The 70,646-nt window shown below is 49.5% G+C and overlaps 2 protein-coding genes and 1 long non-coding RNA gene across 4 annotated transcripts in view; 2 read left to right on the top strand and 1 right to left on the bottom strand.

The window, feature by feature from the left end:
- Window positions 1–5,405, top strand: part of TBC1D21 (TBC1 domain family member 21) — a gene marked incomplete at both ends in the record, with an annotated part of 13,779 nt that extends 8,374 nt beyond the window's left edge. For both annotated transcript variants that reach the window (XM_081105788.1, XM_081105787.1), the window contains 8 exons: window positions 779–873; window positions 1,399–1,509; window positions 1,635–1,735; window positions 2,760–2,856; window positions 3,081–3,181; window positions 4,143–4,259; window positions 4,916–4,999; window positions 5,373–5,405. In XM_081105788.1, the coding sequence (XP_080961914.1) occupies window positions 779–873; window positions 1,399–1,509; window positions 1,635–1,735; window positions 2,760–2,856; window positions 3,081–3,181; window positions 4,143–4,259; window positions 4,916–4,999; window positions 5,373–5,405 (739 nt within the window). The remainder of the gene's footprint in view (window positions 1–778; window positions 874–1,398; window positions 1,510–1,634; window positions 1,736–2,759; window positions 2,857–3,080; window positions 3,182–4,142; window positions 4,260–4,915; window positions 5,000–5,372) is intronic.
- Window positions 5,406–30,412: 25,007 nt separating this feature from the next.
- Window positions 30,413–49,370, bottom strand: LOC308514626. The gene is made up of 3 exons (XR_013995601.1): window positions 49,167–49,370; window positions 31,806–31,935; window positions 30,413–31,704 (listed from the first exon to the last, which is right to left on the bottom strand). It is a non-coding gene; the product is annotated as an uncharacterized lncRNA (long non-coding RNA).
- Window positions 47,836–70,336, top strand: LOXL1 (lysyl oxidase like 1). The gene is made up of 7 exons (XM_081084873.1): window positions 47,836–49,275; window positions 61,927–62,035; window positions 64,960–65,097; window positions 65,582–65,738; window positions 66,323–66,418; window positions 68,047–68,162; window positions 69,997–70,336. The coding sequence occupies exons 1-7, from the start codon at window positions 48,150–48,152 to the stop codon at window positions 70,001–70,003; spliced, it is 1,749 nt and encodes a 582-aa protein (XP_080940999.1). The 5' UTR covers window positions 47,836–48,149; the 3' UTR covers window positions 70,004–70,336.
- Window positions 70,337–70,646: the final 310 nt, after the last annotated feature.

The following is a 70,646-nucleotide window of genomic DNA, read 5'->3' as shown; positions in this document are numbered from 1 at the left end:
ACCAACCAGGTGTCCACCACAGTAGAAATATATTCTCTCAGTTCTGGAGGCCAGAAGCCCCAAAGCAAGGGCCCGGCAGGGCCTCTCTCCCTCAGAAGGCTCTACGGGAGCACCTTCCTTGTCTCTTGAAGGTTCTGGCGGCTCCAGACGTTCCTTGGCGTGTGGCTGCATCACTGCCGTCTGTGCCTCCATGGTCACATGGCCTTCTGCCTCCTCCCTATATCTCTCCTCTGTGTATCTCTTATATGGACACTTGTCATTGGATTTAGAGCGCAACTAGGTAATTAAGAAAGAGCTCATCTTGAGAGTCTTCACTTGATTATATCTGCAAAGACCCTTTTTAAAATAAGGATACATTCACAAGTTCCAGAGGTTAGGGCATGGACATGGGGGACACCATTCAACCTCATTGTGATGATGGGCACATAACACCCCCTCATTCAATCCTTATAATTCTGAGGCATAGGTGCTAGTGTTATCCCACTCTACAACTGAGGAACCTGAAGCTCAGAGAGGGAAAGTGAGGTCGCCAAGGCTTGACCCTAGTTGCAGACCCCAGTTATTAAGTTGTGAACCCAGGATTCAGGTGTGGCCATCGGACTGCAGAACCATGAGGTCAATCTCGTCCCCATCTGCACTCCAGGTGCATAGAAGAGCATGGTTAGGGCTGGCACTGGCAGAGGGGAGGGCAGCATCCCAGACAGTGGGCACAGCCCAGGGTCCCTAGACTTGCTGGGAGGAAAGGCTGCCTGATTTAGCTTCAGTCCTGTTCTCATAGGAAAAATTATGAAGCTTTATGCCAGATGTATGAGAAGATTCAGCCCCTTCTGGAAAACCTGCACCGGAACTTCACAGAGACTCGGAATAACATCGGTGAGCAGACCGCGGTGGGAGGGCTGTGCAGAGGGGACTGCTGGAAGCCATCTCTGAGCCCTCCTCAGTCTTGCGGGGGGTACTTACCCAGTTCCTGGGAGCTGTCTTGACATGTGCCTGAAATTTCCCCAGCTAAACCGTGGTTAGTCCATCCACCCACCTCTACTGGGTGCTCCTGGATGCCCATGGGGCATGGTGTTTCTATGGGTGCATGCTGTTCCTGCTGGTTTGTCTTCATCTCTTCTCACCTTGGTCTAGAACCAGGCTGGATTTGAATTGGATGAAGGGGTCACAGACCTGGCAGAGGGTTCAGCCTGGTCAAAAATTTGGAAGTGGGAAGAAACCCAGGCAGCTCAGGGTGTGATGAGGGATAGAGTCTGGGGTGGGGGTGGGGGGGTGGGGGGTGGAAGCTGATGTTCCTTTCAAAGCTTCCTGCCTGGGTTGGTTGGGGGAAATAAACTCACCCATTGACCTACTGCTGGAGGTGATCTGGTGCTACCCTCCTGTCCCTTGCTTGCAATCTAGCATATGACATCCAGAAACTCTACGACAAAGATCCCCTGGGCAACGTCCTTATTGACAAGAAGAAGCTGGAGAAGATCCTGCTCCTGAGCTATGTCTGCAACACCCAGGCAGGTGTGCCACAGTGCTGAGCCTCCCCCGTGGCCCCCTCTTCTCAATTCCTTGCTGGAATTCCTTCCCTGCCCAAGCCCAGGCTCTGCCCTCCTACTCAGCCCCTCCTAACTGGCCCCTCCCCCCAGAGTACCAGCAGGGCTTCCATGAGATGGTGATGCTCTTCCAGCTGATGGTGGAACATGACCATGAGACCTTCTGGCTCTTCCAATTCTTCCTGCAGAAAACGGTGAGGGTTCGGCCTGAGCTGAGGGCCTCCCCTTCCCCCGCTAAATCTTTAAACAACCCCTTGAGGTTAGGCAGGCACTGGCAACCCCAGCCATTTCCTCTAGCCCTGGAACAGCTCTTTGGGTCCCAGGGGAGCCTAGAAGTGTGTTCCCCAGTGCAGCGTGTTCTAGGGTTGGGGTGGCAAGCATTGGAGTTGTGGAGGGGGCTGGAGTGATGCTCTGGGTCCAGCTCTCACCAAACCTTGAAAGGGTGTGATGACAAGGCCCAGTGATGGCACCCACTTCTGGCATTCCTCTCCCAAAACATGCTCTGCTTCCACAAACATTCCATGGCTCCTCACACCTTCAGGATAAAATCCAGTGACCTCAGCCAGGCATTCAATCCTCCATTGTCAGGCTGCTCTCACGGCTCCCTTCACATGACCTGTGCTCCAGGCACACCGGGGACTTGGGGGTTACCCAGATGCACACCGTACTGTCCAGGCTAAAGGCTTTTGAAATTGCTGCTTCATAGAAAGAATTCCTCATGATCCATGAGAGGCTTCCCAGAACCCACCCTCATCCTTCCCTCCACCATGCAACAGTGGACACTGTGCTTCCCTGGTCCTGCTTCTGACCCACAGCATGTGTGCAGAGAAATAACTGGGCTCACTGCATTGTGAGCCACACCTGACACATCTCTGCATCTCTCTCTCTCTCTCTCTCTCTCTCTCTCTCTCTCTCTCTCTCACACACACACACACACACACACACACACACACACACACGCACACACGCACATGCACACACACAGGTGCACATATATATACAGATGGATACACTGGCACACACAGACCACATAGACACAGACATGATGTGTGCATGTGTGCACACATACATACACAATACGCAGACTTATACAGAGACATGGGCCCAGCCTGGAGCCAGACATACAGAGACTCCTAAAATTGGAGAGCAGGACTGGCTTTTCTGGTGCCCTCAAGCCCAGAGGACTTAGTTTCCCTCCCTCCCACCCATCTTTCACAGGAGCACAGCTGTGTCATCAACATCGGGGTTGGCAAGAACCTAGATATGCTCAACAACCTGATCAGCTTCCTGGACCCTGTGTTTGCTAAGCACCTAAGTGAGTGGACAGGGTTCATCTCAATGGGGTTGGAATCTGGACAGTTGAAAATCCACCACAAACCATCTCCAAGGGCAGTTAAAAAAATGATAGCCAAGCATCCTGTGTTTCCCACGTGTTTGGTATGCTCTGGTGTCTGGCTGTCTGTTTCAGCTCCCTTGTGTGTGTCATCCGTTTTCTCTAATTATGGCCTCCTGGCTGGCACCCCATTTCTCTCCCTACAGAAGGAAAGGGTGCAGGGGCTGTGCAGTCCCTCTTCCCCTGGTTCTGCCTCTGCTTCCAGCGCGCTTTCAAGTCCTTTGATGATGTCTGGCGGCTCTGGGAGGTGAGGTGCTCTGCTGGGGCAGAAGGGATAGGCCCCACCCCTCAGGCAGGCAGCAGGAGAGCTCTTGTTGCTGGCTCTGGATGGAGTCCAGGTGCTCAGGGTTTATTGGGTCAGTGACCCTGCTCCTGCCCAACAAGAAGGAGGCCAGAGCATCCATTCATGCATCTGTTCATGCAGTCCCACCAACTTCACCTCTCTGGGCAGTCAGGGCAGAGGAAGGGGCCTTACAGCCTATGCTGTGGACACCTGGCCTGCAGCTCACTTCCCTGCCTCCTGCCAAGTGCTTCACTCTGCTCTCATTCCCTCATCTCCCCGTTCCTCTGTCTTCCCATCCACCTGGTGCTAGCTCCTTGCTGAGCCTTCCCTCTGGCGGAGGTGGGTCCCCCACACAGGTTGCACCTGCAGTCCTTTGATCCCAGTCCCCATGGCCATCAGCAGATGAACCTCCCCTAGAACACACCCACCCCGCATCACTGCCCTGTCCGGTGGCCTCCATTGTCTGCAGGACCCAGCCCAACGTTTAGCCTGAAAGGTTTAGCCCTATGACTCAACCCTGACTCCCTCCTCCCTCCTGACCTGCTGGTCTCCATGCCCAAGTTGATGACCACCCACAGGACTTTGGTGACACCTGTTCTATTGACATCAACCATTGCTTTGCTGAAGCTCCACTCAAATGTTACCTGGTTGTTCTCTGCCCTCCCTCTACCTTCCTCTCCCCTCCCATCCTCTCCCCAATTTCTCCCTTCCTCCTCCACTCGCCCAGGAGCCAGCTCAATGCCTAGAATCCCAGAGGTAGCTGTGAGCACCTCTGAGTGAGTGAGTGAGTGAGTGAATGAGCAAGTCAGCAGTGAGGCCCAGGAATGTCTGACCCTGGGCATGTGGGTGGTGGGTACCTCACCATCTTAAGGGCAGTGCAGTCTCAGGCCACAGGGAGCAGACCAAGACTTGCCTTTCTGAGCAGGTTCTGCTGACAGGGAAGCCCTGCAGAAACTTCCAGGTGCTGGTGGCCTACAGCCTGCTGCAGATGGTGCGTGAGCAGGTCCTGAAGGAAAGCATGGCTGGCGATGACATCCTCCTGGTGAGAGCACCCTCTGGTCAAGCCCAGCCCATGGCTCCTGGGGACCCCCTCCCCCACCCACCCATCCGCGCCTTCCCGGCTGAAGGCCCCAGGCTCACAGGGAACTGGGCTTCGGTGCCCTCTTTGCCCTGGGAAGGATCATGAGGGAGCTGACATGTCCCGAGCACCACACTGAGTGCTTTACAGATGCGCTCATTTGAGCTTCACAACAAGCCTGACCCAGAGTGATGTCCATCATCATCTTCACCCCATGTATCATATGAGGAGTCCAAGGCCTTGACTGGTACTTAACCACTAGGCTTGGCTGCTTCACAGTTAATCTCTTGGCTTTAGCGTCTTCCTGTGGCAAAAGACCTACAGTTTCCCAAAATTTCTAACCACTGCTGAAGTCTTCATTCAAAAATATCTTAGATGGCACCCCAGTTATAAAACAAGTCCTACTTGGCACCTGTGAGACCCTCAGTGGAACCCCAGGACTCCCTAGACCTCTGTATGAAAACTACAATTACCATCTCCCCAAAATATAATTTCCAGTGTTGAAATTTCAAGCACTGTGCCAGGCGGGTTAGGAAAAGATCCAGTGGCCCCAGCGACAGCCATAGTAGCAGCTTTGTCCCCTCAGCCTATGCCTGCTTCCTCCGCCTTCTCCCGCACAGGCCTGCAACAGCCTGGTCGACCTTGATGCCGACGAGCTGATCTCTGCTGCCTGCTTGGTTTATGCGGAGCTTATCCAGAAGGATGTAAGTTGCCCCAATTATTTGTCCTTCTCCTCTTCCTTTTCCAAGAAGCCTTCCCTGATCTCCAGCCCCAGCCCGTGGCAGGTATATTCAGCTTCAGAGACAGTTTGTGCCACTTTATCTGTCACCAACCCACAGGGGTTCTCTGGCGTGGTCTTTTCGCTGTTTGCACGTGTAACTCCTGCCTCCTCTAGCAGACTGCGCTTTCCCAAAGCACAGCCCTCACCCGTCGTTCCCTGTGTCCCTCCCAGTGGATCTGGGCCTAGGACTGAGCACCCAGGGACTCAAGAGAATGTCACTGGCTGGATGAACTGAAGTATGAGAGCAGCAGACCAATGTCTGTTTCCCTCAACCTGCCAGACCCTCCTCTTCCCAGGTTCCAAAGCCATTAAAGGATTTCTTTCTCTGAGGACACACACAATGGACAGATGCCCTCAGTGGACAAGACAAAGGTGGTGCTTCAGCCGTGAGGTCAAGGATCAATTCCACTGGAGTGTTAGGGTGAGGGCATAGTTAATACAAGTGCAATACAAACAGCCTTCTGGAGTCAGTCTGTGGTGGGCAGTATGTGCCAGGTGCTGGGGTAGACAGGGTTGTCCAATGAGAAAAGAGGCCGAGGAGGAAAGAAGAGAGATTGCAAGGCTGGAGGCGTAAATGCTGGGAAGAGATTGGATGGGTTGGGTCAGCATCTCTTCTGTGGCTATGAATTTTCCAAGGTGGCAATGGTTCTGCACCGAGAAGAAAATGGTTAAGGGTCTAACCAACTCTAGGAGCCTTCCCACCTCCTGTGGAAGAGAGTTGAATGGTCTAATAGGCTTGTTCAATCCACTGGACTCAGTCCTGAGAGGGGTTGTCATCTCCCATTTCTCCCCTTACTCCCAACACACCAATCCCACACTAGGCTGTTTCTACAGGGCTTCCCCAGCAGTCTGTAGGACAAAGCCCAAATCTCTGGTAGCAGGTGATTCCACTCCTGATTTCAAAGCCTCCCTCACATGCACCTTCATTTCTCAGGCTGAAAATATCTCCTCAAATTGAACTATCCTTTCCAGCCTTATTCAGTCTCCCAGAGAATGCCACCTTTTCCCTGGCCAGGCAGTTCGGTCTCTCCCTGGGGCAGAGACTCAGCCACACTCTCCCCAGGCGAGGCCAAAGCCTAGAGCAGTGGTTCTCAACCTTCCTAATGCCACGGCCCTTAATACAGCTCCTCATGTTGTGGTGACCCCCAATTTCATTGTTATAAATTGAACATAATTAAAGCATAGTGATTAATCACAAAACAATATGTAATTATATATGTGTTTTCCGATGGTCTTAGGCGACCCCTGTGAAAGGGTCGTTCAACCCCCAAAGGGGTCGCGACCCACAGGTTGAGAACTGCTGGCCTAGAGCCTCCTGCCCAGCCTGCCCATGAGAGGGCCAACATGAATATTGACCAGAAAGAGCTGGGGTTGGTCAGTGCCCCTATAGCTGCTCAGTAAGTGTGTGCACATGTGTATACACACACACACACACACACACACACACACACACACACACACACCCCTGCCCAGGGGCTACCATTTTTCAGAGACGGCTGATGGATGAGCAGAGGGATCCATTGGTTTTACTGTGGATCCTGGCCCTTGGGGGTGAGAGATAACCATCCTCCCACTCTCAGCCAGCTGCCCCACCCTTCTGCTCCCATCCTATCACTCTCAGTGACCATCACTCCAAAGGCACAATGCTGCCAATTCTGTCTAGTCTCCTCCCCTCAGGTGACAATCTCCCAGAATTCACTGTGAAGATTCATATACTGTGCTTCTCCTTAGGTTTATGTTCCCAAGACAGGTGATTTAAATAAGGATTCCTGCATGGAATACAGTGTGCTAAGAACAAAACTGTGTTTTTATTCTTCCAAAGAACCAGAGTAAAAGACATCTTGGGGAGCTAACTGTAGCCTTGGAAAGAGAAAGTTCACAGAAACATCCGATCAGCATGTTCTAGTGCTTCTCGTGGCCTGGTGGCATTAGTTGGTCTGTGGTTTTTGGTTGGGACATCCACAATGCTGAACATCTCTTCCAAAACTAAAAGTTACAAGCACTCAGCTTCTAGGCCAATGGTTTTCAAACCTGTTTCTAAAATCACTGGTACCCCATTATAACACAGTCTTTCCCAGAAACCCAGTAGTTAATGTTGGGATGGGGAGCCCAAAGCCCTCCTTTGTGGGATCCCCATCAGACCCCTCCTCAAACTCACATCATTAGCTCCAAGGGACCTCTCTCCTACAGGGAGCATGTTTGAAAACCTCTGTTGATCTTAAAGATGAACTGGATTAAGTCTCAACACCGAGTTAATCCAGATTCAGACAAATTCCAGGTGGTATAATGATGGACATAAATATCTTAGAAGAACCAAACTTCTGTTAACTCATCTGCAGCACTACTGGCCGTGGACTGTAGATTACAATCTTCTCACCATGGCTGAGCATATCATGGAGCCAGCACACGCTTCTCCTCAATTGCTTATCAGTTATATAACCCAGTGCTATTTTTTCTAGGTCCAGTCAGGAGACAGAATTATGGGAAGAATTGAAATCCTAATCCTAAATTGCCTTTAATGTAGGGGCTGTGCTAGTCTAAATAATATGTTAATTCAACACCTTTATTGAGTCCTTACTGTGAGCTGCCCATTGTCCAGGCACTGAGAATGCAGCAGTGGGAAAAAGAGAGACACATCCCGGTTTCCATGACACTTAGAGTTGAATGAGGATCACTCAGCATTAAAGAATGTGTGACTACAAATTTATTTCTGGCTCTGACGGACAGAAACACAGTTCTAGGAGAGAAGATACAAATTAGTGGTGGTGGCAGTGACATCAATGATGATAGTGGTGATGTCCATGATGGTAGCGATGATGGTGGTTGGGAGGAGCTGTGATGTCAATAATGATGGTGGTGAATGATTGTGATAGGAATATCAGTAAGGACAATAGTAGAAATGTCAATGATGATGGTGGTGGTGCTAATGGTGACTTCAGCAATGGTGTAGTGTTGGCAGAAGAGATGGCCATGTAAATCTTGGTGATGATAATGGTGATGTCAGTGAGATTGGTGGTTATCAGTGATGTTAGTGTCAATGGCGTGGTAGGGTTGGTGGCAGAGGTGTGATGTAGTGTAGTGTGATGGTGGTGGAAGCAACTGGGATGTCAGTGATGACAGTGGCTTTTGGTGGTGTTGTCATCCATGGTGCATAGATTTGGTGGAGGTGGTGGTTGTGATGTCAGTGGTAGTGTTAGTGGCAGAGGTGTGATACCGAATCTGCAATGTTGGAGATGAAGATGGTAGTGATTATGGTGGTTCTTTCATCCAGTCAACAATGGCCATCTCTGTATTGATATTGATGATGGTGTTGGTGGTGTTGGCAATCATGGTAGAGATGGAAACAGTGATAAATTCATTCTGGAAAAACTAGTGCCTAACACATTTCCAATATAATATTTTTAAATGAGTCATAATGGCCATGAGCACAGAGATAAACAGAGGCACACAGGCTTTATCTAAGCTTTCTAAAACTTGGTCCTGAGCCTGATGTGAAAGTTTGAATAGGCTGTGTGCCTTCTGTGACCTCCCCCTACCTCCCCTCCTTTCACTCTTGTTCCAAGCCTCTTCCCTGGGGTCATTTGCTCCCTCTTCTCTGGCCACCTTAAATGATGCTAAGCCCGTCTTCATTCCTGGAGCCAGGATAATGGCTCTCTAGCCACTAATAGCTTCACAGAGGCGCATGAATAAAGATCCAAGTTCTCTGGGCCCCAGAGTCTGGGTTTTAGACTCAGAGGGAAAGAAAGGAGGAAGGCTCTGCATGCATCCTCAGACTGGCCAGACCTGTGTCCAGTGGGGAGGAAGGACTCCTCCCACCTTTAAGGGGAAGGACACAGCCAGCAGGGGAGGCCTCCACTGCCCAGCACCCAACCCCATTGATATGACCATGCTTGGGGTAGAGCACTGGCCTCCCAAAAGGACGAGGAGGGAGGAAGAGGTTGATTTTTAAAAAGTGAAGGAAGAAAAGCGAGAAGTTTTAGAAAATGGGGGGCGGGATGAAATGGGAAGGAATGTAAGCTTTCTTCTTCACCTAACTAAAGGCCATCACTTACATTAGGGACCATCAACAGAGCTATGAATTCTGGTTGAACATGGCAAAGTGACGAATGGTGCTTCGGCCCTGATCCTCAGGGCTGATGCTTCTCAGGAATGGATTTCCCAGACCACTCTTTACCCAGCCCAACACAGACAGGTGTGCACATATATACTCCACACACCCACAGTGCAGCCCAGGCATCCCTGGCGGTGTTTTTGTTAACCTGACTGAGATGTCACTGTGGTAGAAAGATCTTCTTTTTTGTTTGCCTTTCAGAAGAGTCAGGATGTTTAGACCCATTTAGACCAAAGAAACTATCTTATTCTCTCTTACTGCATAACACATGCACACTGCCATACACAAATACACAATCATACCCACTCACACAAATACACACCCACACATACACTCACATACCCATACACACACACAATACACACATACACCCACACTCACACACATATACACTCATACACACACTCACATACACACACATACACACAGAAATACACACACAACACGAATACACACTCATACACACATATACTCACCCACAAATACACACTCTCACACAGACACACACTCTCACACAAATACATTCTCACACATACACACTCACACGTCCATTCACACACATACACACATGCACACAGATAGACCTTTATTCTGTCACCAAGTCCTACCGCTTCTACCTCTACATAGACTATTTGTTCAGTTCTGCAACTGCTGGGAGAGGGAAGGTGGCTTAACCATGCTCTCTCAGGTTTCCCTCCAGGTTTACACAGGCCAGGCTCTGCAAGTCCAGAGCTCATTAGTGAGGTAGTCCCAAGGGGGCTACCCTGGTTCCTGCTCCTGCTACTGTCTCCACTAACCCCAGTGAGATGCATCAGGCCCCATAATCTGGAACTGCAGCTCCTACCCCCAAAGGCAGCAAGTTTTCCCCAGTCCCACCCTTCCACTAAGCCTTTAGGGACCTGAGGGAGAGGACTGTGACAATGAGGAGTGGGCTGGAGTTCCAGGAGGTCAGGAACAAGGGCACTGTGGCCCCAACCCTCACAATAATTACAGCTGCATTTGCTAAGTAATTCCCATGTCTCAAGGCCTGTGCCAAGCACTTCATAGGCTTTCTCTCTCATTATGCTCTTTTTACTGGTGGGGAACTTGAACCACAGGGGTACACAGCCAGTGATGGCAAAGTCAGAATTTGAATACTGACAGTGAATCTCAGAGCCTTCACTCTTAACACTGCAGTATTAGTTCTGGGGCAACTCCTGTGTTCACCTGCCTTATGCCTGTTATGACCTCAGAAAGTCTGGAGAAGATCAAATTACAGCACCTGAACACCCACAGTACAGTACTCGGAGCTGGGAGGAAATGGGAGGCAAATGCCTGCAATCTCTATGCAAACAAGGGCAGCCCCAAACAGCTGTCTCTTTCGGTGCAGGCATGGCTGACAGGAGAGCTGAGCTGCCTCCTGTCAAAAGCATCTTGAGGAAGGGTCAAGATGAGGGTGTGTTCTGATATCTCATCTGAGAAACCTAGGAGGGGTGTCTGCAGGCAGGATAATGTTCTCTGACTAGGCTCCTTGCCCAAGCCCCAGGTTCAATGCCAGGTGGAGAGAAGGTGATGGTGACAGGGATGGTGGAGGCCCTGGGAGAGATGATGTGGAATCGATAGGCTTGGAAGTAGCTGAGAAGATGGCAGAGGTAGAGTTGAGAATGAGGAAGTCCCTGGTAACAATGGTGATGACAGGGGTGAAATGGAGTTGGAGGAGATGGTAGGGTGGCAGTAAAGAAGGTAAGTATATACAGTGGAGGTCATGGTAGTGGTGGCACTGGTGGTGGTCATGGCAGAGGCAACATCGGATGTGATGATGTGGATGAAGTGGAGATGACAGAGGTAATGCTAACAGCAGTCACAGTGGGAAGGATGGGGGGAAGGGTGGCATTGAGGAGGTAAAGGTGGTAGAAATTAGGAAGAGGAAGAGAATTGGCAGTGGCAAGGAGGTGGGGGTATGAAGGTCACTGTGGTGACCAATAAGAGGTGAGGGTGATGGAGAAGTGATGAGGTAAAGATGATGAAAGGGAGTTGGTGAAGATGGTTTCTCACAACTCTTAAGCTCCTTGGGGGAGGGTGTCATAGAACCATCATAACAAAAGCAGGGAGAAAGGAGGAAGGAATCGGAAGAGACACAATATCTGCTGTGATGGGGAGGGGGAGGTTCCCAACCATGGGCCTAAAGAAAACTCAGAGACAACTTCTGGCTTCTCTTCAGCAAGACCTCAGCTGCAGCGCAGTTCCATTCGGTGGGGGTGGCGGGCCTGAGGTCTGCAAGCGGCCAGTGGGCGGAGAAATCGTGGCCTCTGGGCCTCAGTTTCCCCTTCTGAGAAGCTGGAGGAAACATGAAAACCAAGTGAATAAGTGCGTTTGGTCTCTTGCTGGGGCCGCAGGGCCCTTACCCACAGAGGTCCCTGGGCTGACCAGCTGGGCATGTGCAGTGGCAGGAAGCTGCCGTGGGAGGCAGGGAAGGAAGAGGTGAGTGTCAGAAAACAGAGCGCACATGGTAACCAGGGCTGGGGAGACAGTGACAAATGTCTTCTCAGAACAGGCATTGCCCGCTATCACTCCTCCACAGCCCAGATCCTCTCCACTTTTCTGTCACCCTCACCTCATTTTGATTACTACAACGAAGGTTGCCGGAGCTGTATCCCTGATGCTCTCCTCACAGTTCCAGTTCCCTCCGGGGAGGTCACACCCGAAGCCAGCTACAGAGTGAGCTGGTTTAGTCCACACGCTCCGGAGTCAGGCTCCAGATAATAGTTGTGTGACCCTGGACAATATGCTTAACCTCTTTGAGGTTCTGTTTTCTCATCTATAAATTAGGAATAAAAATATCTACTATACAGGTTGTAGTGTGGATGTCTATAACATGTTTAGTCCAGCTAACTTCAACTCAAAGAACTGGTAGCTGTCGGGCAGACACTTCAGGAGTCAAGTGCACCAATATCATTTATTCTTTAACCTAAGAAGCAGCAGCCACAGGAGAGAGGGCCTCTCCAAGACCTGTGGCTTCTGACAGCTGCAAGGTACAGTTGAGCCTTCTGGTGGAACCTACACTTGCACATATTGTCCTGCAGAAGGCGCACGTCCTCCATGAGCCAGGACTCCATGGAAGACCAGGCTGCCCCAGGGAGGAAACACCCTGCCCAGATTGTGAGAGTCACTCTGCAATCCCTGTACTCCCCTGGGGTGAAGGGGTGAGCGAGGAGGAAGCCTAGACCTCTGGCCAGGCTGCTTTGGGAGGCCGGAAGAGGGGCAGAGAGATGGAATCAGTTGTTGCTTGTGGCGCTCAGAGGTCCTCAGTCTTTCACTCTGGCTGCAGATTTGCTGGGGACTGGCCTTTAGCTTAGGGCGGAAGAGCCATCAGGGTTCCCCTGGCAGCATCTCTGGGCAATTCCACACCCCCTTTCTTTGTTTGGAATCCCTCCCCACACATATACACTGTGATCCAGCATGATTCACTGTGAGCAGCAATAATCCTAATGGCCCAGCCGATGGCCCATGTTTGCCCAGGATGGCCTGAAGAGAGCGGGACTCGGCAGTCACCTCTCCTATCTGTCTGTCAGCCTCGTCCCTAGGCCCACAAACCATACAGGCGCACACCAGGATGCTGCTGTTCCCATCGGCAGACGCTCTGCTCTGAGTCACGCAGGCACAGAGAGCAGTGATGACACGAGCTGTGCCCTCCTGCCACGGGGCCAGTGTCAGGGCCAGCAGGGCCATTTAGGATGCACACTAAATGCCAATCTGAACAAGGTGGAACCATGGATGTGTCTGAGCCAGGGAAGGAATGCAATGAAGTCTGGGTTGGAGGGCTCTGTGTGGGGCTGGAGTTGGAGGCCGCCTCTGTTTTTTCTAGCCAATAAAACTAGACTGTGTGCCACAAATGTGTTTTTTAATATTTTAGTAATTTTAAAAGTAAAAAGAAACAGGTAAAATATTTACTTTACCAATCTATATAATAAAAGGGTAATATACAAATCGACTGAACAGTGGAATGACCAGAACACCTACGGCCCCTTGCCCCAGCTGGCTCTGCCTTGGAGCAGGCACCTCCACCCCGATCAGGGCCTAGGCCGGCCCGCGGCCCCTCACCCCAGTTGGCCCCACCCACGGCCGCTTGCCCCAGCTGGCCCACCCCCAATGGCCCCCATCAGGGCAAGCTGGCTGGACCCCACCAGTGCATGAATTCATGCACCAGGCCTCTAGTATATTCATAATATTGTTGCTTCAACATGTAATCAATACGAAGATATTAATGAGATTTTTACATTCTTATTTTGGTATAAGTCTTTAAAATCCAGTGCATATTTTACACGTTCAGCATATCTTAGTTGTGACAAACTACATTTCAAGGGCTCAGCAGCCACATGGAGCTAGTGGCTCCCATATGGGACAGTGCATGTGAGACAGTCACTCACCGTTGTTACCTCTAGTCTCCAATCTCAGCAAGTTTATGTGGACTGTCTGGCTCACAGGCTGGTAGTCTTCTGGGATCCTGAGCAGCAGTGGCTGAGGGATCTAATGAGCTTCAGGCTCCCTCCCTTCGATTACCCCCACAAGGGAAGCCCACAGAGCCTCCTGGAGAACTGGAACCTGCTCATAGCTGGATGGGCCATCCACCCTTGCCAGGGAGCTCCCTTGCCAGAGGCTGCCAACTGGTGCAAGCTCCACAGGATACCTCAGGAGCCCTCTTCAAACCAGTCCTCAAGGCACTCAGGGCACAAGGCTGCACTACCAGAGCTCCTTTCCCTGGCCCACAGCACCCCCCTGAGGCTGGGGATGGCCCTCTGTCCTACTTGAGGGGAGGGACTTTGTGCAACCATAAGGGAAGTTAACAGTATCTGCAGAGTGGAAAGAAGAGAGTAAGGAAAGAGGCCCAGGAAGGCAACAGTCTGGGCAAAGGTCTGGACATGGGATCTAGGGGACAGGCGATGACAGGGAGCCAAAGGAAAATTAGGGGAGAAAGAGAAAGGAGCAGCTGTTGGCCTTGGAGGTGTGTGTGTGTGCATGTACGTGTGTGTGCATGTGTGTGTGCATGTGCGTGTATGTGATGCATACTAAATGCCAAACTAAACAAGGTGGAACCATGGACGTTCTGAGCCATGGAAGGAATGCAATGAAGTCTGGGTTGGAGGCATGTTAACTGGAGCCCATATAGAGAGGACCAGGAAGGAAGAGCTGAGTAAGGAAGTAACCACTCTGGGGTGATTATACATGTTGAATGAAGGGCACTTGTGACCTCCAGTATTTGGCTCTAGTGAGCTCAGCCTAGGCTGGGGCCTGCGTGCAGAGTCTGCAGAGAAAAGTGGGTCAGAGGCTTTAAGGTGGGCTACCCAGGAGTTTCCAGGCTTCTGCATGTCTCTAGGAGGGCCTGCCAGCTTCCACCAAGGGATTCCAATGGCTACTGTGGCTGTGAGTTGGGTAGGGTTTTGCTTCTCACTCACCTCCTATTCTGGACTACAGAGTCTGAGGGCTAAGCAGTGAGCCCTGGGTTCCTGCAAAGCCAACATATTCTCAGCTCACTGCAGACCATGCAGGGCATGTGTGAGCACTATAAAGGCTGTCCCTCTGGGAAGATGCATCCCTTTGGCAGATAGTGCCTTGTGCTAAAATGTGCCCACAATGGGCTGGATTTCACTCCCACCTCTCCCGTGGCTGAGACCCAGCACATAAACCGCACGGCCATGCAGAGCAGTCCTGCATGATTCCCAGCATTGAGGGAAACTGTGCTGAAGTGGCAAGTCACACCTGAAAAGCACAATGAGACCTTCCCCCACCTCCCTCAGATCAGGGGAGGGAGATCTATTGGGTAAATATCATCAGGAAGCTATGAGGGGACAGGATAGTGGGGAGGTTCAGGCAGGGTGAGCTTGCTGAGCCCAGGGAATCAGAGCAGTAGTGTGCCAGGATACAAAGATGGCTACATCTTGTCTCCTTGGAGCCAGGTGAACACAACTCTGGAGAGAGGCAGGACAGAGAGTAGAGTTCTACTTAAAAAAACAAACAAATACAGGCCAAAAGAGTTTAAGTGCCTCCGTTGGCACAGCTAATAACAAAATGGTGGGGATGAGAAGCCAAGTCACAGGGCAGTGAAGAGGCACCAAGCAAACCTAGGGATTGTCCTGGCCCTGACCTTGGGCACTCACTTCACCTTTCTGAGTTTGTTTATCTGAGCTAACATGGAGATAACTAAGGCTCTTCCCCAGATTAAAGACAGCACTGTATGGAGAGTGTGTAGTGACAGTTACAGAAACTGGGACTAAGACCCTAATTTCCTGCAGGGAGAGATGTGGACACTCCTTAAAGGCCCACAATAGATGAGGAAGTCTAGGATGTTAGTTGTCAAAGTACCAGACCTGCTGACCAAAAGAAGGTGGCTCAGAAAGTTGCGCCCAGCCCCCTTCAGGACCAGGTGAGCATGGCCTGCTAAGAGCTCCCAGGGCAGCCCTGGCCAATGACTCCATGTAGGTCACGGGTCAGGATCTCTCCCCTGACTTGGGGCAGCTCTGCAGGGCCCTCCGGAGCCATCTGTGCCTTCTCAGCAGTGCAGCTACCCCTCTGCCCACCTCTGCTTCCTTCACTGTGAGAGGCAACCCCACTCAAATCCCTGAGCGCAAACCTTCATCCCTGAGTGCTTCACAGATACAGTATTCCTTTCTTCTGGCTGCTGTAACAAATCAGCACAAACTTTGTGGCTTAAAACTACACTCATTTATTGTCTCTCAGCTCTGGAGGCCAAACGTCTGAAATCAGCCTCCAACGTGGCAGCAGGGTTGGCTCCTTCGGGGGGCTCTAAGGGAGAATCTGTTTCCTCACATTTTCTAGCTTTTGGGGGCCTCCTGCCTTCCTTGTCTCATGGCCCCTTACTTTTGCATCACCCCAACCTCTGCTTCCGTTGTCAAATCTCCGACTTCCTCCTCTCAAATTCTCATCTTCCTCTTGTAAGGACGCTTGTGGTTAAATTTAGGGCTCACCCAAATAATCCAGAATAAACTCTCCAGCTCATGATCCCTAACTTAATCACATATGCAAAGTCCCTTTTGCCATATAAGGTAACATCCCCAGGTTCTGAGGATTAAAATGTGGACATTTTAAAGGGATGGGGAGAGCTATTCAGCTTGCAACACCAAGAAGCCAAACCAAAGAAAGTAGCCTTCTATCTTAAGCTGGAAGGCCAGATGACAGTCTGATTCCATCAAAGAACAATGGGAGGGGTCTGACTATGGAAGGACTGCCTCTGGAGGCAGTGAGACCTAGGTCGTGAGATATCTAGCTACCAGGAAGGCTTATGTAGGCCTATAAGTCTCTGAAATCCAAGAATGCCTGTGCTCTTTTTTCTCTACCCCTAAATGTTTCTCATTTTTGAAGGCTTGGCTGCCACAGCCCACTCAAAACAGCTGCCTGCTCTCTGGCCTCCACCACGCTCCCCTGTGCCTCCATCGGTGCCTGCCCCCAGCCTGCTGCACACGAGTCTATCTCCAACTTCTCTCTCTGAGGAGAACAGGTCTTTCTCATTTTCTCACCCTTTGATGCCCACCGTGGGGGTCTGTGCCCCTGGAGAGCAGAAGCCTGGTCTGTTTCCAATCAATTGCTCGCAGAACTGGGTCCCCCTGAGCTAATCTATGACTCCCAAGGAGAAAGACAAAGTGCAAGGTGTCAGCCCAGTGGCCTGGCAGCTCAGTCGGAATAGGTGCAGGCTGGGGTGCTCTAGGGAGCCCCACCTACCTTCCATCCATCTAGGCTTGGCAGCTGGAGGAATGGTATGCTGCTGCTCCTGCAGACCCACCTGGTGGCTCTCCCTGGCTCTGAGTAACTCCCCAATCTGCTAGTAGCCCCTTTCCCCAGCCCCAGGTACCTTCCAATAGCTTTCCCATTTCCGTATTTTTCAGAGTAGTTTACATCCTCTGTATTATCTCTCGTTCTCCCATAAGTCAGTCCTGTCCAGCTTCTGCTCCTTTCTCCCACAACACTGCCCTCCCCAGAGTCACCAACAACCTTGGTGCTGCCCAATCCAAAGGCTCCAGTAAGGTCTGGCTTCTCTGCTGCTCTCCATCCTGCCCATCCCTCAGCTTCTTGGTTTCTCTTCAAAAGGCCATTCTGTGGCCCTGGACTGGACTTGGCCCCCACATGGGTCAGACTGGAATGCTTGGGGCACGAGTGTCCCAGGAGCAACCCATAACCGACCAGGGGTGGGAGTTGGTGGATAAATACTGCTTCCTTGCCCCTCCATGGAACAGTTCTAAGGCATGTTTTGCATATCAGGGGGTCACCACTGGGATTGGGCCAGGAGTTGCCCACAGCTGTGGCCTGATCATTAACACACCTTTTATTGACTTGCCTCTCTACCCAGCCTCACTTCCCTGCTTTCTCCTCTGCTTCCTGGAACCACCTCCCAAACAAGTGGCTTCACCCAAATCCTTGTCATAATGCCTGTTTTCAACCTGGCCAACCAAAGGGTCTTGGGTTCCATTCCTGGTCAAGGGCATGTACCTGGGTTGCAGGTTCTATCCCCGCCCCAGTTGGGGCTCATTCAGGAGACAACAAATCCATTTCTCTCTCTCTCTCTCTCTCTCTCTCTCTCTCTCTCTCTCTCTCTCTCCCCCCCCCCCCCACTCCTTCCCTCCTGCCCTCCCTCCCTCCTTCTCTCTCTCCCTTCTCCCCATCCTCTCACTCTCTCTAAAGGAAATAGGGGGAAGATCCTCTGATGAGGATTAACAAAAAAGCAAAATAAAACAAAAACACACGCCTGTTTTCGTGGAAACCAAACTAAGGCAGCAACCGATCATGTTACTCTCTCCACTGCCAACCAAGAGACCAGGCTCCTTTGCTCTGTCTCCAAGGCCCTGGATGGTCCTGAAGTGTCTGCCTCTTCTGTACCACTTACCCCCTTCCCAGCCTAGAGGTCACCATCACCTGCACCACCCACAGCAGCTGCGTCGCCCCACACTCTGGCCCCTGCCTGTGCCTGGAGCCCCCTTGTACCTTTCTACTTTATGCTCAATCAAGCGTTTTGTCTTGGCGGCCTTCCTTTGTGACTAGGGAGGCAAATCCTGGACTTCCTGCCTAGTCAGCATACTGTGAAGTAGCCAGGATGGAATAGACTGTTGGCCCAGAGTGAGACCTTGTCCTGGAGAGGCTGCTGTGCCAGCAGCTCCCCTCCCTCCAAGGCCCCGCAGGCAGGCAGGAAGCCCCTTCCCCTAGCCTGGTGATCAGCTTGCACTGTGTTAACCTAAAAAATAAAAAGTTCTTTCAAAGTGAGAGGCAAACAAGCATTTATTTGAGATCAATAAGAACAGCTACTCTGTGCCATGGCTGGTGTGGCTTCAGTGGATAGAGCATTGGCCCATGCACCAAAGGACTGCAGGTTCAAACCCTGGCCCTAGTCAGGGTGTATGCAGGAGGCAACCAATCAATATGTCTCTCTCACATCGATGTTTCTTTCTCTCTCCCCCACTCCCTCCCTCGCTTCTACTCTCTCTAATAATCAATAGAAATTCTCCAGTGAGGATTTTTTTAAAAGCTATTCTGAGATGCAATGAATCAGCAGAAGTCCAAACAGTGTTGTGATTAGGAGATGGATATTTATGAGAGGGGAGGGGGAACAATACATCTGTAGAAGGAAGACATTTTTGTGTGTGCAAATAACATACATACTGATGTTAATTCTAAGCAAGGTTGTTGATTTTCAGTACAGAAGTTATCAAATAGTCATAATAACTGGGGGTTTTTTTGCAAAATTTTTAAATATATTTTTATTGTTGATAGTATTACAGATATCTCCCATCCCCTCCCCCCCCCCACCCCTTTCCCCTTTCTCTCAGCCCCCCACCCTGAAAAATTTTTTGGACACAGTATTTCCCTAAGCCCAGTCAAAAGGTTATTTTGCCCTATTTTAACATTCCAAGGTTTGAGGTATCCAGCTCCATTTTAAAGTGGTTCCATTTATATTATTGTTTACAACTGGCTCAAAAGAATGAAACGTGCATCTCTTCCCAATTCTGCATTCACTGACATCAAGTTGGTATCTTGAACTCAGCCATGATGAGAATACTTACACCATGGAAATTGGCAAATGCTACAAATCAAGGATTTAGTTTTCTTCAGAGAGCCACTACTGTTTTTGTCCCCATCCCTGCTCCCCACAACATGTGGCTCTGGGTGTGATGAAATCCACACAGTGTTTGTGGGTTTATAGCACAGATCCCAGCTCTAAGCTTCCTTTAGAATCGGGGCAGAATCAGCTTGGGGGAGGGATGTCAATTGGGCAGATGATGCCAAGATGGATGTGGATGGAGTCAGGGAGCAGAGTTCAGCTAGGTGAGATGGAAACCAGAGCTGGAAGGAACTGGGAGACCAGGGGTGTGTGTGTGTGTGTGTGTGTGTGTGTGTGTGTGTGTGTGTGTGTGTAAAAGAGAGAAACAGCAAGGGAGAGACAAGGAGAGAAGGAAAAGAAAAACATGGAGAGATAAAACAAACACAGACAAAACAAACAAAAAAACACAGAGGAGGGAAGAAGACAGAGTAAGACAAGGTAAATAGAAACAGGCAGAAACAAAGAGAAAGACAGCGTGAGGAAGGGAGAGTAAGGCAGAAATGGCAAAAGCCAAGGGCAAAAATAGAAGAATTCAGTGACAAAAGTGAAAACAGGGAGCGATGAACAAGGCAATTAGCATCCTGACAGGGCCCGGGAGGGGACCAGCCCACACCCAGCTGACAGTGAGACCCGCTTCTACAGCATTCAAGCGTATGCCATGGAGCAGCTTGCAAGAGAGGCCATAGAACCAGGTCTCCGCACAACCCCAGCCGCCGGCCACAGTGGGAACACCTCCTTAGGTGCCAATCATCTACCAGATTAAAAAATGCTAATGTTTGATTGCTTCTTCCATTTAGGCACTAAATCCCTCAGTAATTCAATAATGCATTGCCCAATTACTCATGTGATGAGCAATTTTAAATTAGGTAAAAAATATTTAGGCAAGTAAATTGCTAAGTGGTTTGATTGTTTCTGAAGGAAATTCCCTCCTAGGGCAGTGGTTGGCAAACTGCGGCTCGCGAGCCACATGTGGCTCTTTGACCCCTTGAGTGTGGCTCTTCCACAAAATACCACATGCGGGCGCGCATGTACAGTGCGATTGAAACTTCATGGCCCATGTGCAGAAGTCAGTATTTTGTGGAAGAGCCACACTCAAGGGGCCAAAGAGCCGCATGTGGCTCGCGAGCCACAGTTTGCCGACCACTGTCTAGGGCAGTGATGGTGAACCTTTTGAGCTCGGCGTGTCAGCATTTTGAAAAACCCTAACTTAACTCTGGTGCCGTGTCACGTATAGAATTTTTTTGATATTTGCAACCATAGTAAAACAAAGATATTTTTGATATTTATTTTATATATTTAAATGCCATTTAACAAAGAAAAATCAACCAAAAAAAAATGAGTTCGCGTGTCACCTCTGACATGCGTGTCATAGGTTCGCCATCACTGGTCTAGGGCTTTATTCTCCCTTCTTAATCAGTGGTGAAGGGATGAGCAGATCTAGAGTCTGCCTGGTGGCTCTCCTGGCTGAATCAGTACATCCATGAGGTTAGGCTCCCCGATTCACACCCTGCCCCTTGCCTGGCAATGTACTGAAGTCAGCTTGTACTAATGCAAAAAAAAAAAACAACAAAAGATTTGTAAATCTTTTCCCAATTCTGCATTCAGTGGCATCATGTTGGTAGCTTGAAATTGGGTCATGTGCCCTGACCGGGAATGGAACCGTGACCTCCTGGTTCATAGGTCAAAGCTCAACCCCCTTTTCCCTCCTTCCCCCCCTACCTCTTTCCCTCCCTTCTTCCCTCCCCCAAACCTGGGCCCTTACTCCCTATCAACCAATTAGCCCACAGAAAACAGCTAAATATAGTCCCTTATTCCTTGGCATCTACCAACTAGCCGAAAACTGTCCATGCTCTTTCATTGCTCAGCTGTGTCGTTCCAGTCATGAACCATCTGCTGCTCCTGGAATGAGGTATTGGGCTGCTCTCCAGCCCATTTTCGTTGGGGTCTGCATTGAGGAAAAGTAGTTTGAGAGGACCAGTTTAGAAAATGTGAAACCAGCATGGACTTTGGAAAGACTGGTGTTCAAATCTTAGGTTCACCACTTCCTAGTGTGTGAGCTCAGGCAAGTTACTGAACCTCCCTGAGCCTCATGGTCCTTGTCTGCACAGCGGGGCTAATATTGCGTGGCTCACAGAACTGCTGGGATGGTCAACCAGCATAATAGGTGTAAGCTTCTAGCCGAGACCTGGCACAGAGGGAGAGCTTGATAACAGTTCATCCCGTCCCACCACACATTCTTTTCTTTCTTTTTTTTAAAATATATTTTTATTTATTTCAGAGAGGAAGGAAGAGGGAGAGAGAGATAGAAACATCAATTATGAGAGAGAATCATTGATTGGCTGCTTCCTGCAGGCCCCCGACTGGGGATCGAGCCCGCAACCCAGGCACGTGCCCTTGGCTGGAATCGAACCTGGGACCCTTTAGCCCGCAGCCCGATGCTCTATCCACTGAGCCAAACTGGCTAGGGCCCATCACACATTCTTTGCTTGTCCCACAGTAGAACAGAAGTCATAAAATTATGCCTACCCAGAAGATCTGTAAAATCAGTAGTTTGTTATGGACAGAGTATCTGTCCCTATGTCCTGCCCCTGACCTCCCTCTTTGACACTATGGGGCAGTCAGATGTACTTCCTGGGGAACCAGACACACACACACACACACACACACACACACACACACACACAGGAGGGCATGTGCACATCTGTCCACTTAGGGTGCAGGCGCATAGGCCATAGGCAGGAGGAATGGGCAGGGAGGCGAGAGTATGCAGTGCCCCCTCACCCCCAACATCCCTCCACCAACCTGCCTCTGCACTGCCCTCCTGGGCAAGATGGCCGTGTGTGTGTGTGTGTGTGTGTGTGTGTGTGTGTGTGTGTGTGTGTATAGAGGCTTTAGTGCCCTCTGCTGACAACAGCACTGCCTGCAGCCCACATTCAACTCAATAGAGCCTGTGTGGCAAGCACTGGGTGCCTGGGTGCCTGGGGGACTCGCCTCCTTTTAGTGTGGGAAATAGGAAAACCAGAAGGGAGGAAGAGAAAGGAGATGGAGGTCCAAAGAGCCCCTTCTGTCTTCAAAGCCACCAGGATGGAGGATCCAGCTATGTGTCCACTCAGCACAGCAGCTGCTTACAGTAGAATCACCTCCTTGGATGCTCATACGGACCCTCTGAAAACCTCACAGGGACACAGCCAGGCCCCAGGGGGGTCCCTAGGCCAGGGGTGGGCAACCATTTTGTGAGTGCGTGCCAAAACCAGCAAAATCTCTGACTCAAAATTCTTCTGCGCGCCTAATTTTTTGAGAACATGTTACGCCTACTTGATATCTCTTAAGGTGTATGTATATGAAGAACCTTGAAGAAATAATAAAATTCATTCAAGCGACAAAAACACAGTATATGATGATGAAAAATACATTTATTTTTTAATGTATACATGTACACTGATAGTCCAACAGAAAACTTTATGACTCCGTTTGATATTATCAGTGGGACTTTTGCTGCTACATCACTGATGACAGAGATTTTATATCAGGTTTATATTTCGTGACCTTTAGAGATATGCACGAGCTACTACTTTCATCCGTCAGGCTACTCCTATTACGAGACTTAACAAAATTCATCACTGAGAACAAAGATTCACAAGCGTATGTGGATGAAACCAAAACACTGGTAGGATCTAGGAAGGCAGGGAGAGTTAAGGCAGAGGCATAGAAATTGCTCTTCCCCTCTCTCGTCAATCCATGTCTATGGTCTTTAAGATAACTTGTTATGTAAAATTATTTATTTATCTAAGATGCACCTACACTGAATTTATCTGAAAAATAAAAGAGTCGATATTAAGACAAAAATTGTAAATGGAAGATTATAAGAGAGGGTTTCGTGTGCCAGCAAAAGTTACTGGTGTGCCATGTTTGGCACGCATGCCAGGGGTTGCCCACCCCTGCCTTAGGCTCTGGCTGTGATGCCTGTAAATCCACACAACAGAACTATACCCTGAGCCAGGGAGATTTTTCTATCACCTCTGGAAGGGCCAAAGCCCAGAGGTGGAGGCAGGAGAACTTGATGGTAAAAAATGTGGACTTGGGAGCCACATGACCTTGGGTTCCTAACCTTTCCAAGCCTCTGCATTCTTATCTTCAGAATGGATAGAAAATACAGTTGCTGTGGGAATTAAATAAAAATTTGCACAGAGCACAGCCCAGGCCTGGCACACAGCAGGTGCACAATAAATGCAGCTATTATTATTGCTGCTATTGTCTCCCTTTCCATGGGCTTCAAGAGGGCTGAAGGACACAGGGTGATCAGAACCTCTGCAGCTTACCTGGCACCCTAAAGTGGAGGGATGGTGGGGTCAACAGAGTCCTGGTCTTTGTGGAAGGCCATAGGGTCAGATTCCTGCCCGGAACAGGGGCTGAGACTGCCTGGCGGGCACTGACCCTCTTTCTCCTAGGTTCTTCCCTGCTCCCCAGGAGCTGCCCTCCTGGACCAGGTTGCCTCTGCAGGGTGTGCATCTGGCCTCACATGGCCAGTGAGGCCCTTCTCTGGGGTATTTAGACTTAGAGTCACTGGGAACCAGTTCTGTCTGTAACAAAGCCTTCACGTTACAACAACACTTGGAAGCTGTCGGTGGCCATCACTTCTGTCTTGTGGACCGAACCAGTCTGCAGTGAGAGGAAAGAAAGAAGCTGACCTGCAGCAGGAATGGAAAATGAGGGATTAAAAAGGTTTTCATGGTTCACACACCCCTGGTTCCAGATGCCGCTCATGCCCACCTGTATCACCGCCCCTCTACTCGGTGAATTACTAGATTCCTACTTAGATTCTGTGAGGTGCTCCAAGGTCCCTGCAGTAAGCCCCACTTCCAATCAAGTTTGTATTAGTTGCGCTTCTGTTACTTGTAAGCAAAGGGACAAGGACATGCTCCTCAACCCCTTGGTCCCCTGCTTCTCTTCATCTTCACTCAGATGTTCCCATCCTACACTTTCGTACATTCCCTAACCCTAAAGAGTTCCAAAGCTGTTTTTTTCTTTTTGCTTTTAAGAAATGTTTTCTCAAGTGTAACATATTTATTATAGTCTCAGTTTGTTGGAGTATAAACGGGAAATTGTTTTCTAACAACTACCCTCTTACCCAACTGAGTGGCAGGGCTCGGCGTGACACAGAGCTGCACTGCACAAGTCCCTGCATTCCCATCTCTTGGAACAGTCTCGGTCAGTAAGCAAGACTTGTTCCTGTTCCCCTCCTCCAGTCAACCCCGCCGCTGCTCAGACAGACTGTGGCTGTCCTCCCCCTCTCTCTTCTATGGATCTCTGGGACTGGGGACTAGGAGAGGGATTGGAGTCTCATGAGACTGTCCTCTCCTGAGTGGACTGTCCCTGCTTCTCTGGCCACACCCACTGTTCTCTGTTCAAAAGCTGAGTCCCTCTGGAGGACCTGTGCATCCTTTGAAGTAAGGTTCTCCTGGGTGGGCTCCAGCATCGCAGCTGAGTGCAGCTCTCTCTGTAGTGCTCTCTCCGCCTCCTGTCTGTCTCCTATTTCTCCTTTCCCCTACCCAGGCAGCTCAAGGTATATCACAGAGTCCCCAGATGAAGCAGACACCCACCATGCTAGTCTTGCCTTAAAATAAATTTCCTGTGGAGAGTAGCTTCTGCCAGCGACACAACAGTTGCTCCCTCTCCCCCCACCCCTACTGCTCTTACACTCACCGCTGGGTGTCAAGGTTGACAGAGAAGAGCCAGTGCAATCCTCTTTCAAGCCGTACAGAAGGGAGATGTGCAATTCTCTGAATGTAGGGACACAGGGGCCCTGATGTCTTCATATTCAGTTTTGGGTCTTAGCTGCCTTGCAGAACAGGAGGAAAAGTGCCAAGCAACATCCTGTTATGCTGGCACAGGTCTCTCCTCCCTCTCAGAGCCCAGCCAAACTAATCAAAAAGAAAGGAAGGCTAATTGCCAATCCAGGAATGCTGGGAGTCTGTGGGAAATGTGCAAGATCCAGATCTAAGGGAGACCCAAGGGCTGACTCGCACCTCCAGTTTCTGAGAGAGCAACACTGTACCAGGAAAAGCAAGCAGATGAGATGCTGGCAGCATTTGCCTACTGCCCCCAAATTTGGAAGCAGGGGGTAGGACATGAGCTTGCAGAGAATATGCCATTTGCATATTCAATGCTGTGGATCAACAGCCTGTGGAAGGAGCTGACAGGGAGGCCTTGGGGTGCATATGGTCACTAGTTCAAGTAGATAATGGGGGGAAGCTCTCCCTGAATCAGCTTCTCCCTGGTTCCACATTTCTCCTGTCCTGAAAGGGTGGGTGCAAGTCTTGTCATGGCTACATCAGTTACCTAGAAAATCAGCCTGGCACATAGACCCTGCCTGTGCCCCACTGGGCCTGCCCCAGTCAACTCCTAACTAGATGCCCAACTAGATCCTTGAGCTGGTCATGGCACTGGAAGTCTCTACTTGAGTGGAGAAAGGAGAACAGCGCACATGCGCGTGCACACACGCACAACCTGCAGCCAGCTGGACCCACAAGTCAATTCTAGATGAGTCGAGGGGATGTATGTCACAGGCAATTTGTGTCCACAGCCAACTAGGGACATGAGTGAGCATTAACCAGTCCTTCAGTCTAAAATATGATAAGACAATGGAAAAACATCCAGGTGGATGGTGAGCTAAAGAGAATCCACTTGGGGACAGTAACACCCATTTTTAAAGAAAAAGTAACAAACAGCAAACACACCTGCGCATGCATATACACTCATGGGGTCTTTGAACAGACTGCATCATGAAGGGGGAAGAATGTGTCCTGAGAGGGCAGAGGAAAGAATCCTTTGAAAAAGATTTTTCACAGCAACACAAATAACTTTCAGACCACATCTGCTTTGTACTCACTTCATTTAATTAAAATGTGAACTCTAAGAAAAGAAAGTTAAAAAACAAGATGGAAAGAATGAAATGAGAAGATTGTTGGCTAACAGGCAGGTGGAAATCAAAAGCAAACCATGTAAGAGGGGGAAAAAGGCTGTAAAGAAACTAATAATGTAGCTGCAGATTTAAAATTGCTTTATGATGGTAAAACAAAAAACAAAAAACAGAATGGAAACTACAGAAAACTGAATCATTACGTGTGAAGAACAGATAGGAGTTCTGTGAGAATGCAGGGGAAAGCCCAATGGAAAAAAACTAAGGGAGAGAGCGTAATAGACATCAAAGGAGAAACCAAACAAATGAAACAAAACAAGAATCAGAGAAGAGAGGAGACAATACTTCTGAGCTGATGAAAACCTTGAGCCTGAAAAATTAAAAAGGTACCCTTTTACCTAAGTCATTAAATTAATAAAAAGAAACAAATACTTAGAAATACCATGCAGGATTTGTGCCCATTTCAAGGGTAAAGAAATAAGAAACAATCTACATTTCTGAAAATGTATAACTGGAAGAGAGATTTCATGGAATGTTGGGAAGTGCTTATGTTGGAGGGGGTTAAAGCTTATGTCATAAAACAAACTTGATAAATGCTGAATGAATCAGAAAAAGGACAAAGTCTTATATTGAAGCTTTTGGGGGAGGGGGTTTAAAATGTTTGCGCATCTTGTTAAATTAGTGATATTAGCAAGCATAGATTTCCAAATTTACTTGATGATGAAACCCTTTTCCATCTGTGCACTCATTGGAATGCTCTTTGGGAACCACTCTTCTACAGAAGTTTGAGAGATCACAGTTTATCCTAAAATTTCAACAATCTGCAGGGGCTATCAGCATGAAGACCACAAAAAGACTTTCCTAATGTCAGAATTTAGAATACATGCCATGCATAGCTCCACCTTTCAGTGGGGGGAAATGCTCAGAGATGCACTCTTAGCATGCAGGAATAAAACAAAATTAGCAAAACTGTAGCAAACAAAAAATCAGTATGGGGAAGTTGTTGTAATAAAAGACCTGGAAGTGAATGTTAAAAACCTGTTAGACACGAATCCTTCTCTTCCCTGCCTAGCCCCAGCCCAGGAGGCTGTCCCTCACAGACCATACTCCTCCAGACTCCCTGGTGGAATTCTGGGCTGGAGACTCAGGGCTGGGAGGAGAGTAAAGTTGGTGTTTCCTTCCTGCTCCTTCCCTACTTTAGTGACCTCTCTCTGGCAGTGGGAGGGTCCCTGGCCACAGCTCTCACCTGGACCGATTCTCCAACATTCCAGCTCTCTCTGGGTTCCAGTCACACTGATTCCTCCCCTGTCCCTGCAGCTCTGGGAATAGCTTCTGGTTACTGCTAGTCCAAGTTTGCTCACAAAGTACAATCAAGTTAGCCGAGGCTGTGGTCTCAGCTGAAGGTTCAAGTGGGAAGCCCACTCACATGGTTGTTGACAGAATTTCACTCCTTGTGGTTGTTGGGCTAGGGCCTCAGTTCCTTGCCTCAGGGGCTTCCAATAAGGCAGCTCACACATGGCAGCCAGTTTCTTCAGAGCAGGTAAGTGAGAGGGTAGAGAGAGGGAGAGTTCTAGCAAGACAGAAGTCACAGCCTGCTATCACCTAATCTAGAAGTAATATCCCATCACTTTTGCCACATTCTATTCATGAGAAGTAAGTCACTAAGTCCATCCCACACATAAGGAGAAGGGATTTCATAAAGTAGTAACTACCAGGGATCCTTGGGAGCCATATCAGAGGCTGCCTACTACAGATGCCATTGCTCCAGTTCCTGAAAAGGAGCACCAAACACTTATATTCATCTACAAAATAAAGCTTCACTGAAGAACAATAAAAAACCTTAAACTAGAAGGGCATGCTATGTTCTTAGATGAAAATATTCAGTGTTGCAAAGAAGTGGATTATCACAAGATTAAGCTATAAATTTAATCCAATTCCAATTCCCAGAGGGATGTTTAAGCTCTTTTACTTTTCTTAATTTTTAAAAACACTTCAATATTTAATGTCCTGACCAGCAGTAGTACAAACACTAAAAGCAAGGCATGTGGGATCTTTTTACCCAGAAAAACAAACAAACAAAAAGCCCAAACATGAAAGCAAACAAACAAAAATTCCCCAAAACCACATATTAAAACTGGCAGGCTTTTTATAACAATAATTAAAGTAATAAAAACATACAAAACTTTGTTTTTTAATATACACTGAGTGGCCAGGTTATTAAGACCACCTGAGGTTGTAGGCAAATTAGCCGTACACTGCATCGTATGAGATAAGGAAGCTGAAGGCCTGTTCGAACACCTTTGCTGTCTGCAGTTACCAAGATAAAACATCTCAATTCACACAGAAACACAAGGATTGGATAGTCGAGCTTTGGAAAAAAAGTCATGTGGTCCGATGAATCACGTTTCCAGTTGCATCATGCAGATGGCAGAGTGAGATTTTGGTGGAAACAGCATGAAAGCATGCACCCCACATGCATGAGTACAACCCTTCAAGCTGGTGGGGGCAGTGTTATGGTTTGGGGCATGTTTTCCTGGCATGATTTTGGCCCTTTAATTTGTGTGGAACAACGTCTGAATAGCACAACATACCTAAGTATCGTTGCTGATCAAGTTCATCCTATCATGTTGATGGCGTATCCCAATAGAGATGGCTTCTTCCAACAAGACAATGAGCCATGCCATGGTGCTCGTGTTGTTCAGGAGTGGTTTCAAGAACATGAGGAAGACTTTACCTTGCTTAGGTGGCCCCCACAATCACCAGATCTCAATTCAATTGAGCATTTGTGGGACGAAGTTAAAAGAGCCATCAGGCAGCTGGTTCCACAACCATCAAATCTCACAGAACTGGACAGTGCTATTCATCAGGCATGGTGTCAGATTCCTCACATCATCTTTCAACATCTCGTGGAGTCAATGCCAAGAAGAATCGCCACAGTATTGAAGGTAAAAGGTGGCCCAACGAAGTACTGATGGGGTGGTCATAATAATCTGGCCACTCAGTGTGTGTATGTGTGTGTGTGTGTGTGTGTGTGTGTGTGTGTGTGTGTGTCTGGCCCTCTAGCAACTTCAGCGCGAAATTATAGCTAATTTACCTACAAACGCCAGGTGGTCATAATAATCTGGCCAATCAGTGTATATACACAGTATAAGGCTGAAGCACGTTTGACTTTTCTCTCAAGATTTGTATGAAAACAACCCCCACTGCAGCAACAATTTGGTGGGCATGAATATGTATATACACAGAGCTCTGCACATTCCCCACCCCCATGGAATAATAAGAAAGGTACCTTCAGTTTATCAATTTGCTTTATCTTTTTTTTTTAAATATTTTTTTATTGATTAAGATATTACATATGTGTACCCTCTACCGCCCCCCCCCCGCTCACCCCCCCCCCCCCGTTGTCCATGTCCATTGGTTAGGCCTATATGCTTGCATATAAGTCCTCTGGTTGATCTTTCCCCCTTGCCCCCACCCTCCCCTACCTTCCCTCCAAGGCCCGACAGTCCAATCAAAGCCTCTCCGTCTCTGGATCAGTCCTTGTTCATCAGTTTATGTTGTTCATTATATTCCACAAATAAGTGAGATCTTGTGGTATTTATCCGCTCTCCAGTTCCATCCATGCTGTGGCAAATGGTAAGAGTTCCTTTTTCTTCTTCCTCTTATTAAAGAATACCTTTCAGCATTTCATATAATGCTGGTTTGGTGGAGATGAACTCCTTTAGCTTTTTCTTATCCGTGAAGCTCTTTATCTGACCTTCCATTCTGAATGATAGCTTTGCTGGATAAAGTAATCTTGGTTGCAGGTTCTTGCTATTCATCTCTTTGAATATTTCTTGCCACTCTCTTCTGGCCTGCATGGTTTCTGTTGAGAAATCAGCTGACAGTCGGATGGGTACTCCCTTGTAGGTAACTGACTGTCTTTCTCTTGCTGCTTTTAAGATTCTCTCTTTATCTTTTGCTCTTGGCATTTTAATTATGATGTGTCTTGGTGTGGTCCTCTTTGGATTCCTTTTGTTTGGGGTTCTCTGCGCTTCCTGGACTTGTAGGTCCATTTCTTTCACCAGGTGGGGGAAGTTTTCTGTCATTATTTCTTCAAAAAGGTTTTCAATATCTTGCCCTCTCTCTCCTTCTGGTACCCCTATAATTCTGATGTCGGTACGCTTGAAGTTGTCCCAGAGGTTCCTTACACTATCTTCATATTTTTTGAATCTCTTTTCTTTTTCGGTTGGGTATTTTTTGTTTCTTTGCATTTCAAATCTTTGACTTGATTCTTGGGATCCTCTTGTCTGCTGTTGGATCTCTGTAAATTATTCTTTATTTCAGTCAGTGTATGCTTAATTTCTAGTTGGTCCTTTTTCATGTCCTCCATGGTCTCACTATACTCCTTGAGGGATTCATTAAATTTATCGGCGGTTTCCATAAAATTCTTGACAAACCTTATAAACGTGGCCTTGAACTCTATATCCAGTTGTCTGGCCTCCTCCGTTTCTGCCAATTGTGACCTGTTTCTTTGTCTCCGCATTTTGGCTGCTTCCCTGTGTTGATAGAGTGGCCCTGCGCGCCAGGTGTCCTGTAGGGCCCAGTGGCTCAGCCTCCCCAGTTACCTGGGGTGGACACTCTTGGTGCACTCTTGGTGCCTTGGTTGTTGTAGGATCACTGGGAGGAATTGACCTCCAGGCCAATTGTCTGTGGGAAGCAGCTGTGTCTGAAGTGGGAGAATGGTCCCCCTCTGACCACTGGGTACAGTGGCTCCTGGATCTAAGGAGGTGCTAATTCAGCCCCTGCCTGAGGCCACACAGCCGGAGCCGCCACGAAGAGGCTCAGCTGTGAAGCAATGCAAGCCGCTGCGGGGCCTTGGGCCTTCTCTTGGAAGTTCCGGGTCTGCTTGGCTGGGCTGTAGTTAGGTACATTCATATGCAAAAGCCTCTGCCGCAGCCTGGGTGGGGCGGGGTCTCAGGGAGTCAAAAGGGCGAGAAAGAAGCTATGGCTGATTCTCCGTGCCCGGAGTCGCGCGTCTCAGTGTCCCGGTAACGGCTGCAAGCACCTCTGAGGGAAATCCGCCCTCAAGTTCGCCCGCTGCCGCCTGACAGAGCAGCCTCTCCCCGTATGAGGCCTGGGTCCCCAGAGACTTCCCAGAACCGGAGTTCAGAGCAGTCGGGAGCTTGTGATTCAAAAAGACAGCCGCGTCCTCAGGTGCCACCCCCTTTTCGCGCGCGCGAGCCGCCGCCGTACCTCTGCACTCAGCCTCCGCAGCTCCTCTGGCTCTCAGCGTGCTTTTCTTTTCTTCTAGTTGTAGAAATTACACTCAGCCAGCCTTCCTGTTGTTCTGGGCGGTGTTTGCTCCGTCCTTTGGGATATTTCTCAATTGTTGTGGGAGGCGACTATTTCCCGGTGTTTATCTATGCCGCCATCTTAGTTTCCTCCAATTTGCTTTATCTTTAGGTAAGAGCTTTTCCAGGGGAAAGCCTATGAATAAGGCTTTAGTACAGTTGTTTTGTGTGCTCCTGAGACCTGCTGCTTTGAAGAAAATTTTGGGGAAAAAAGAAAGAAAGAAAAGAAAAGTTTGCAGAAAAGTAACAGAAACAAATAAGCCCTTCACTGAAAATGCACCTCACCTCCGTTCAGCTGAAGCAGGTCTCAGTCCCTATGCTGTAGCTAAAGCAAACTTGGGTCTTCAGGCGTAGTAATAGGGCAACACAAGAAATAGAACACACGTGGTTTGATCCAATCCTATGCACCTAGGGGCTATAAATGATAAAGTTTTAGTGTTGGTAATAGAGCCTTCATTTTCAGATTTTAAAATGGTGACATGGGGAAAGAAAGAATAAAACCACCTTTAAAAAATATATACGGGCATCATCCTACATTGGTTGCTTGCTGAATAGCTAAAGTGATTCAACTGCATTAAAGCCAAGGCAAATTTGTTTTTTTTTCTGGAATCCTTTGCTTTATGCACGGCACATTCTTGTTGTTTTTTTAAGCTTCAAACCCAGAGGGGGTTTTTATTTCATTTTTGTTGATTTAGAATAAAACCTAGAGTTCATCTACATGACAATAGCAAAGAATATTTTTTAAAATAAAGGGGACTTGTCATAATAATTAAAATAGAACAATACCAGTGTAAGATTATCTGATAGGTCAGTAGAATAGAATAGAATAGAAAGCTCAGCCAAACACAAAAATACTCAGTATATGATAAAATGGCCTTTCAGATCACCAGGAAATAATGAATTCTTTTATGATTCATGTTGGGATAGTTGTTTAATTTGTTTTAAATTTATGGTCTTATCTCTTCCCACACATGAAGATAAAATAAAGAGTTAAATAAAGCCCAGGCTGGGTAGCTCAGTGGTTGAGTGTCAACCTATGAACCAAGAGGTCACTAGTTCGATTCCTGGTCAGGGAACATGCCTGGGTTGTAGGCTCAATCCCCAGAAGGGGGCATGCAGTATGCAGCCCATCAATGATTTTCTCTCTCATCATTGATGTTTCCATCTCTTTTTCCCTCTCTCTTCCTCTCTGAAATCAATATATATAAACAAGTAAAACTACCAAAAATTTGTATGAAACCAAAAACAGACCGCAAATAGCCTCAGCAATCTTGATAAAATAGAACAGTGGGAGGAATCACAATACCACATATCAAGTTATACTACAAATCCACTTGTCTCAAAACAGCCTGATACTGACAAAAGAACAGGCATATAAATCAATGGAACAGAACAGGTAACTCAGAACCAAGCCATTATGCTCAAATAATATTTGACAAAGGAGGCAAGAGCAGGCAATGGAGTAAAGACAGTCTCTTCAATAAATGGTGCTAGGAAAATTAGACAGGAACATGCAAAAGGGAAGGGAAAGGAAGGGAAGGGGAGGGGAGGGGAGGGGAGGGGAGGGAAGGGAAGGGAACGGAAGGAAGAAAAGAAAAGAAAGAAAAAGAAAGAAAGGAAGGAAGAAAGAAAAAGAAAAGAAAACTAGACCACCAACTTACAACATAAACAAGAATAGACTTATTTTCTACTGCTTGTTTCTACCTAAGAAATTTAAAAATACTCCAATAAGCATTGTTTTTAGGGATCCCCTTCCTAGGACCCTGAATTCCCCAAGTTTTACACCGAGCTACTACCAAACCTCGGCTCCTTACCTTACTTTTGCTTTCAGTTTTTCCTTTTATTTTTCTATTTTTGATTTCTGCGTGTGCCTCACTGGAGCCTCCTTTCACCTTCCAAGTATAGTTCCCTCGTACTCAGTCCCTATTCCCCAGAACTCAGTTCCTGTTTCCAGAACTCAGTCCCTGTTCCCAGAACTCAGTCCCTGTTCAAGCGCCATTATGTGGCGAGCTGGCACGGCCATGGCATACTCAGCCCCAGATTGGGTGCCTTTTGTGCTGCGCCAGCTCAGCCAGGTTCAGTGAGCCCGAGTAGGAGCAGTGAAGGATTAGAAAAGACAGACAAGAGAAGAAAGCTGGGTCTCAGTGGGACACTGCCCTCTCAGTTGGAGAGACAGCACCACGGACTACAAGCCATGTCTTTATTTTATAGCCAGATTTCACAAGGCAAAGTAAGGGAGTGGTCAAGATGTTTACAGCATTCTCGTGTGTTTTGATTCTACTCAATTACATGCACCTGAACTCTAACAAGCCCATATTACTCAGGCATGTGGGGCCATGTGTGCAGACCATAGGTTCAAGCTTACAACTATAGCTGTTGGCTACAATTATGCTGGGAGGGCTCTGCCCTCCAAACTGGGACTTGCACGTGGCAATGAGAGGACTGTGCCCTCTCATTAGTCCAAAGCTTGACCCTGTCCAAACACTGTAGCTGTGTTGAGTGTTTCCTTCCCACGTCCCACATGGATCAGGGTTCAGGACCTGGAAGCGGAGCCACACACAAATGAAAGAGAAATTGCACAAGATAATTGGAAATATTGGGGGGCCAGGTGGGCAAGTCCAACTCAAGGGGAAGGACTTCCACCCATGCTCAGGCCTCACCAAGCTTTTATTGATCTGGGATGCACCCATAGCAGAGCCCTTAGGCAGGCGACCCCCCAGTAACAGGCAGACTAGCCCATCAGCAAGGATTTACATAATAATAAATGGGGAAGTAGTTTCAGCTACCACTGTCTGGACAAACAGAGGTGGCGTCTAGCTCCGACCTTTGCTAGGGCTTCAAAGGCACCCAGTCTTGGGGGGGAGGGGGGGGGTCTCTGTCTACGCTTATCAGATAGTGAAGGCAATAAACAGTTTCCCACATAGCTGCTCTCCACAAAAATCCTCAACAAAATATTAGCAAATTTGATCCAGCAATGTATTAAAAAGATTATTCACCATGACCAAGTGGAATTTACCCCAAGGATGCAAAGCAGGTACAATATTTGCAAATAAATAAATGTGATACATCATGTAAACAAAATGAAATATGAAAACCATATGATCATACCAATAGATGCAGAAAAAGCACTCAACAAAATCCAGCACCCATTTTTGGTAAAAATTCTCAGCAAAATGGGAATAGAGGGATCATACCTCATATAATAAAGCCCATATATGATTACCCTACAGCCAACACCAGACTCAATGCAACATCAGACTCTCATAGCAATCTTGACAATGGGCAAAAACTACAAGCATTTCCCTTAAGAACATGAACAAGACAGGGATGTCCGCTTTCATTACTCTTATTCAACATCATACTGAAAGTCCTAGCCACAGTGGAAAAAAAAAGAAAAAAGGAGAAAAAAAAAGGCATCAAATTTGGAAAGGAAGAAGTGAAACTATCATTATTTTCAGATGACATGACACTGTACCTAGAAAACCCTAAAGACTCCACAAAAAACTACTTGATTTAATAAATTCAGTAAAGTAACAGGATACAAAATTAACAACCAGAAATAGATGGCATTTTTATATACCAATAATGAACTCTCAGGAAGAGAAACTAAAAAAAACTATTCCATTTACCATTGCAACAACAATAAAAAAGATACCTTGGGAAACCAAGATGGCGGCATAAGGTCCAAACCTGTACGTGCTGCCCCCCACAACAACATTGAAACTACAACTATAAGACAAAACAGCTATCATCCAGAACCACGTGAAAGCTGGCCGAGTGGAAGTTCTACAACTAGAAGGAAAGAAAGAAGCGCATTAAGAACGGGTAGGAGGGGCAGAGGTGCCAAGAACAGAGGTACAAAGGGCACACAAGGCGGGCTGCACCTGGATGTGTGGTTTTTTTTCAATTGGAAGGAGATACAAGCTCTCGAATGCACTGAGCTCGTTTAAGGCGAGATTCTGGGGTCCCAGACTCCTATGAGGAGAAACTGACTGTCTTGCAGCAGGTCAGAAAGCGAGGGTGGCTTTCTCGCAAAGCTGCTCGCAGGGATCATTGTTACTGTGGGGGCGCAGGACTCGGGGACACAGAGGGACTCCGGACACAGAGACATGGAGTCGCGGGAGACGCGCGGAATCGCAAAGAGGCTGACAACAGCCATTGCTGTTTGCTCCACCCTGGTGATTCTCTGAGACCCCACCCCACTCAATTTACATCCCCACCCAAACTGTGCACAGTGGCGCAAAGGAATTACCTGCGCTTTTGCAGCCTAACCTAAAAAACTGCAGTTGAGTCAGAGAGCTCCAAAACTTCCAAACCCCAAACAAAGAGGAGAAATCTGCTGGTATTGCTGTAGCTCCTGCTGTGTGGACTCACACAGTGGTTGACTTGGAGATCCAGGAGCCAGGGTACCCCTGGTCAGATACCAGATTTCAACTCTTCACATCCATAAGGGACACACTCAAGAAGCAGACTCAGGGAGCACCAAAGCCTCACTGAAGCAAGTCCTGCCCCATAAGGGTGTCTCCAGCACAGCAGTTCTTCCACAATAGACACAGCGGGACTCTCAGTCAGCCAAAAATGCGAAGACAAAGAAACATATCACAAATGAAAGAAATGGAGGAAAGCAAACTAATGGAGGACATAGAGTTCAAAACCGCAGTTATAAGGTTACTCAAGAATCTTCTATGAACCTCCAAGGAACTTAGTGAGACCTTCAAGGATCTTAATGAGAATGCCAAAAAAAATGGAAAAGGACCAGTCAGAAATTAAACATACACTGACTGAAATTAAAAATAATATACAGAGATCCAACAGAAGACTAGAGGATCCCAAGAATCAAGTCAAAGATTTGAAATATGAAGAAGCAAAAAACACCCATCCGGAAAAGCAAAATGAAAAAAGAATCCAAAAATATGAAGATAGTGTAAGGAGCCTCTGGGACAACTTCAAATGTACCAACATCCAAATTATTGGGGTGCCAGAAGAAGAGAGAGAGCAAGATACTGAAAGCCTATTAGAAGAAATCATGACAGAAAACTTCCCCTACCTGGTGAAAGAAATAGACTTACAAATCCAGGAAGCAAAGAGAACCCCAAACAAGAGGAATCCAAAGAGGACCACACCAAGACACATCATAATTAAAATGCCAAGAGCAAAAGACGAAGAGAAAATCTTAAAAGCAGCAAGAGAAAAAACAGTTAGTTACCTACAAGGGCATACCCATACAACTGTCAGCTGATTTCTCAACAGAAACCATGCAGGCCAGAAGGGAGTGGCAAGAAATATTCAAAGTGATGAATAGCAAGAACCTACAACCAAGATTACTCTACCCAGCAAAGCTATCATGTAGAATTGAAGGTCAGATAAAGAGCTTCACAGACAAGAAAAAGCTACAGGAGTTCATCACCACCAAACCAGGGTTATAGGAAATGCTGAAGGATATTCTTTAAGAAGAGGAAGAAGAAGAAAAAGGTAAAGATAAAATTTATGAACAACAAAGTGACAACAAATAAATACCTATCAACAAGTGAACCTAAAAATTAAGTCAGAATAAACTGGTGAATATAATAGAATCAGGGGCATAGAAAGGGACTGACAATTCTTGGGGGTAAGGGGGTATGGGGGGTGCAGGAAGAGATTGAACAAAAATCTTACACCTATGGATGAGGACAGTGGCAGGGGGTAAGGGCATGGGGTGGGGTGGGAACCAGGTGGAGGAGAGCTATGGGGGGAAAAAGAGGAACGTCTGTAATAATATGAACAATAAAGATTTATTAATTTTAAAAAAAAAGATACCTTGGACAAAGAGGTCAAAGGCCTATACTCAGAAAACTACAGGACATTGAAAAAAAAGAAACAGAGGATGATACAAACAAATGGAAGGACATACTGTGGATTGGATCATTAAAATGTCCATACTACCCAAAGTAATCTATAGATGCAACACAATCTTTATTAAAATAACAATGGCATATTTCACAGATCTAAAGCAAATACTCCAAGAATGTATATGGAATCAAAAAAGACCTGAATAGCCACAGCAATCTTGACAAAGAAGAACAAGGTTGGAAGGATCACAATACCAGATATCAAATTATAGTACAAAGCCATTGTAATCAAAACAGCCTGGTACTGGCACAAGAACAGGCATATAGATCAATAGAACAGAACAGAGAACCCAGAAATGACCCAGCCATTACACTCAATTAATAGTTGACAAAGGAGGCAAGAGCATACAATGGAGTAAAGACAGTCCTTCAATAAATGGTGTTGGGAAAACTAGACAGGTACATGCAAAAAATGGAAAACTAGACCACCAACTTACACTATACACAAAACTAAACTCAAAATGGATAAAAGACTTAAATGTAAGTTATGAAACCGTAAAAATCCTAGAAGAAATCACAGGCAGGCAGCAAAATCTCAGACATCTCTCGTAGCAATATGTTTACAGATACATCTCCTAGGGCAAGGGAAACTAAGACAAAAATAAATAAATGGGACTACATCAAAATAAAAAAACTTCTGCCCAGCAAAATAAACCTTCAAACAAATGAAAAGGGATCCCACTATATGAGAGAACATATTTGCCAATGATACATCGGATAAGGGGTTAATTTCCAAAATATATAAAGAACTAATACAACTTAACAAAAGGAAGACAATCCAATTAAAAAATGGGCACAGAACTAAGTAGCCACTTCTCTAAAGAGAACATACAGATGGCCAAGAGACATATTAAAAAATGCTCAAAGTCACTAATCATCTAAGAGATGCAAATTAAAAGGACAATGAGATATCACCTCATACTTGCCAGAATGGTTATCATCAACAAATCAACAACAAATGTTGGCGAGGATGTGGAGAAAAGGGAACTCTAGCACACTCTGGTGGGAATGCAGACTGGTGTAGCCACTGTGGAAAACAGTATGGAGTTTCCTCAAAAAATTAAAAATGGAACTCCCGTTTGATCCAGTGATCCCACTTCTAGGAATATCCTAAGAATCCCAAAACACCAATCAGAAATGTATGCACCCTTATGTTCATGGCAGCGTTATTTACAATACCTAAACTCTGGAAACAGCCCAAGTACCCATCAGTAGATGATTGGATAAAAATGCTGTGGTGTATACAGTGGCTCAAGAAAAACAGAGAAAAAGATGTAAATCACTTTCACTGTCTACAGCTTCTGTTCTCTGTTCACACTACCAAGTGTACTGAACTGATCGTGTAAACCAGTCCTCTCTAGCCCTCCAGTTTAAAGGCTAAGGGGGCAGAATGGTGCACAGATTAAAAGAGGGGAAGGCCAGTCAGTCAGTCATTGGGAGCAGAGAGGCTGGTGCTAATAACAGACCTACTCTCATGCAGATATGAGTTTAGAAAGGGCACACGGGGGTGGGAGGAGCTGTGGCACATTTACACAAAGGAATACCATCCAGCTGTACAAAAGAAGGATATCTTACCTTTTGAGACAGCATGGAGGGACCTGGAGAGTATTATGCTAAGCGAATTAAGCCAGTCAGAGAAAGACAAGTATCACATGATCTCACTTGTATGTGGACTCTAATGAACAAATCCAAGTGCAAAATAGAACTAGAGATATGGAAGCATGCAACAGACTAATGAATCTGAGGGGGGAGGTGTGGGTAGGAAGAGATTAACTAAAAAATGTACATGCATACATGCATAATCCATGGACACAGACAATAGTGAGGTGAAGGCCCAGAGAGGTGGTGGGAGCTATGTCACCTCATTTAAATCCTTATCATTGTTCCCGTTTTGCAGAAAGAAAAAAGGCACAGTGAGTCACACAGATCACAAATAATGGCTGGAACCAAACCAGGCCCTCTGAGATTCCTATGTAGCATAGGTAGACATGAAGATTACAGTGTCATTTATAAGAGCAAAGAAAGTAAAATGAAATCAAAGGGAGGCTTTAATTATATTATGATTATCCACATAACTCAGTCATTTAAAATCTGGTTGAAGAAAAATAGTTTTCAGTGTAGCCAGGTGCTGGCATAGGCAGAACTTCAAGGAGCTTCCAGTTAGAAGATGCCAGCAGCTGTGATGTTCCATTTCTTCAGCTGGGTGGTAGTTCCACAGGAGTAGTCATGTTGGAATCATTCATCAAGCTGTATACTTTGTGCACTTTTCTATATGTATGTTACAGTAAAACTTTTAAGGCCCTGGTCAGGTAGCTCAGTTGGTTAGAGCATCATCCCAATATACCAAGGTTTCAGATTCAACCCCCAGTCAGGGCACATACAGGAATCAACCAATGAATGCATAAATAAGCAGAATAATAAATCGATGTTTCTCTCTCTCTAATCAATAAATAAAATTTTAAAAATAAGTTATTTTTTTAAATTTAAGTTGCCAGATGTTTCTTCTGGAATCAAAGAAGCCCCTGGAGTCCCTCTTGGTCCTGCAGACATAAGTTGTAGCCACCAACTGCTCCATAGGGAGTTTGCTACCAACCTTTCATGGTCAGAGAAAGTCTGGTCCTTCCTACCACAGGAAGGAAGCGGCTGGAGCCCTTGATAGAAGGCAATAAGGCAACCCCACCGCTGTACCTTCCCATCTCAACCACTGGGTCAAGATGTCCCAATTTAGACCTGAGTTTCACCTGTCAGAGTGAAAACTCAAGATCTGACTATTGGCTCATATCCAGGCCCAGTAGGAGGGGAGCTGAGGCTGGAGCCTTGCCTGAGCCAGTTCCCCACCGCCCAGACAATGGGAACAAAATTAAAGAGAACAAAATCTTAAGTACCTCCTCATCTGGCTAGGCAGGCACTCCTGTGATCAATATGAATACTAGAAAGAAAAGTAGGTCATGACAGTTACCCTTTCTAAATTTCCTATCATTGATGTATTTCATTTGTAATCTGAATTGAAAAGCTATTTAAAGCTGTGGTCCCTTCCTCTTCTAGCCCCTATGTGGGCAAAACTGAATTCATAGAGGATTCCTGGAGGTGGGGGTCACTTATACTAAAGTACAAGAAAGAACCTTACTTTGTTTGTCCTATGGCATACAATAGGAGCTAATCCATATCCATGGCACTCATCTAATCTCACCCAGAAATGCCTGAATAGAATCCCAGTGCCAGGCATGGCCGTTAGCACACGTCTGTCAGCACTGGCCCTGAAGGCCACGCTCCTTCTGCCACCTACCTCTATCCTTGCCCAGACCACCTGCCTCCCTCACCACAGGGAAAGAAGCAAAGTGCATGTGTCCCCCAGAAAGTGGAGAGCAAGCCACCTCACAAAGGTGACACCAGGAAAGTCACAGATGGAAAGGGACAGACAGATGGACAGAGACTGAGGAAGATAGAAATGTCTCTCAAAGGTCATGAAGAGGCAGCACAATGTCTTTGCCTCCACTCAGGGCTCCTCACTCTGCTCCTTCTGTTCATTTTTATCACCCTCACTAGCCTACAAGCTCTTTGGGGACTACACAGGTTTGCTTCTCTTTGTAACCCTGTAGTCAGCCAGGTGCCCAGGGAACATGCTGACAGAGGAAGTGAGTGGATAAGTAAAGAGATAATTGGGAGAAACATCAGCAGATGGAATAAGAAAGATGTGGAAGAACTGAGACTGCAAGACCCAGAAGCAGAGGGAGACAGACAGAAAAAATAATGAATGAATAAACAGATGTACTGAAAACAGAAACAAACAAAAAAATCTAGAGATCCAGAAAGAAAGTTAAATACAGAGGCAGGAAAACAAAAGCAGAGAGGGGATGGGGAGAGAATAAAGAGAAGAGCCTTCCCTTAGAACCAGAGGGTTTCTATCTCAGTTTCCCTGCTAGTTCTCCAGGATTAGCCTAGCTGTAGCCTAAGGGACTGAGCATCTTCATTGGTCTTGCCAGCACACTCCTTTGGGCAGGGGACTCTGTTACCTCCTTCTCCCCACTGCATAGTGGCTGAGCTCCACCCCACCACTTTGACTTAAGCAGCTCTCCCACCCAGGAGACCCCAGGCAACAGCTTCGGCCTCCACCAAGCAGCGGGGATGAGAATGAGTTTTCCTCTCCTCCACCTTGCAATGATGACCCTCCCCTGCATCTACCAGCCCCCAGGGGCTGGAAGGGGTGGGGATGGGAACAAGGAATGTATCATTAAGCAGGCCCCAATACCATGGCTGCCTGTTGAGAGGAGGAGAAAGTCAGGAAGGGGAAAAGCTGGCTAGGCTGGGGGCTGAGGGGGCACTTCCTGACTCCACAGAGCCATGCCTTGATGCCAAGACTGTTCTATTAGGGCCAGTATTTCCAATTCCCCAAGAACCATGGGGGAGGGGCCCAGAGAGGCCCTTGCTGGGAGGAAAAACTGAGTGGGAGGTGGCCAGAGCCACTGAATTCCAGTGGGTCCTAGAGAAGGTTGGGTTCCTTCCCTTCCCCTCTCACCCCATCTGTCTCTGACCTCATCTCCCCCACTTCCTGGCTTCTCTGAAGTTCCAACACTAAAGAAAGATGCTTCCAAGCCAAAGATCCCCAGCCCCCTCCATGCCCCCGCCCCAGCTGCCTGGGCTCTGGGGACTGAACCCCCCATCTCCCGACCATTGCACTAGATGTGGCTGCAGGGGAAGGGTGGGCTCAGAGCCCAGCTGGCAGTGGTCACTCGGTGGTCCTCTCCCTGCGGAGTCAGCGAATTCTGTGCCAGCTGCCAGACCTCACTCAGCACTTCCTCCAGCCCACTTTCCAGAGTGGCTGGGGCTTCCATTCACAATTCAGCACAAAAACTATCCACGGCCTTTCCTGGGCTGCCCACCCAGGTGTCAGGGCCTAAGCTCGGCAGTTAGTGATTATGGGAGAGGATACCCAGCTCTGCCCAATGTGAGAAACATAGGGCAGGAGCACCAGAGTGTGCCTCACCCCTTCCCAACCACAGAAACATTCTGACCCACAGTGGGTCTCCTGGTCCTTTCCTCTGCAAAGCAGCAAGGCATGTCATGGCGCCCATCCTTTCTCTGATCCTCAAACTCTCTGCTGGTCTTGTTCCCCCACAGATTTTTCAGAGCCTGGGAAATTTTCCATCACAAGGGCAAGGGACACTGACCACTCCAAGGGAGTCCCAGAAACAGACAGCCCAGTCTAGAGCTGAGCACACAGTAGGTGCTTAAAAGTCATGCATAGTCAATAAGCTTTTTCAGCCCTGTATCACTGTCTCTTCAAGGTCCCCTGTGACCAGTTTCTAGTGCCAGGGACTGGCAGTAAGCCTTAACCACATGCCTGGGTCTTAAAAAGGTGGGTGCAAATCCTGGCCTGTAGGGGCAGGCCTCCAGAGGAGCTGCCTGCCTGCTTCACCTCCAGACAGCTCAGGGCCAGCCCAACCTGGGGATTCAAAGCCCTCATTTGACCCAACCTCTGTACCCTCTACAGCTGTCCAGGTCTTTCTCAGTTCCCCATTGTGCAGGCCTCAATCAATTGATGCTGGGACACCTCCAGCCACTGAGGTAAGGTGTTGCCCTTTTTGGAGAGGTAGAATCACAAAGGCTTCCCTGGGCTCACAGAGATGCTGGGCCCTGTCAGCCACAGAGCCCTGGGGAAACCCAATTGAAGGAAGAAGGAAGTCAGAGCGAGGGAATGGAGAGGAGGAAAGAGGACAGTCCCCAGGGCAGGTGTCTGCCTTGCACAAGGTTCATACTGGGCAAGGAAGGATGCTGAAGATAGGTAAAAACAGGAAAGAGACAGGGACAAAGGCAGCGGAGGAGGGCACCCTTGAGAGATGAGCCCCTTCCTTCTCTCACAGACCAGAGAAAAGAAAGAAAACAGTGGCCATATGTCTGGTACTATGCTGGGTACTTTTCATAATCTTCTCATTTATTTTCCCAATAGACCACAAGAAAGGTATTACCCCCAGGCTGTAAATGAAGACTCTGAAGCTCTGACAGCTTAATTGGTTTCCCAGCATAGAGGCTTGGCTAGGCGAGGACCCTAGCTTTGTCATCCTGGGGACCCCAAGTCTCCAGTCTCAGCAGGGGGCTGGCAGGGCCGCAGCTCTGGCCTTAGGAGACTGTGCAGAGGCCCAAGCTGTGTTCAGAGCAGTTTATTCAAACAGAGCCTAACAGGAAACTTGGCTTCTCTGACTCACTCTGATTCGACCTTATTAAGAAAAAAGAAAGAGGAGCAGGAGCCAGCATAGGGTAGGGTTTCATGCCAAGAGCTGGCTCAGAGTTAGAGGCCTGCTGAGCACAATGGTCCATGCCCTGATCTCCCCACTGCTGGAAAGCCCTGAGGCAGCCCCTGCCTCCTGCCTGGCTCTCGAAGAGTTCTTTACTCTACTCTAGGCCAGTGAGGCTTCCCTACCTCTGTACTCCCTCCATTCCTCCTCTTCCCTTCCCCTCCTGTCTGGGGGGACTCTGAGGCCTGTTTCCACTTCACCTCCTCCTCCTCTCCTGGTGCTGCTGCCCATCTGGCTGGCAGGAGGGCCCTACAGGACCCCAGGGATTCCAAGCAGCTGAGGCCAGCACTGCAGGGGGCAGGCAGGAGGGAGGGAGGGTAGGCTTAACCCTCCAAGTCCCAGTGATCTTCTGTAAGCGGGTTTTGCATCTGGCTTGGTGTCCTGAGCCAAACAAGTTGCTTCTTGCAGAAGTCCTGTCAGAAGTCTGAAACCAAACCCCACACTGCAGAGGTGAGGGACCAGTATTGAATGGCTGCTGGCTAGGTTATGAGCATTTAAATGGTAGGCGGATACTTCAAGTCACCTGAACCAGCTCATCCTAAAGCACAGTGTGATGGGTGAACAAATGCTGGCAGGGGAGCAAGGGTTCAGGATCCCTGAGGAATGTCCATTCTGGCTGTCTCCTCCCAAGGTGGACTCCAGGAGTTCCCAAAGTAGAAGGGCAATCTGCAGTGGACAGATTAAAGGCAGGGTCTTTCTATCTGTTTTATACGCACCCGAGTGGGATTTCTGCTCTCCAGTTCCCAGGAGCAAGGTTGGAAGGCAGAAGGCAGTCCAGGGGAGACGTTCAGAATTTGATTTCTTAGACACCAAAGTGTTCAAACAGGGCTAGGCCCATTCTCCTGAATCTCCCATTTTGCCATTCTATGTTATAACACACAATGCTCCAAATGACCCCTGTCCCACAGCAGACAGCCCTGAGTTTAATTTTATCCACTCAGGATATTTCCAGGCTATGTTGACTCAAGAGATACAGAATAGAAACCACATATAATGTGTAGGAAGTCAATGTCTCTTATGATTTCACAAGTTCTACTCAAAACGGGTATATCAAAAAACTATCCTATATAATAAAAGGCTAATATGCAAATGGGCCAAACAGTGGAACAACCAAACAACCAGTCACTATGACGTGCACTGACCACCAGGGGTCGCGTGCGGAACATGGAGGGTGTTGGCAGCAGGCAGCAGAATGTGGAACATGGCGGGCATCAGCCATGGGGGGATGTGGAGCAGGTAAGTGGGGGCACCAGACCAAGGTGGGGTGCCAGTCGCTGTCATTGGGGCAAGCCTCTGGTGGTTACTGAAAATTCTTTGCTCCTATGCATCCCGGTTCCGACTGCTGGCACCGGATCTGCTGTTCACACCCACTCAAACCGACTGCTGGTGCCAGAGCTGCCATTCACACCCACTGCAGGCACTTGCGCCAGCCACAATCACTCTCCGCTGTCAGCGGGTGAGAGCGGGGCTGCTAGCAGACAGGGGACTGGGGGCCATGGTGGGAGGAGCCAGGCAGGGGCACGGAGGTTGGGCCAAGACCCAACCCTGTGCCTACCGCAGCCTCACGGCCCACAGTTCCTTTTACGGTGCACGAATTCGTGCACTGGGCCCCTAGTTAGACTTAATAAATGAATTTGGCAATGTTGCAGGATACAAAATTAACACCAAGAAATCTATGGCATTTTATACACACCAATAGTGAACTTATAGAAAGAGAGACTAAAAAAGCAATCCCATTTACCATCGCACCAAAAATATTAAAATACCTAGGAATAAACTTAACTAAAGAGGTAAAAGACCTCTACTCAGAAAACTACAGGATGTTGAAAAAAGAGATAGAGGAAGACATAAACAGATAGAAAAACATACCATGTTCATGGATTGGTAGAATCAACATCATTAAAATGTCCATACTATCCAAAGCAATCTATAAATTCAACGCACTTCCCATTAAAATAGCAACAGCATATTTCACAGACCTAGAACGAACTCTCCAAAAATTTATCTGGAATGAAAAAAGATCCCGAATAGCTGCAGCCATCCTGAGAAAGAAGAACAAAGTAGGTGGGATCTCAGTACCAGATATCAAGCTGTATTACAAAGCCACTGTTCTCAAAACTGCCTGGTACTGGCACAAGAACAGACATATAGATCAATGGAATAGAATAGAGAGCCCAGAAATCAGCCCCAACCAATACACTCAATTAATATTTGACAAAGGAGGCAAGAACATACAATGGAGTCAAGACAGTCTCTTCAATAAATGGTGTTGGGGAAATTGGACAGATACATGCAGAAAAATGAAACTAGACCACTAACTTACACCATACACAAAAATAAACTCAAAGTGGATAAAGGACTTAAATGTAAGATGGGAAACCATAAAAATACTAGAGGAATCCAAAGGCAACAAAATCTCAGACATATGCTGAAGCAATTTCTTCACCGATACAGCTCCTAGGGCATTGGAAACTAAAGAGAAAATAAACAAATGGGACTACATCAAAATATAAAGCTTCTGCACAGCAAAAGAAACCATCAACAAAACAACAACAAAGCCCACTGCATGGGAGAACATATTTGCCAATGTTATCACCGATAAGGGTTTAATCTCCAACATTTACAGGGAACTCATACACCTTAACAAAAGGAAGATAAACAATCCAATCAAAAAATGAGCAAAGGACCTAAATAGACACTTTTCAAAAGAGGACATTCAGAAAGCCAAGAGACATATGAAAACGTGCTCAAAGTCACTAATCATCTAAGAGATGCAAATCAAAACAACAATTAGGTATCATCTCACACCTGTCAGACTGGCTATCATCAACAAATCAACAAACGACAAGTGCTGGAGAGGATGTGGAGAAAAGGGAACACTTGTGCACTGCTGGTGGGAATACAGACTGGTGTAGCCACTATGGAAGACAGTATGGAGTTTCCTCAAAAAGTTAAAAATGGAACTCCCATTTGACCCAGTGATCCCTCTTCTAGGAATATATCCCAAGAAACCAGAAACACCAATCATAAAGGATATATGCATCCCTATGTTCACAGCAGCACAATTTACCATAGCAAAGATTTGGAAACAGCCTAAGTGCCCATCAGCAGGCGAATGGATTAGAAAACTGTGGTACATCTACACAATGGAATACTATGCTGCTGTAAAAAAGAAGGAACTCTTACCATTTGCAACAGGATGGATGGAACTGGAGAGCATTATGCTAAGTGAAATAAGCCAGTCAATGAAAGAAAAATACCACATGATCTCACTCATTTATGGATAATAAAGACCATTATAAACTGATGAACAAAAATAGATACAGAGGCAGAGCTGCCTCGAACAGACTGTCAAACCACAGCGGGAAGGCCGGGGAGGGTGGGCAGTAAGAGATCAACTGAAGGACTTGTATGCATGCATATAAGCATGACCAATGGACACAAGACACTGGGGGGTAGGGGAAGCCAGGAGAATGTCAAGGAGGGGGGGGGGGCGGGGAAGGAGACATATGTAATACTCTTTGTAATACTTTAAGCATTAAAACAAAATTTAAAAAGCACACAACCAAAAACAGGGATATAGGCCCATTCTATAGACCAGGAGGGTAAGAAAGAAAAAGCTGAGCTCCAATCCCTTCGTATTCAGGCCGCAGGCGCCCTGAATTAGAGGGTGGTTCAGCTAGCATTCAGCATCTCCCCCAAAAGGCCCATCAACAAGGAGGGTGTCTCTTAGCTTTGGGGAAGGGAATGGGAGCCCAGGGATCCTAGTGAGTGGCTAGAGTTAACAGGAGTCAGGGGCTCTTTCAAGCCCACACAAGAAGCAGTAAGTTGGAGACAGGGAGTCTGCGTCCAAAGCAGAGTGCTGCGGACCCTTCAGCCCTGTTCTGCTTGCCTGGGCCCCACTTGCCAGGCCTGCGTCCCCAGAGGCCCCCTCCTACTCAGGCTTCATTCCCTTCCTCAGAGGCAGGTCTGTGGCTTGGCTGGGAGCTCCAGGGACTGAGGGAGCACAGCAGCTGTGGGACGGGCCACATAGCTAAAAGCCGGCGGGCCATAGGGCCCTGCGGAGGAGACCCCAGCAGGCGGACCAGGCTATCCAAAACCTCCTAACACTCCCAGCCTGTTGCTTATTCATTCAGAGTGGGAAAGCGCCAGCCCCAAGGCCAGCCAGTGCAGGGCTGCCCACGTAAGGCCCCCAGGCGGTCCTGCCCGGTGCCCTGCAGAGAGCCTCGCGCAGCCTTGGGCACCGCCCCTGCCCTGCCCTGACCCCTTGGCCTCGAAATGCTGTCATCGGAGGAGCCGTCCCGCTCGGACCAAGGCCAGGATGGACAAAGCTAGAGCTGCGGCAGGCAAGGAGCCATCCTGTCCTCGAGGCCGTGGGAAGGGAAGCACGCACAGGGGGCCACTCCTGAGAGCCTCTCAGTCCAGCGGGCCTCTGCAGAGGGGCCACCATGGCGCTGGCCCCAGCCGGCTTGCAGGTGGGGACCCTGGTGTGGGGCGCCTGCCTCTGCATCCTGGTGCACGGGCAGCAGGCCCAGCCAGGGCAGGGCGCGGACCCGGGGCGCTGGCGGCAGCTGATCCAGTGGGAGAACAACGGGCAGGTGTACAGCCTGCTCAACTCGGGCTCCGAGTACGAGCCCGCGGGAGCCCCGCGCGCAGAGAGTAGCTCCCGGGTGCTGCTGGCGAGCGCCCCCCAGACCCCGCGGCGGCGCAGCCAGGGCGGCCCCCGGCGGCGACAGGCCCCGTCTCTGCCCCTGCCCGGGCGCGTGGGCTCGGACACCGTGCGCGGCCAGGCGCGGCACCCTTTCGGCTTCGGCCAGGTGCCGGACAACTGGCGCGAGGTGGCCGTCGGGGACAGCACGGGCATGGCCCGGGCTCGCACCTCGGTCTCCCAGCACGGGGGCTCCGCCTCGGCCTCGGCCTTCGCCAGCACGTACCGCCAGCCGGCCTCCTTCCCGCAGCCGTTCCCCTACCCGCAGGCGCCCTTCGTCAGCCAGTACGAGACCTACGACCCGGCGGCGCGGACCTACGAGCAGGGCTACGTGTACTACCGCGGGGCGGGCGGCGGCGCGGGCGCCGGGGCGGCGGCCGTGGCCTCGGCGGGGGTGGTCTACCCGTTCCAGCCGCGGGCGCGCTACGAGGAGTTCGGCGGCGGCGGCGGCGGCGAGGAGCAGCCCGAGTACTCGCCGCAGGGCTTCTACCCGGCCCCCGAGAGGCCCTACGCGCCGCCGCCCGCCGACGGCCTAGACCGCCGCTACTCGCACAGCCTGTACCACGAGGGCGCCGCGGGCCCCGAGCAGGCCCACCCCGACCCCGGCCCCGACGCCGCGCAGGCCGCCGGCGGCGCCTACGGCGGCGACTCCGCCCTGGGCTGGTACCCGCCCTACGCCAACCTGCCTGCTGAGGCCTACGTCCCTCCGAGGGCCGTGGAGCCGCAGCCCCCGTTCCGCATGCTGGAGCCGCCCTACCTGCCGGTGCGCAGCTCCGACGCGCCCCCGCCCGTGGCGGAGCGCAGCGGCTCGCAGCAGGGCCGCCTCAGCGTGGGCAGCGTGTACCGGCCCACCCAGAACGGCCGCGGTGAGTACGGTCCCCAGTCCCAGGCTCCGCACTCTGTCCTCCTGGTCCCGGAGGAACCGCTCTGTGCGCCCAGACCCTCGCCGGTCCATTTTACCAAAGGCCCTCCCTGCGCTAAGCAGGACCCGCCAGGCCCCAATCAACAGCCCCAGTGCATCCCACCTCCCAGCTTCCGCGCGTCCGTGTATCATCAGTGCCCGCATTAGGCCGGCCAGGCCTGGGCTCTGACCTTGGCTTGAGGGGCGGGGGTGGAGGAACTGGTCGGGCGTTGTGAGGAGGCACCTCCCAGACCTGGCTTGAGTCATTTGGGGACAAAGGGAAGGAGCCCTTCTCCCTGCCTCTTCCTCACTCCAATCAGCTGCCCCTATGTCAGCCTCACCGGGTGAAGCAGGGAACAAGAGTGTCCGAAAGGCCCTTAGGGATGCCTCTGGAGGTGTGGCAAGTTCACAGTCGCGGGGCTATGTGAGCTTGGCCCCAATGAACTCGAGGTTAGAGGGGAAGCTCTTGCCCCCGGCAGGAATCCAGACGAGATGAGAGAGGTGCAAAATTGGATAGGCCGCCAAAAACTCAGTAATTGAGATAAGTAATATTTAATGTATTTTTTTAGATCAAAATAATGCAAAAAATTCTGTGATGAGGTTTTAAATAGAATCAGTAATAGTGCCATATCAAGCCAAATTGGAGCCCAAGCAGACTGAAAAATCAGCAATCCTGATGGTGTCTTTATTTGAAATTTTGATATTTTGTTCATCACAGATTTTTTGCATTGATTTTGACTTTTTAGAATATTGTATCAAATATTGCTTATCTTAGTTACCAAGTATTTTGGCGCCCTCTTAAAGTTTGTACCCCAGGACAGTGCCCCATTCATTCAACTAGCTCATTCTAGTCCTGGCCCTGAGAAAGTCTTAGGAGGCCACTGTGAATGGGCCTCCCTTTGGCTTTTTTGGGGATGGAAGAGTGACGTTATGACCTGGAAAGCCCAAGCCATCTGCACACAAAGATGAAGTGCAGGAGGCAGCCTTCCTTCTTCAGATGGGCAACTCCTCACCTGCTATTAGCAAGTGGGCTACTGTGCTGAGGGCCCGCTAGTGGTCTGGCCAGAGCTGACCAGCTATTGGCCCACCCTCTGTCTTAGAATTCCACTTCCTCCTTCTGTTTCTGCAAGTTCAAAATCCACCTTGGTCAAGGTTTTCCATTCAGTCTCCAGTGCCTGTATGCTCCTGCCATAGCTCTTTCAAGGTGCAATCAGTGCCCTGATTCTCTCTCTGCTCCACAGAAAATCAGCCCACCAGGTGAGGGCTGAGGCCTTCAGGCCCAGGGGCTCAGGTGCTGCACCCTCAGCCTTTTCTCTGCTGCCTCTGTCAGCACAGGGACTGCTGCCTTGTCTTCAGCCATAATGACCTTGGGTGAGAGGCTGCTGCTGAGGCAGGGGTTCAGGTAAGGGCAGTGCTTCTGTCTCCCTAGGGGCTGCTGGAACCCAAGGCTATAGTTCTTGAGAGGAGTGTCCCCACGGGTAGCACCACTCCCTCACATCCAAGGCATAGCACTCGAGTTGGGTGCTGATTCCCAGTTTGAGACTCTGCAGGAGCTGAAAAAGGACCGAGATGGAGGGCCCTCTGTGATGTGACGAAGGGTGTATCTTCATGGTCCTCACTGGGACTTGCAGCACCTGTGCGTCAGCTGCTCCTGTAGCTCCTTGGAGGAGAGGATATTTTGCCTAGAAGGTGCTAAGTTTTTGTGGTGGCTTTTCTTAGAATGGAAGACCACAGAGTGGGACTCAGCCAAAGGCACCCCACCTCTGGGCAGAGGAGAAAACCAAAGCCTCAAGTTCCACAGCACTGCTGGCAGTCAGGCTTGGGGATGCTCCAAGCCAGTGGGTATTCTAGGCCCCCTTTTTGGCCTGTCAGTTTTTAAGGTTCAGAAGGGGACCTGCCAGGGCAAGGCCATGTCTGGAGTGGAGGTACTTGCTGCTTAGCAGGGCCTCTGGCCATTGCCCCTGAGCTCCACAGTTCATTTGGGTTAAAGACATTTCTCTCCTGAAGGTAGTATGCTGGAGGCCAGGTAGAATGTGCTGGTATGCACCAAATTTAGGCCCTGCCCTGGGAAGCACAGAAAAGAGGGCATCTCAGTACTGTGATTGGGCAAGCATTGGGGGATGGTCTATGGGAGGTCTGAGGAGGAGTCTCCAAAATCAGGGCCTGGGAACTCAGGCAGGACTTCCCAGGAGGAGGTGCCCAAGCATTGTTGCGAAGGATGGCCATCAGCACCCTCCCCTGGTCATGAAGGGGATGGGGTGCGGGGTGGGATTGTGTGGAGTGCAGGCTAGTTTGAGGCTCTGAGAGGGAACACTACTTTCTCTCCTCTTATTGGTTCCCCCTCCTTATTCTGCTAGGCCAGGACCATGGAAAATCCCGGTTCAGGGAAGGCCAAGTCTTGTTCTTTAACTCAGACCTCCAGGCTTGGTGTGGGAGTCCAGGGCAGATTCTCCAAAGCTGACCTCATTCCTCCTGGCCACACAGCCAGGGGGCTGAGGCCCAGTGCTGGCAGTCTGAGTGTGTGGGTGTGGATGTATCCTCACAACACTAAACACATGTGCGCACCACCCTCGTCCCTCTATCTGGGTGGTTTCCAAGTGCCTGTCCAGACCCAGTTTCTTCCTGGGGTGCCTCGACCCTCTCCCTCTCACCCTGGACAGGGGTATCCAAGAATATCTGACTCTAAAATGTGTAACTGGAGAGAAGACTAGGAAACAGAGGCTCAGAGAGGGTAACTTACTTTTCCTGGCTGTCCACAATCCATGAGAGGCCTGGAGGGTGGCCACCTGCTTCCTAGGCCCGGCTGCATCCCCTTTGCTATGTCTCTCCTCCCACAGCCAGGCCCGCTCTCTCTGGGCCTCCTTGCCCCCTTTCCTGCCTCCCCACAGCCTCGTCTTCTCTGAGCTGGTGGTCTCAGTGCCGACCCCAGAATACCACAGCTCTTCTCCTAGGACCTCCCCCTCACACCCCTGGCCTGATTCATCAGCTCCGGCAACCCTATCAAAGTAACATGGAGCAGGCAGCCTGGGCCATCCTCCCAGGACATCTCTCATGACTTCACCAGCCTAGCCTGGCAGAGGTTCTCCAGCCCTGCCTTCACAGGGCCAATCAGAGGTTAAGAGAGAGCTATGGTTGCCTCCTCCCTGATCCCCTGATCACCTGATCCCTGCCTCTCCCTCACCAGTCCATCCTGCACATGGGGCAGATAAACCCTTGCATTGCTGACCATGTTACGCTTCTGCTCAAGAAGGTCCTATGGCTCCCAAAGCCTTCAGGACAGAATTTGATGCCTTGGCCTGTGGCTCCAGGACCTTGAGGTACCTCCTTCCTTTAACCTCCTCCTCCTCCCCTTCTCAAGCCTCTGCAGCCCCCATGGGAACTCTGCTGCAGCTAGGCCTAGAGGTTTCCTCCACCTGCACACCCAGGTATTTCTGGGGTACTCCCTCTCCATCCAGTGCCCCTCACTCAGGAGACCATACATGGTCCCTTAGTCCCTGAGAGCAGCCCTGGCTCCCTGCTCACATCCCTACTGCCTTCCCCTCCAAGTCACCTACCCACCTTCTTCGGACTTGGAATAGATGCAGAGAAGGACAGAAACAGTCTCCCCCAGTAAGCATCCAGAGTTAGAGTCCCAAGGCAGAGACGATGGTAATAATTTAGCCATTTGCTGAAGAACACCTCCTGAACTTAGTGGTTTAAATGTTTACTTTCAGTCATCCTTGCAGCCTCCCAGAGAGATGAAGATTATGGTTCTCTGGTACAGCTGAGAAAACTGAGACTTAGGGAAGTCTCACTGCTACATGCAACTGAGCCAGAGTTCAAACTGAGCCTGTCTTCTCTGCACTGCACAGAGATGACCCAGGAGGACCCATACTCCACCTGCAAACTGGGCAGGCAGTGCAAAAGCCTGGGTTTCCTCCACCAACTTCCCCTCTCTGGGCCTATTCCCCTAGTTGCAGCAGGGGCGGGGGGGGGGGGTATTGACATTAGCATCTATTGGCATCTATATATATAAAAGGCTAATATGCAATGTGTCCCTATGGGAGTTCGACGGGAAAAATGGGAGTTCTATTGCTCGCTATGATGTGCGCTGACCACCAGGGGGTGGTGTGGAATGAAGGAAGGCCCCAGCCAGCATCTGGAAGGCCCTGATCTGCCCTGATCACTGGCCAGGCCTAGGGACCCTACCCATGTACGAATTTCGTGCACCAGGCTTCTAGTTTTACATATCACCCCTCTTAACTCCTGCAGCAATAATGAGCCAGGTACTGTCATTCATCCCATTTCATAGATAAGGTGACAGGCTCATTTGCTAATTGTCACACAGCCTCTTAGTAGTGAAACCAGGATTTGAGTCTGTATGACTTCTCCATTCTGAGTTCTTAATATCACATATTATTACTTTTTAAAATTTTGTGTATTCTTGCTTACCTTGCACACTTCATTTATTTGGTCAATCAACAGATATTTGCCAACTCTGTTCCAGGCGGTGGTGGTGACAGGATGATCTGGAACAATGAGTGCACAAGGCTTTGGAAGTGAAGAGTCCCTCAGCAGTGTGATGTTAAATCCTTGTCATCCTCACTCCAGACTTAGACCTTTATTTAACAAACACTCATCTAGTGCTTCCGTAGTGCCTAGCCCTGTCCTGGGTGCTTTATAATTAAAGTAACTTAATCCTCATAACAACCCAAGGTGTTGTTATTCCCCATTTTTCCAATGAGGAAACTCAGGCCCTTAGAGGTTGCCTTGCCCACGGTCATATAACTGGTGACTAGTGGAGCCAGAATCCCAGCTGAGCACCCCTTCCTCCTTCCCTGAAGTTGTCTCAGTGCTTCTTCAGAAAGAAATGGAGTTTTCAGGCGAAGGAAGCTGTCATAAAGGGTCAGGTGGGTTGTGGAGACAGGAACCTGGGTCTTCCTCCTAATTCCCTGTTTGACAGTCAAATGCCACTAGTGTGGGAACAAACAAGTGGTGTCCTGGCAGCCTCATCTCAGGCAGATTTCCTGCCTCCTCTCTACTTATCCATTTGCAGGGTCATAGCCTCTCTCCCCTGCAAGAAGAGATAACTCCTAGTTTAAATAATAATAGCAGCTGATATTTATTGAACACTTACCAGGTACCAGACACTATGCCAAGCAGTTATTTTTATTTTCTCATTTAACTCCCCCAGCAACCTTGTGAAATAGATAGCATTATCACCCCCATTTTACAGACCAGAAAACTGAGGCTAGAGAAGTTCAGTAACTTATCCAAGGTCTCAGAACTCATCAGTGGCCAAGCTTGGGCCCAGGCTGACTCTCTACCCCACTGAACTGCCCCTCAGGGAAGGCTGTGTCTTCGTGTTCATTGTTTCTCTCATGTCTGGACCCCCTGAAAAACCAAATTTAGAGTTTTGCCTCGAATCCACAAGTGTCACAGAGCCTTTTTGGGGTGGGGGCCAAGCAGGGTGGAGAGTCATGAGGACCTACAGGCACCAGGCTACTGCCACACTTGACCTGGGAGTTCTGGCCTTGTCCCCCTCCTCCCTCTCTCTAACTCTAGGGGCCCCTATTTCAGTGTCCTCTCAGCTCTGAAGGCGCACCCCTCCCCAATAGTCCCAACCTGAGTTCACCCCACTCCTGTCCAAGCCAGGAACACATGGAAAACTCTTCAGGGCAGTGGCTGAAATGGCAGGAGAGGAAGAGGGGGGAGAGCTGGAGACGGGAGGTCGGCCCAGGCAGCCCACAGCTGCTTCCAATTCCCATGCAGGCATTCCTGCTGGGCAGCTGCCGGCAGGGCTCCGGAAGAGGGCTGAAAGGAGAGGTTGGGTCTTGTCCTCTGCTCTGCCCTGACCTAATGGCCTCCTTGCCACAGGCAGCTGGACCCAGAGGGCCTTTTTTTTTCTGGATTCAGGATTACAGGGTTAGAATTGGGCCATGGTTCCTCTCCCCCTTGCTGATGGCACCAGAAATCAGGAATTTCAGTATCATCTGGAAATGGATGATACTGGTGTCAGAACACCAGAGCAGAAGGAATTTAGGTGGGGGAGGTGCAGCTTGAGAGGCCTGTGCCATCAAAGCCTCAGGAGATAATCCACCCTTCTTCCTGCTTGTGAGCCAATTGGTAGGTACTGTGTCCTTTTTCAAAAGAAAGGACTTTTGAAGTCAATCCCAGCCTTTGGTTGATAATAAAGTCTGTGCTCACACGGGCAGATGCCACCAGACCCTTTGTAGGGTGCAGATATTTGTGCACATGCCCACCAAGGATGTACAGGTACCAGGCCATGAGCTGAGTGCAGGGAACTCAGGGGTGTCCCACACTCATCCCTGTCCTTACCAAGGTCATAGCCTGGCAGCAAGAAACCAGGCACACAGGATGCAGTGGCCCAAGCCCACCTCCATCTTGCCTGTTTCTCAATTTCCCAGACCCACTGTGCACTGAGACCTGAGCCCACAGCTGGGCTGCAGGCAAAGCAGAGCCCCTCCCACCCCCAGGTGCTCTCATCTGGATGATCATTTCATAAGGACATTCAGCTATTTAACAACATTATTTGTGCCTTATTATGTTCTGGGCAGTGGTCTAGGGCTGGGTATTCACTAAAGAAAAGAAAGAGACAAAATTTTTGTCCATGTGAATCTTATATTTTCATGCATAAACATAATAAATAGCTGAATAACAGAAAGTGGTAAATACTATGGAAAAAATATAGATATGTAAGGGAGGTCTGGAGTGTGGGCAGGGGGAGGCAGGTTGCAACAGTGGTCAGAGTAGGCCTCATAAAGGTGCCATTTGAGCAGAGACATGGAGGATGAGTGAGCTATGCAGCTGTCTGTTGGAAGGGCATTCCAGATATAGGAAACAGCCAGTACCAAGACCATGAGACAGGAGTTCCCTGGGGTTTTTAAGTGTGGTTAGGACAGAGTGGAATGGGAATGGGAGCATAATAGGAGACAGGCCAGAGAGGTAACAGGCTCAGACCATGGAAGACCCTTCATGCGTCGGGAAGCTATTGCAGGGTTTGAGCTGAGCAGTGACATTGGAACAGAGGCCCTGCCTGCTATGCTGGGAATGGACAATGGGAAGGTAGGCCAGAGACAGAGGTGGCTAGTACCAAAATCCAGGCAGAGATGATGGCAGCTGGGCAGGGTGGCAGCAATGGAGGTGGTAGGAAGTCAGATTTGGGATGTATTTTGGAGATAGAGCTGATGGGATTTCCTGATGGACTAGATGTAGGGTGTGAGAGAAAGAAAGGAGTCAGGCAAAACATGAAAGTATTGGCCTGTGCAGCTGAAAGAATGAAGTTGTTAGAAGCTGAGATGGGAAGATTGTGCTGAGCGTTTGTAAGAAAGGTAAAAAGTTCAGGTCACTGTGAAGGATCCAGGGGCAGAGAGGGAACTCAGGGGACTGAAGCACCCAGGAAGACTCCTGGAGGTGGGGTCAGAAGCACTGAGCAGGACCCACAAAAATTGGAGGGCAGTGAGGCGTGTGAGAAGGAGGCTGAAGGCCTGGGGTAGGTAACTGACCTCTCTAAGGTTAGCCTCCTCCCAGCTCAGCCCCTATCTGCTTCCTGGGCAGTTTGCTCAATTGAACAAACACTGACAGATCCCCTTCTCTGAGTTGGGCCTGCTGCACAGAGTGAGGTTGTCACTGCTACTGGACTGTCTCCCAGTTGGGTAGGGGCAGCAGATGTGTGGGGGGTTAGGGTAGTGGCAAAGGGATGGTCAAGACTGACAAGGTAGGCTTTGGCCTAAAGACTGTGAGGTCAGAGCTGGTGTGTGTGTGTGTGTGTGTGTGTGCGCGCGCGCTCGCAGTAGAGAATTCCATGACAAGGGCAGTACGTGTCAGAGGCCAGGGCAGAAAAGGTCAGTTATGCTAAGTAGATGTCTACTGGTCCTTAGAGTTAAGAGAGGATCTAGAAGGTCAGGTGAAGTGAGGCCAGACCACCCTGAGAAGTTTGAGCTTGATTCTGTAGGCAATGGGGAAGCACTGAAAATTCTGGGCCTGACTTTATGGAATCGCAGCTCCTTTGCCTGGGCTACAATTGCCCCTTCATGGTGGGGCACAGTGGACCATGCAACCACCTTGCCTAGTGTGGCACTGCCAGGCTCGTGCTGACAATTTAATGTTCTCATTATTGATGATAATTTCATAGGACACAGAGCTGCCAGCTCCCACCCCAGAGGCCCTCTCGGCTCATCTTTATTCAAAGCTGTGCTCTGTGAGCATTCTGCTCTCCTACCTCAGGGCTCCTCTGGAGTCTGGCTGCATGAGCCACAACATCCGCTGCACACATATTTCACAGCCCACTGCCCCGTTCCTGCTGGACATTGTTTATCCTCCAGCTGGGGCTCAGGGGATTATCCTCCACCCGGGGCTCAGGCTATTTGGCATTTCCATCTCTTTCATCTGCTTCTTGTGAGGACAGATTTCCAAGGAGACAAGGTTTATGTAACCCATAGAAAGGGGGAAGTCAGCAGGGAAATAGGTGAGGTGTGGGGAAGCAGCAGGAATGTAACCACAGGCCCTCTGTTCTGGACAGCCTCCACGAACCACTGAGCAAGAGAGAACAGATCTTTCCTGAGCAAGGATTTAGGTCAGACATGGGAGAATCTCCTGGCTGTTAATGAGTCGTCCGTAGAGGTCGTGACTCTTGCCCAAGGCTGGGGAGTAGACTGAATAGATCCTGAAAAGTATTTTAATCTCCAAGTGTTTATGGAGCTATCAAATTATGCTCAAGGACCGCATAGGCCAATCTCCCCATTGTCCATACGAGGGAACTGAGCCTATGAAAAGGGAAGGGACCTGGACAATGAGGGATTGGGGCAGGCTAGTGCTGAGCACATTGTGAAGGGGCGGTGGATGCCCACAGAGGAGGCTCTAGGGACAGAGCCAGAATGCAAAAGCTGGCCCTTGTCCTTCGCTCTGTGTCTTCACTGCCCTGTAGGGTCTAATGGGCCCTCCTAGGCTGAAGGGCTTCCCAGACCAGCAGCTGCCTCTGGAATGGCCTTGGGACCCAATTCAATTACATCCAGCCCCTCCCTAGCCAAGCAGCCTGGCTTTGACCATCCCAGGGGCCTTTGCTGCTCTTTGACTCAATGTTCCCCACCCTAGGCTAGGCTCTAAGCAGCCTGAATTCCTAAGTGCATAACCCCATGGTCAGCATGGAAGAGTGCCCACAGGGGCCCAGCCCAGGTTTCCAGGCCATGAGTAGAATAGAAGACAATTAGATCTGAAAAAACAGAGGCAGTCAGGCCTGGAGCAGGCCCAAGCCTGCCCAGGATCACACAGAACATCTGTGACAGAGGAGGGTAGAAGCCAGGCTCTTGTCTACCTCCTGGGAGCAGAGGTCCAGATGCTGATGATACCCAGGGTCTCCCTCGGTAGCCTGAGCAAGACCATTCTCTGGGTGGTTAGCCCCATCCTGTGGGTCTATTCCATGATACCATCTATATTGGCCATGGGGCGGGGGATGCATACTGCAGAGTCCTATTTGACAATGATAAGAAGTGAACTAGATAGATCTTAAAAGTTTGCATTGGCTGAAAACTCAAGAATCAGAATGAGATGATAAGACAATATCAATTATATGCTTTAAGAATACATAAAAACTGCAGATTTTCTAAAGACACAAATGTTCAAGGACATATCTAAGGGTCAGGGGTGAGAATGAAGGTTAAAATTTTTTAGTACAATTACCACTGGGCCTTGCATAGACCAGTGATAATGGTTAGTTTGCTCTGAAATGAGAATTATGATTAATTCCATTTTCTGCACTTATAAAAACAGGAGTCTCCACAAAAAGTTCTCATTGGAACCCACTTAACAGTGCCACATCCAAGGGCTGGATTACTCCATACGTTCTGAATAAGAGATCCCAACCCTTCCTCAAATTCATAGCTTGACTGTGATGATATTTACATTTGTCAAAACTTGTCAGACTGTACAAGTTTTGACAAATGTAAAATTTGTACATTTGAATGTGTGTAGGTTAAATTTCAAAAGTGTTCATTTTTATTTTTTTTAAAAAAAGAAGAAGAATGACAAGAGGAGTTCTGGGAGGGATTTAGGACCCAGGGTCTCCTGAAGCTGCCCTGAACCCCTGTGTGACTGTGATAAACTCACTGCCTTTTCTGAGCCTCAGTTCCCTCCAGCACCTCTGTGTGCCCTGGTTTCTTGTAGGGGACAGGGTGAGGAGCATGCCTGTGGATGATGGAACAGTAAAGTATAGTGGGCTCTCTGCATCTGGAGATGGAGAAGTGGAAAATAAGAGGGCTGACTAAGGGACTTGAGCATCTGCAGATTTTGGTGTCCTTGGGGGTGGTCCTGGAACCAATCCTCCTTGGATACTGAGGGATGACTTTATTACTCTGCTAATCATTAAAGAAGCTTACCTGACAGAGGCCCTTGGGATGGGCAGTCCATCAACCCTAGCAACATGGGGATAGGAATGTGGGGTGGGAGGTGGGTCTTCCCTGCCAATGGAAGCAGGAGGCACCTGCCTGAACCTGAGATTTCTCAACAATAAAAGGAAGATCATCTATGGCCAAGGCCAGGGCTCAGATTGTAACCAGCAGCTCAAAGGTGTCTGCCCACATGTAGTACTCAACTGCCTTCCCCCACCACACACACACACACACACACACACGCGCGCGCGCGCGCGCGCGCGCGCGCATGCACACATACACACACACTTACCCCAGCCATGGCTCTGGAGGTTATTTTAAAAACCTGACCACACTCAGCTACAATAAAAAGGATTGATGATGTCAAAGCAACTCCTTTTAAGGTGTGGTTTTTGTTTTGTTTGTTTTTTAAGTACCACACTTTAGTCTACAATCTGGAGACAAACAGCAATGAGTCTGAGATTCTGAGTTGTTGATAGGTATCAGACCTCAGTGTGTGGTTAGGATTAGGGCTCAATAAAGGACGAGGGTCAGACAAGAGTCAGAGGTCTGTAATGGCACTAACCCTCAGTGGCCCTAAATACCCCTGGCCTCTTACTCAACAGGCTCTTCTAACTTCCCTGGACTGCACAGCTGGCTCATGGACTGGCCTAGAGAGGAAGGACCAGGCCAGAAAAGCTTTGTGGAGCCATCTGTGCAGTGTTTATTGAAACCGAGCCTGCGATGGGGGAGGCAGCTTCTGGGGCCAAATGCTGGATCTCATGAGGCTTCAAGCCCGGCTGACCACCCCTGCATGTTGCTGAAGGGTATGGGGTGATTCCTGTTTTCCTCACCTCTGCCCCAGAGGCTTTTAGGAACCAGTGTGTGAGAACCAGCTGGACACCAAGGTATCCCCTTGCTTTGAAGGCCTGAGGAGCCCTTGGAAAATGACTGCGGGCATTCCTGGGGGCTTGAGTAATGGGACCTAGGCTGGCCAAGATGGCTCCATCAGCCAGGAGCCACCTCATCCTCACCCACCCCAGTGCTCCGAGATTTCTCTTCATTCCAAGTAGGTGAGGTCACACTGGCTGCCTGGACCCGGTCCCCACATGAGGCTAGGGCCCCAGGTTGAGCAGGGGTACAGTCTAGGAGCCCAGGGGACATTGAGGGATGGTTTGTAGGCAGACACCTCTGTGAAAGGCTTAGAAGCCAGAGTGCCCTCTTCTGCCTCGTTTTCTGGACCTAAAGACTGACAAGAGAGTTTTGGCAGCCAGAAGAGGGAGCTGGAAGCCTGTACACAGGACAGAGTCCCCCTGCCTTGCTTGTCCCCCAAGAGCAGAGAGCTTGAAAGAAGCTAGGAGGAGCTTACAGTCTTGTTTCATCTTTATCTGCCTCAGTGGGAATAACTTATTCTTGGCGAGGGTTAAGGAGGAAGGAAAGTCGGATGGACCGATCCTGGCATATCCTGAGATCAAGTGATCACGGGCTGGAGAAGACTCCATACTTCCCCTGAGCCCTTCAGGGGAGGAAGCCAGGTGCCCTCAGGTTGGAGGCCAGAAGCTGCAGACAGGGGAGGGAGGGGGTGGTCCTGTCTAGGGGAAGATGACTGGAAGAAAGGAATAGGGCTGGGTGTCCAGGCTGAGAACCCTGCCTAGTCAGCAGCCTGCTCTGCAGATATGTTTTCCTTCTAGTCCATCCCTTCCTGCCCACCTCTACTTCTGCCAGTCAACATTCACTGGGTCTTCCCACAAGCCTGCTGGGACTCATTTGGTGCCAAAAGCCCAGAGCTATCTTGGTGGTTTATGAAAAAAGCTAGGCAAGAGGAGCAGAGGGTGTCTGGAGGCTGATGCAGAGGCCTAGGGAATAAGGACAGGGGGGAAGGTGTCTCTGTCAGGAAATTACTTGGTTCATGCAGTCTTGCCTCTAAGTCTTGTCCATGCTGTTCCCCCTTACCAAGAATACCCTTCCCTCTTCTCTGGCTCTCCACATTCTGCCCTGTCTCCTAGCTCTTACTTACGTCCTAGCTCTGCTAGCAGGTCTCAGCACTCCCACACCTGAACTTAGGGAGAAGGGCTCACATCCCACACCTAGCTCTGGCTGGGAGGCTTCCTGAATGACAGCCTGTGTAGAGGAAGAAGAATGGCAAAGGGTATTTGGGGCTGGGGAGGTCTCTGGGCATTAACCATGGCCAGCCTGACTCTCAATGTCATGCTCTTCCTCCCTCCTCCCTTTCTCCCACTGCTCATTCCCAGGTCTCCCTGACTTGGTCCCAGACCCCAACTATGTGCAAGCGTCCACCTATGTCCAGAGAGCCCACCTATACTCCCTGCGCTGTGCAGCAGAGGAGAAGTGCTTGGCCAGGTAAGGAGCTGAGGATGAAGCTTGGAGCATTGGGACAGTCCCTAGGAGTCACCCAGAACCCACTTGCATGCCAGGCTGCCAATGTCCGAGTGTCCGACTGGCCAAGTGTCTGAGCCTCTCAGGACCTGGCCCTCGTCATCTATGAGCTTTGCCTGCTGCAAGGGAGTCAGGAGGGGAAGGGAACGAACTTTTATCCAGCAAGTGTCACTATACAAAGAAGGTTCCTTTTACTGTGGCTTTTAATCTTCACATCAGCCCTGAAGGTGCGTGTTGAGCAGGGCAGGAAACTGAGGTGCAATGACAAGAACTAAAACTTTTCTTCTCCAAGCTGCCTTATGAGAAGGTTCCTGTGGAGGGCCCAAGTTCCAGTGCTTCTACGAGGACCTGGGAAGTCCTCAGGGAGACCCAGGACCTGGGTTACAGTAGGGACAGTGGGCATGGGTGACAAAGAGGCCTCAGTTATGTGTGGCACCAGAGAAGGGAGAGACCAGTTTACATGACCCCAAAGGTTAGCCCAGTCAACTCTCCATTATTCCTAGGCAATTCTGCTTCCTACACAGCTAGCTTCTAACTTTATAAACAGTGAATATTTTGTTCAAATTTGTATGCCTTGGGGCCACCTCATTGTGCTAAATGACTAGTTCAATATTACATTGACTTACTTCTTTTGTTGACATTTCTCTATTCTGGAAGCACCTAGTTTTCTTAATTACCTGCTTTGTTTAGACACTTGAACTCTTTATTTACTTTTATTTTATTTTTATTTTTAGTATCTGGAAAGCCCTTTGGAATCTAAACATTTTCTCATTTATGGAACTTCTAGTCCATTGCCACTCAGAGTAGCTGATCACAACTATTATCTCTGTAACAATATAAGGAGATTACACCAGGATGCAGCTCAACGCACTGCTTCCTTCATCAAGAAAATCTGGTTTCAAAAAAGGAACTCTCAGCTTAACTAAACATTGTGATTAGTAATGTAGTTGATTTACATGCTGGTGCAAGTTCCTTATCTCATTACAGACTGGCAACAAAGAGTGTGTGAACTAGCAACAATCCTGGGACCACACCTTGAGTACCACTCAGTTGTCCATGGAAAGAGAACACAGTGATGATGCTCCTGCTATGGTTCCTTCAGCAGTGAGGAATTCAGCCTCCATGGCAATCCATTAAGGCTGAGTTTTGAGTTTGAGTCAAAACCCAACCATCACTCCATCTTCATTGGAGCATCCTGTGTGTCCAGACCTGAGCTCCTGGATGGGCTGGGAAGGAGGCAACCAGGCACAGTCCTGGGGGCGATGTCCTGGTCCTGCCCAAGAGACATGCCCCAAGGACAGAACCAGGCAACTGGGAGAGGGAGGAGAGCTAGCATGAGTAGTGTGCAAGCTGGAGCTAGCTGTGTGAGGTCGGCAAGGGCTGAGGCATCAGAGGAAGCTGGGTGCGGAGTACAGACCTAGAAAACCAGACAAAACTGAAGCCCTGGAGCACAGGGCACTCAGATATCATCGGAGTGTGGGCTGCAGGCCGGTGGATGCCAGAGCACAGGTGGCCAGCAGGGCCCGAACAAGGGAAGGGACTTGTTCCAAGTCTCACCACAAGTTTGTAGCCAAGCTGGGCCTAGAACCTTGATGGTTTCCCATAGTGTGCTGAGCGAAACAGAAGGACACAGCAGGGGGAAGGAGGATATCTGTTCCAACCCAGACACAGATGGATTTCAAGCCTCCTCCAGACAAGGCCTTACTTATGTCCTGGCAGAGAGGAGCCTGCAGTGCCTGTTGTCCAGACATCCTCTCAGACAGAGCTAATTCCCACAAATGGCCACCTTCTGCCTCTGGACTTAGGGCCCAGACCTCAATGAGTGCCAGAGAAGTGCTCCTGAGGACAGCCAGCTCAGTTGGGAATTGGGGGTCAGTAAGTGAGTTGGGAGCAGGCAGACTGCACCAGAGCCATACCTCCTGAACAGAAAAGGCTAGGTCACTGAAGCCATACAAACAGGTAGAGGTGACCTAGTGACGTGGACCTGGCTTGGGGAGTGTGTGGATCACTGTTAGAGCTCACAAGCAGTCAAGATTTCTTTAAGTGGAGCAATCAGAGCAGAATTCCTTAGGGAGGGGAATTGAGTTGGCCTAGGAGGCTGAATGAGTTCTTGATCAAGCAAACAGCATGGGCGAAAGTATAGATTAGCAAAAGAATTAAGTCTGTTTGAGAAACAGTGTTTGAAGCTGGAACCAGTGTGTGTGGGGAATGGAAGACAGGACTAAGAGAGTGAATAGGCTTTGACATTGAAGAGCCTGAACCTGATTCTTAGGACCACACCCAAGATGTGACACACTTTAGTCAACAATTAGGGCTCTGTCCAGAGGAGGGACAGAATCTTTCAGAATCTCCTGGATAGGCCCATTTTTATTGTTTTTTAAAAATATGTTTTTATTGATTTCAGAGAGAGGAAAGGAGAGGGAGAGAGACATAGAAACATCAATGATGAGAGAGAATCATTGATCCGCTGCTTCCTGGGGATCGAGCCTGCACCCCAGGCTGGTGTCCTGACTGGGAAACCAACCGCTGATCTGGTGCATGGGATGACACTCAACCAACTGAGCCACACTGGCTGGGCAAGATCGGCCTATTTTTTAAAAAGACCTCTAAAGATTTCTATATGACCCCGCCACACACACACACACACACACACACACACACACACACACACACATGGGCTTTCCCCAGCTGAGACTTTCCTGCAGGCACCAGGGACCCTCAGAGACTGTGTCAGACCTGAGGCTGCCAGTCTTATGGAGAAAGGGGAGAGGGCTGAGCCTTCCCGCAGTGCAGGGTCAGATATCAGTATCTTCAGAGCAAGTTGGCTGGTTCTGGGTTTGGGTGCCCTGGTTCCCAGTCCTACTCCCGTCTTCCCACCTGTCCTGCAGCACAGCCTATGCCCCGGAGGCCACTGACTACGACGTGCGGGTGCTACTGCGCTTCCCCCAGCGGGTGAAGAACCAGGGCACAGCGGATTTCCTCCCGAACCGGCCGAAGCACACCTGGGAGTGGCACAGCTGCCACCAGTGAGTGGGGCTGTGGCCTCTCCCACCCCTCCTCCGGGCTGGAGGACTTGCCCCACCTCCCTCATCCGTTAGTGCTGGGGGAGGGGAGGTGCTGGTAGGAGGGCCCGTGAGGTGTTGCCTGCCCAGGATCCACCACTGGGGCAAGTTTCTCAAAGGAGCCTTAACGAAAGCTGGGCTGGAAGAGGGGACATGGACGAACCCGCCTTGAAGGGATGGAAATGGCTACAATGAAGGGCATTTGCCAAGGGAGTGCAGGTAGCTGGCCCGAAGGAAGTGAGGAGTCCTGAAGGGGCGCTCTCCTAGGGTGACCTGGCTAGTTGGGGACAGGAGAGGTGCTGCCCTGTGGGACACAGGAGAGCAGGAGCCCAGACTGGCCAAGAAGCTGTGTCACAGCAGGGTCACTTGGGCCCATCTCAGGAGCGGAATGGGATGGGAAGCACCAGGGTGACTAGGCCTTCTCTGATCTCCTGTCCTGTGCCTCCAGACATTACCACAGCATGGACGAGTTCAGCCACTATGACCTGTTGGATGCAGCCACAGGCATGAAGGTAGCCGAGGGCCACAAGGCCAGCTTCTGCCTGGAGGACAGCACCTGCGACTTCGGCAACCTCAAGCGCTACGCATGCACCTCACACACACAGGTTGTGATAGGGTGCAGGGAATAGGGTGCAGGGTGCAGTCGCACCCTGGGAGCTGGAGGAGCAGACAGTGATGCAGCCTGGGCCAAGCTGAAGGACCAGTGCCAAGGCCCCTGGCCACTCTGCTCAACAGAATGGGGGTCTTCTTACCAGTCCTTGGGCCACCACAGGGACCCTTGGGGACTCGTCCCCCCTCCCCCAACCAGACCCCTTCCTACATCATTCCCAGGGTGTCTACTCATGGAAAGAATGGAACATTCCAACAGAGTAGGATGGCATGATGTTCCAGTTGCCTATTTGTCTACCCAGCTCTATCTGTCTGTCTGCCCAAACACCACAAAGTGCCCATCTATCCTCCATCCATGCCCTTCTTCATTTGATCCCTATAATCTGGCGCTTATATTTATTATCTCTCTGGTCCATCCGCCCTTTGGGTTTAAGGAGGAGCAGACCCACTCTGAGCAGTTGCCCTAGACCAAGGTCAGGGCAAAGCACAAAGGAAGGAGGGCCCCTGGCTGCTGGAGTGGTCATGAGGGCCTCTGAGGAGTATATAGCACCTCACCCTCTACTCTTGTCCCTGTTCTCAGGGCCTGAGCCCAGGCTGCTATGACACTTACAACGCGGACATCGACTGCCAGTGGATTGACATAACTGATGTGCAACCCGGAAACTACATCCTCAAGGTGGGCCTCCCAGCCTGGAGCACTGCCTCCAGCAGCCTGACACTCACATCAGTGTCGCCACCTCTGAGATCTGCTTAAGCTTTTGGGCATGTTCTCCTCTTCCCAGCAGCTGAGCAGAGGCAGCGTCTTGGGGCATCTGGCAGAGGTCTGCCCTTCCCACCTGAAGGTCGCAGCCTGGGGCAGATACAGCCTCTTTCCATAAAGACACTGAGGACTCCTGGGCCAGGTGTGGCGGTGTTAGGTGATGACTCTGTCTTCCCTAAGCGAAAGGGGACTTGGAGAGCCTGTGGCCCACCCCCCTGTTTGTGGGCAGTGAAGGCCATCTGGAAGAGGACACCACCCTCTGAGAGAGACCTTCAGCTCCTCACAGTGACCCTGCAAAGCCAGAGGCTCCTGTGACCGAGTCCTTCCAGCCTAAACTCCACCTCCAATGCTCGCTTGCCCCAGTGCCCCTTCCCTTGGTGGGGGCAGGTAGGAAGGCACATTGACACACTGCCCGGTGTGGTATATCCCTGTGCAGGCTGTGCAGGACCGAGTCATCATGACCTCACCTGGGGAAGGCAAATCTCAGCCTCCCTTCACACAGGTGTGCTGTGAAGGTGGGAGTCATTGTGCCAGGTCCCCCGAACCCACTGTTGCACACCGAAGTCCAGAGAAGGAGGAGCAGTGAAGACCGGCTTGGGAGGTGACTTTAACTTGCATGAAGATGGCTGTTGGGGGCCGCAGTCAGAACATAGCAGCCCACCCTCAGTGCCTCTCAGGAGGCTCCTTAGGCCTCTCTTGACCTCACCCAAGGGCCAGGGTTTTCAAGGGCATTCTGTCCTTCCTTCCTTCATCCACTCATCAAACATGTGCAAGGGCCCCTCTGAATTCTGGGAACTGGGGATTCAACCCACATAAGCAATGCACGGTTCCCACCCTTAAGGATGTATAAGGACTTAAAAGTAACATCTTTCCACCGGACTTAAATGTTCTGCTGTATTTGCTGGATGCAGTCTACCCCAGGGAACCTCCCCACCCCACAATAATCCAACATTTGAAAGGCTTCCTTGTGTCTGGACAGCACTTCTTCAAAAAAAAAGTACAGGTTATGCTTGGGCCATCATCTCAGTGAGTGTTGGGTTCCAGGGCAGGGGATGCCACCTGGCATCCGACAAGCCTTCAACAGGTTATATAGACGGGCATGTGTGGTGGAAGGCTGAGAGCCTCGGAGTCAGGAGACCTCGCATGGGATCCCTGCTTGGCCCCTCACTGCCTGCTATGTTCCTAGTGTCAGTGAATCAACCTCTCTGACCCCGAATGCCCCATGCTGCGCTGTGGGGCCCACCTGGCCTGAGCTGTGGCTCTGGGGAAGCTTCCCATCTTCTGAGAAGGGAGATCTGATGTGTCCTTTGACTATGACTGTCTCTTCTCTCCTCCCTCTGTCTCTCTGCATCTCCCCATGTTCCTCCATCAGTGTATTTCTGTCTCTATGTCTCCACTTCCCTGTCTTCCTCTCTTTGTCCCGTGTGTGTGTGTGTGTGTGTGTGTGTGTGTGTGTGTGTGTGTCTGCCTCTCCACCACCTTCCCTGATGACCAAGTGAAGCACAGCCCCCGACCAGACTCCTTTTCTCTGTTCCCTCCTTCAGGTGCACGTGAACCCTAAGTACATTGTTTTGGAGTCTGACTTCACCAACAATGTGGTGAGATGCAACATCCACTATACAGGTCGCTATGTTTCTACAACAAACTGCAAAATTGTCCAGTAAGTGCTTCCCCACCCCCGCCCTGCCCCAGCCCCTTTCATACCTGGGGAGCAAGCTGGCCACACAAAACACATAAGATACCTGCACTTTGAGTCACCTTGATGGCCAAACACAGCTGCAGTTGGGCCCAGCCTACAGGCTGAACAGAAGGAGCCTGTCCATGCCAGCCCCAAGCTGAGTGCCGTGGTGGGGCTCCGGCTGCAGGGTTGATCTGCGATGCGGCTCTCTGAGATTTCTCCAGTGGGAACCAGCAGGAGGCAGCTGTGTTGGGTGGACATGCACAGGCTCTGTAATCCCACTTCTGTGACTTGCTGGCTCAGTGACGTTGAACAGTTCACCTCACCTCTCTGAGCTACTTTTTCAACTAGGATATAAAACAGGCATTTTTTATCTCCCACATGGGCTTCTAAGGAATATTTAAAGGCCTTATGTCTGTGTGTTTGAGAACCTTTCACAGTAGCACTTAATTAATGGTAACTGTGATCATTAGTGTCCTTATCAAGTAGATCGAATTAAACAGTCCCAGATTAGAAGTGATTCTGGTTGGAATGAACCATCATCAATCTCTGGGCCCCACCATTGAGTTGATAAGCTCTGGCTCCCCTGCTCCCCTGGGCCTGTGGCCCTTCCCTCTGAGCCCTTCACATAAATGCTTGGAGAGGCTCCGGTCTTGTTAGAGTGTCTCTGTGACGCTAACCTCGGCCAGGTGCTGGCCCAGCGCACTGGAAGCTGGAAGGAGCCTTCCCACCTGTGGGTTTCAATCTTGTTTCTGAAGAGGAAAAAAGGCTTAAAAAAGTGTACTGAGGTAAAAAGAAAGTATTTCTCTGCCTAGAAAACGATCTGGGCCCAGCCGGCATGGCTCAGTGGTTGAGCATCAGCCTAGGAACCAGGAGGTCAGGGTTCAATTCCCATCAGGGCACATGCCCAGGTTGTGGGCTTGATCCCCTGTGGAGGGCGTGCAGGAAGCAGCTGATCAATGATGTTTCTCTCTCATCAATGCTTCTATCTCTTTATCCCTCTTCCTTCCCCTCTCTCTAAAAAAGTCAATAAAAACATATTTTTAAAGGAAGGAAGGAGAAAGAGAGAAAGAACAAAAGAAAAAGGAAGGAAGGAAGGAAGGAAGGAAGGAAGGAAGGAAGGAAGGAAGGACAATCTGGGATGCCCTGGCCGGTGTGCTAAATGGTTAGAGCACCGGCAGAACACTGGCCATGCACCATAAAGTCTTGGGTTCCCAGCAAGAGCACATACCTGGGTTGTGTACCTGGGTTGCAGGTTCATTCCTGGCCCTCTCTCAGGGCCCTGCAGGATGCAACCAATTGATGTGTCTCACATCAATGTTTCTCTCTCTCTTTCTCCCTCCCTTTCTCCTTCCCACTCTTTCTGAAAAGCAATAGAAAAAATATCCCCTGGTGAGGCTTAACAACAAAAGAAAGAAGAAAGAAAGAAAGAAAGAAAGAAAGAAAGAAAGAAAGAAAGAAAGAAAGAAAGAAAGAAAGAAAGGAGGGAGGGAGGGAGGGAGGGAGGGAAGGAGGGAGGGAGGGAGGGAGGGAGGGAGGGAGGGAGGGAGGGAGGAAACTATCTGGGGCCAGGGCATGGGGAAGGGGGGTGCTGAGACCCTGTCCTGGGTGGGAGTCCATGAAAGTCTTCTTGGACCTGGGCTGAGGGGCCCCTCTCCCCAAGCCCAGATTACTGAGGGGAACAAAGCCTGTGCCTGCCCTCCCACATGGGATCTGGGCTGTGGAGGGAAGCCTTTGGCAGGGGAGGCAGTGAGGGCTTTGCCGACAGTGGAGTGAGAGGCCCTACCCAGAAACCTGCCTCTCTTTCTCTCCTTAGATCCTGATCTCCAAGAAGGTGGACAAACTGCCAACCTCCCCGCTTCCCAAAGCAGGTCCTGCTTACCAGGCAGCCTCCCACCAGGACACACCTGGTCCAAGGGGTGCAACCCCATCCACCACAGGCAGGGGCAGTTGAACACAGGGGCATCCCTCTCTACCGGCCTCAGGGAGTGAACCTGGACCGAAACCACAGGGATACCGGGTGCCAGGCCCAATTTCATACTTTAGTTTTCACTACAACATTATTTTGTTGGTTGTTGGTTTTTATTTTTTATATTTTGACCATACCACAGAGCAAGATTGCCCAGACTTGGGCTGAATAAAACAAGGTTTTTCTACTCTGTGGCTCTGCATGTGCCTGCCGCTGGGCTGGCCAAAGAGAGCTAGGGTGGGCCCAGGGGACAACATGGGACTTGCTCTTTCTCCTAGCAGAATTCAGAAAGAGCAGCCACTACCCCTCAGGACTACAGTTTGATCAAGAGGGCATCAAGCCCACTGTGGAAACTTTGAGAGGTTCACCCCAAGGCCAAGTCCTCTGTGTAGGAAGAGGATCCCCCTGGGGGTGGGGTCTCTGCTCAGTATCCCACTCCTTCCCCACCTCCCCCTGCCTCATTCAACCAGCCACTTATTCACATGCTGAGCACCTAC

The sequence above is a fragment of the Myotis nattereri genome, assembly GCF_964212035.1.
Source record: "Myotis nattereri genome assembly, chromosome: 1".
Taxonomy (NCBI): Eukaryota; Metazoa; Chordata; class Mammalia; order Chiroptera; family Vespertilionidae; genus Myotis; species Myotis nattereri.
The sequence above is the reverse complement of the archived record's forward strand: the minus strand, read 5'-3'. Positions and strand labels throughout refer to the sequence as shown.

Excerpts from the sequence above, each read along its gene's own strand:
- LOXL1 (XM_081084873.1), top strand. The coding sequence starts at position 48,150 with ATGGCGCTGGCCCCAGCCGGCTTGCAGGTGGGGACCCTGGTGTGGGGC. Across the intron at positions 62,036-64,959 it reads GAGGAGAAGTGCTTGGCCAG|CACAGCCTATGCCCCGGAGG; the intron begins GTAAGGAGCTGA and ends CCTGTCCTGCAG. Across the intron at positions 65,739-66,322 it reads CATGCACCTCACACACACAG|GGCCTGAGCCCAGGCTGCTA; the intron begins GTTGTGATAGGG and ends CCCTGTTCTCAG.